A 72,089-nucleotide genomic window follows, 5' to 3' on the forward strand; every position below is an offset into this window, starting at 1 on the left:
TACGGTCCAAGAAACTCTTGGCCGTAAACTCCAATAGTCTTATGATCTTGGATGATTTTGGACATTTAAACAATGTTATAAAGCATATAAAAAACATTAAAACATATTTAGGCAAGTAGGCTCACAATCCGGGATGAAAACCCGAAGATCCGTTAGAGAGAATTGGCTTTTCTCTAGTTGGAATTGTGAATAATGAATTAATTAAATTCAGAAATCTATTTATAGTCCTGGAATATTTTGACAGAAAATATTTTTATTCCGAAAGTCGGACTATAACATTATGAAACTTACAATGTTCAAGTTTCACAATTACAGGAGCATCCACTCTCCTGATATGTCCAGAAACGTAAACCCTAATGTACACAAACTTGTTCGGACAAGTCTGAAAATTACTGAAACTGGACTAGCTTCTATTGAATAGATAATGTTCGTACAAATGGAAATTTCGGGTTGTCACATCATCCCCCCGTTAGAAGGAATTTCGTCCCGAAATTAGAATTTAAGCAAATAAGAAGTTACAAATAACTAAGCGAAAAGGTGAGGATATTTCAGTTTCATCTGATCCTCGCGTTCCCAAGTGAATTCCGGTCCTCGCTTGGCGTTCCAGTGAACCTTCACGATAGGGATACGACTTTGTTTCGTCTGCTTGACCTCACGGTCCATGATCTCTACAGGTTCTTCCACGAATTTGAGGCTCTCGTTGATCTCGATCTCGTCGAGTGGGATTACGAGAGTCTCGTCGGACATACACTTTTTCAAGTTAGATACGTGGAATGTAGAATGTACGTTACGAAGTGTGTCGGGTAGATCAAGTTTGTAAGCTACGGGGCCGACTCTTGCGAGAATCTTGAAAGGCCCTATTTACCTAGGATTAAGCTTCCCACGCTTACCGAAGCGTATCAAGTCATTCCAGGGTGAGACTTTGAGAAGGACTCGGTCTCCCACCTGAAATTCCAAAGGTTTTCTTCGTTTTTCAGCATAGCTCTTTTGTCGGTCTCTAGAGGCTTTCAATCGTTCACGAATCTGAACAATCTTCTCTGTCGTTTCCCGAATGATTTCCGGACCAGTGAGAGTACTATCGGAAGCTTGCCCCCTAGCTAATTGGGTATCACCCACCTCAGCCCAGCATAGAGGGGATCTGCACTTTCGGCCGTAGAGAGCTTCAAATGGTGCTGCCTTTATGCTCGTGTGATAACTGTTGTTGTAGGAAAATTTGACGAGGGGTAAATGAGTATCCCACGCTTTTCCAAAGTCAATTACACAAGCACGCAACATATCTTCTAAAGTCTGGATTGTCGTCTCACTCTGTCCGTCAGTCTGTGGATGGTAGGCTGTGCTCATGTCCAGCCTTGTTCCTAGGGAATGTTGCAATGATTGCCAGAATCTTGAGGCGAACCTACTATCTCGATCGGAGATAATGGATATCGGTACACCATGTAGCCATACGATTTCCCTAATGTATGTTCTTGTAAGTTTCTCCATCTTGTCGGTTTCTTTGATAGGCAGGAAGTGTGCAGATTTGGTCAATCTATCAACGATGACCCATATGGTATCAAGTCCACCCGTTGTCTTGGGCAACTTGGTTATGAAATCCATAGTGATCCGCTCCCACTTCCATTCTGGAATCTCTGGTTGTTGCAGTAAACCAGAGGGCTTCTGGTACTCGACCTTTACCTTAGCGCAAGTAAGGCATTTACTTACGAAGGTAGCAATCTCTGCTTTCATATTAGGCCACCAGTATAGCTTTTTAAGATCTAGATACATCTTATCTGAACCCGGGTGGATGGAATACCGAGTGTTGTGCGCCTCGGTCATGACTAAGTCTCGGAAACCACCGTGTTTCGGTGTGCAGATCCAGTCCATGAGGTATAAGGCTCCGTCACCCTTGGCTTCTAAATTCTTGTCCATTCCTCTAAGGGATTCACTCGTCACATTTTTAGGTTTCATGGCTTCAAGTTGGGCCGCCTGAATTTGATTAGACAAGTGTGAATGGATGGTTATTGACAATGATTTGACTTTGCGACCAGAATATTCTTTCCGACTCAGGGCGTCTGGTACTACGTTGGCTTTACCCGGATGATAACGAATATCGCATTTGTAATCACTGAGTAGCTCGACCCACCGTCGTTGTCTCATGTTGAGCTCCTTCTGATCGAATATGTGTTGTAAACTCTTGTGGTCGGTAAAGATAGTGCTCTTCGTTCCATACAAGTAATGTCTCCAGATCTTCAGAGCAAACACCACTGCTCCTAGTTCAAGATCGTGGGTCGTATAGTTAAAGGCCATGCCTTTCTGGGTCAGGGTTGTAAGAGGTTTCGCTATTCGGGAGAAGTTCTGAATGAATCTGCGGTAGTATCCAGCAAGACCTAGAAATTGATGAATTTCTGTCAGCGTCTTGGGGGCTGACCAGTTCTCAATGGCTTTAATTTTGGATGGGTCCACGTGGATTCCCTCTTCGCTTACCACGTGTCCTAAGAATTTGACTCTTCGGATCCAAAATTCACATTTTGAGAACTTCGCATAAAGTTTCTCCGTTCGTAAAGTTCCTAAAACTAGTCGTAGGTGATCGCCATGCTCTTCCTTACTTCGAGAGTAGATCAGGATGCCGTCAATGAAAACGATGACGAACTTATCCAAGTAAGGTCGACATACTCTGTTCATCAGGTCCATGAAAACTTCTGGCGTATTGGTCAATCCGAATTACATCACCACGAACTCGTAATGTCCGTAACGAGTTCGTAAGGCTGTCTTTGGAACATCCTCCTCTAGCACTCGTAACTGGTGATATCCGGAGCTTAGATCAATTTTGGAAAAATAGTTCGCCCCTTGCAGTTGGTCAAATAGATCATCTATGTGAGGCAGAGGGTAACGATTTTTGACCGTCAGTTTGTTGAGTTCTCTGTAGTCGATACACATACGGAATGATCCGTCTTTCTTCATAACGAACAAGACCGGTGCTCCCCAAGGTGAGAAGCTTGGTCTTATGAATCCCTTGCTGAGCAGTTCATTAAGTTGACCAGATAATTCCTGCATCTCTGCTGGTGCTAAGCGGTAGGGCGACTTGGCTACTGGGGTAGCTCCTGGGACTAAGTCGATTCTGAACTCGACCTGTCGTTGCGGAGGTAATCCAGGTAGTTCTTCTGGGAAAATGTCGGGGAAGTCGCTCACTACTGGAATGTTCTTGATTTCTTTCGTTTCGAGTTCGTGTCGATGACGTGAGCAAGGAATGCGTGGTATTCTTTGCGCATATACTTCTGTGCTTGAATACTTGATATAATGCGAAGAGTCGCACCAGGTTTGTCGCCGTAGACTATAAGAGTTTCGTTAGACGGAAGGTTTAGTTGGACTGCTTTCTCGAAGCACATGATGTCGGCGTGATGAAGACTCAACCAATCCATGCCGATGATGACGTCGAAACTTTTTATTGAGACCGGCATGACGTCGATTGGGAACGAATGGTTATCTAGGGTTAGGATACATACTAAGTATATGCTACTGGTGTTTTCTGTTTTTCCATTAGCCATTTCTACTGTGAATTGTTCTTTAAGTGAGTGTGGTTGTTGTTTAAGCATGCGAGCAAATTTGTGGTTCACGAAGCTTCGCTCCGCTCCACTATCGAACAGAATGCATGCACAGGAGTTATCGAGGAGGAACGTACCCGTTACCACTGTCGGGTCAGCAACTGCTTCCCTGTGGCCTATAGCCAGTACCCTCCCTGCTCCTCTATCATTTCTTGCTTTGGGGCAGTCCCTCTTATAGTGGCCTGTTTCGCCACATCCATAGCAAGTTGGGCTCGCACCAGAGCCAGGGACTTGTGTGATCGGTTGTGCCGGGAACTTACAGAAACGGACGGTGTGTCCTTTCCTGTTGCAGTTAGAGCACTGCATTTCACGGCAGGGGCCGTTGTGGTGGAAGTTGCATTTGTTGCACTTCGGCAAACTTCCAGCATACTGCTTCGTCGGAGCAGTAGTAGCAGCAGGGGTTACCGCGGCATGTACTGCCACAATTTGCTGCTTCTTGGCAGCTCGCTGCCTCTTCTTGTCATCCCAGAACTTCCGCTTGGTGTCAGTGGGTTTGGAGGGTTCTGAGATGGCTAGGGTTGTTGTGGTTGCAGGGGTTTTGACACCATGGTCAATGAGTCGCTGTGCCAGTCGCTTGGCACTATCGAAGGTAGCGGGGTTTGATGATAGGACATTCCCCTGATACGGAGGCACTAGCCCCCATATGTACCGTTCGATCTTTTTCCCTTCAGTGGGAACCATATTAGGGCAGAGGGCCACCAGTTCGCTAAATCGGGAAATGTAAGCAATAATGTTGGTGCCCTTCATGGTCAGGCTCCAAAGCTCCTGCTCTAGTTTCTGGATCTCGCCCCTCGGGCAGTATTCCTCAATCATGAGGTCTTTCATCGTATCCCAGCCTATGTCGTTGGCCACGACGAGAGTTAGAGATTTAACGTGGCTGTTCCACCACGTCAGTGCCTTCCCTTCGAAGGTGCATGCGGCATATTTGACTTTGCTCGCAGCAGGGCAAGAACAAATTTCGAAGACTGATTCAGTCTTCTCGAACCATTGCGAGAGAGCAATGACTCTGCTGGTCCCATGGAAGGGTTTCGGCTTATAGTTGGTGAAATCCTTGTAAGAGCACTCTCTCGAGCGCACAGGAGTTTCAACCGGAATGGAGTTAACCAGGGTTCCACCTCTGCTGACATCAGTAGAGTGATACTGTGCCATGATAGTTGCCACTGCTGCAGCTACGGAAGCATTTAGGGCTGCTGTATCGATGACTAGAGGTGGTGGAGGTGTAGGGTTATTCCGGGTAGATTTGCGAGGAGGCATCTTTCAGCTATAAGTTTATAAAGATGAGAAAAGTGGTAAGAATCAATTTGCAAGTAATGTGCGAATGACACATGGACTAACTAACCATAGCCCAACAATTGATTGAGTGTTTGAAATCATAACCAGAAAGATGTGTAGGAAAACCCAAATGTAAAGATTCTTCCCACAGAGTAGGTAGTTGTCAATAATACTGGTATTACTGATGTAACGAGTTCAATGAAAATTGACCTAACAGTAGGTCTTACATCATACCATATGGAAATTTTGACAGTTCTTAGATTCCTAATTAGTGTACAGAAAGTTAGGAATATTTTACAGATAAGTGCTACTTAGAGCACGGATGTGAAAGGCTAATCCTTAACCCAAAAGATAATGATGTACTAGACATCATCTAACGGCGATGAGTATTCCTTGGGAGAACCCTGAGGTCTCTCATTTGACGTGCCACCTCTTGAAGGTGTCGATCATGAGCCCTTTGACGAGCTCGAAGTTCCATGACTTCTGCTTGAGAGGCAACCAGATGTTGCTGTAGGGTTTCATTGGTTCTTCGGGTCCGTTCCATGTCTTCTTCGAGACGGCGAATGCGGACTGTGTTGACACCCGAGTTGGCATCAACCTCCACGACCCGGTCGATGGCTGCTCGACCTTGCTCGACATTACGAGCTATTCTACGGATAATGACAGGTAGAGCTCGGTCAGCAGAGCCACCATCGCTGACGTTGTAAAAGGTTCGGTCCCCAAAGTATGGTAAGGGTTGACCCTGTTCGTCACTCCAGTGATTCAAGTTATCTACCCACAAGGGAGTGGGACCTAGAAAAGCTGGTCGAGGGTTATTGTTCGGGGCTTGACCTACTGGAGGTAGATTGTTGACATCGGGGTCAAAGTCTGATCCATCCGAGAAGCCTTCAGCTTGATGATCATCCAACGAAATTTGGTGTTCATCGTCAGACTCTGCTTCGAGCCATCCTGCGTTGCCTTCATTTGGAAAGTACGGGTCGCCGTGATGGAATCCAGCCATTTAAATCTACGCGAGAAGAGAGGTATAAATATATAGTATACATGTAGTTGGTAGTACAAAATACACCTATAGTATTTTAAGTTTAGGTTCTACTGATCTTCTTGTGGTATTGTTGGTAAGTTTTTAGACTTGTTAACACATCACAACCATTCTAGGGCATATGCTAATCACTCCTCGGACCAGCATAGTTGATCAGGCTATGCCATTTCCAGGACTGACCATATATCCCTGAGCTTACCTGTGATATTTTACAATCGTAATACTTTTGTTCTTGTCGTTGTGACACTGGTTTTAGTATGAATGTAGATTAGTATACTTAATTAAATATTTTAGTATTTTAAGTATAGACTCTTGGTTAGAGTGTTTTAATCCCAAATGGGTTTATATTTTAGTATATCTTTTATGGGTTGATATACTTGATACACTATAAACAATGCTCTGATACCAATATGTCACACCCCAAAACCAAGAACGGCAGAAACGTTCTGGGGCGGACGAGGTCATGTAATGTATCACAACACAGTAAATGTAAATAAGCAAACAACATCATCCATTGCATTAAATATATAATTTTAATACAAGCGTGTTCTGTACAGTATAGACACCAAAAATAATGTATAGCAAAATAATAAGATGAGTCTTGAATGCGCTCCATCTTCTCAAAAGCTGGCCTCGGTACCTGTCTACTGATGACCTGAGAATACAAGTTATTTTGAAAGAGTTTATTAGCATTAAGCTGGTGAGTTCATAAGTATTTTAGTGTCGGTATTTGTTATCCAAAAATGTTTGAACATGTATCAAGTATAAGTTTGTAAAATGTATGTAAAGGTTTGCAATTGTTTGTAAAAGTTTGAATCCCTCAGAAAAACCTATATTTTCTATTAAAGTAGCCTTCTACCAAGGCTTAATTGTTCTGTATGCTCGTTTGATGTAAAAGTGTGTAATTTCCCAAGTGTAACTATCATTTAACAAAATATAGTTTGTACATTAACGTTTAAGTGAGGTTATCACTAAAATATGCAATGGGTAAATCATTGTAGTACTGTAGTCTTGTATTATAAGAACTACTGTTGTACTAATTACCTTAAACCGGATTTATATTAAGGCGTTATGTGATAACTTGCACCATACTATCGACTAGTAACAACGACATAATGAATGGTCGTAATAACGGAATGACTTTGGCACCCGCAGACCTGCAGGTCCGGCTGTAGCTAGCAACAAGGTGTAGGATTGTCAATCCAGTATAGATCTATACGCAAACTCACGCTCTCCCTTCAAGAGAATTCTGGCTACAACTCGAGCCATGACAGTTAAGTCATGCTCCGATTTAAATCACAATAACTAAAGTATTCATGTATATGTAATGTTTCTCGTTCTAGTATAGTTGTATATGTATTGTTTCTAGTATAGTTGTATATGTATTGTTTCTAGTATAGTTGTATATGTATTGTTTCTAGTATAGTTGTATATGTATTGTATTACCCCGATGGTAACTAGTTATCGATGTACTGGTAAATATGAATATGGAAGTACTTTTTATGTCTATACATGTATATATGATATATAACTAATATGGAAACGACCCTCGGATGGTCACCCGAAATCCCACCAGACCACATCTCAGTGCGCGAAAAGGAAATAGGGCGGATGGCCTTCCTAAGCCCTTTAAACATTACTTATATATATATATATATATACATATATGGGCATGCAATTTATAAGAAATAAAACAAAGTTTAATAAAAGCATTTGATAAGTAAAAAGAGTTTGTAAAACATTTTGAAGTGAAACAGTTTGATAAACAGTTGAACAGTGAAAAAATCATTGGTTTTCTAGTTATTAATCACATGTGATTAATGCAATCACATGTGATTGATGTAATAACTATAAGTATTTGACTTATATTCCCCCCATAAAGTATTTAAAACATTTAAAAGTATTTCAAAGGTTGATTTAAGGGGTATGAACTCACTTGTGGTGAGTAAATTGGATTGATGTATCGGGTACCGTGGTAGGTGGCAAACGGAGACTTGTTCACACGTTCGAGCCTAGTTATCATATAATGAGCATATATATAACTAATTAGCCAAATAATAACTTAACAAAGTAAGTTAAGACTCTTAGGAACATGTATACACCTTATATAAGTGTTATAGGCCCTAATGGTTGCATCTAAGTTGATACGGGACAAGGAAAAAGGGGTTTAAAGCACAAATGGCCTTGTATATGAGTTCACTACCCAAAAAACCCCACCCATTGGAGTTTACAGCCATGAACCCATGGGTTTACGGTCATGAACTCCTCACATGGTGGTTTTGGGTGTTTTGAGGTGTTATCTTGATCCTAGAATAAGCCTAGCCTTGTTGGAATAATACTTGAAGTAGTTTAAGGCCTTGGAATGCTCCTTTGGGGAGTTTACGGCCAAAGGACCATATCCCCTAGAGTTTATGGCCGTAAACTCCTATGGGGTGTTGGTTTTAATTCTTTTGAGGCCCTTGCATATGTAGGATAGCTTCCATGTTTTTATCTAAGGCTAAAGGGGACAAGAGGCACACTTTTATGTCATCACTTGGAGTTTACGGCCCAAGATATGTTCCTTGGCCGTAAACTCCCTTTAAGGGGTGATTTTGATGTCCTTTACTCCTCATTCAAGTTCTAGGTATTCAAGGGTAATAGTCTTAAGGTCTTAGGGGTGTTTGTGGCATCTTTAACACTTGAAAAAGGGGTTTACGGCCCAAGATCTTTCATTGGCCGTAAACTCCTAAAACCTTATGATTTTGAAGTGTTTTGGTGTCCAAATTAAGCACAAGCATTAGTGGGTAAAGTCCTTAAGCTTTAGGGGGTGATTAGGGCACACTTTGTCCCTTGGAAATGGGGTTTACGGTCCAAGAAACTCTTGGCCGTAAACTCCAATAGTCTTATGATCTTGGATGATTTTGGACATTTAAACAATGTTATAAAGCATATAACAAACATTAAAACATATTTAGGCAAGTAGGCTCACAATCCGGGATGAAAACCCGAAGATCCGTCAGAGAGAATTGGCTTTTCTCTAGTTGGAATTGTGAATAATGAATTAATTAAATTCAGAAATCTATTTATAGTCCTGGAATATTTTGACAGAAAATATTTTTATTCTGAAAGTCGGACTATAACATTATGAAACTTACAATGTTCAAGTTTCACAATTACAGGAGCATCCACTCTCCTGATATGTCCAGAAACGTAAACCCTAATGTACACAAACTTGTTCGGACAAGTCTGAAAATTACTGAAACTGGACTAGCTTCTATTGAATAGATAATGTTCGTACAAATGGAAATTTCGGGTTGTCACATATATCGGTTGAGAAGCTAGCCAATATTTATGTGCGCGAAGTAGTGACTCGGCATGAAATGCCTGTTTCGGTAGTGTCAGACCGAGACGTCCATTTACTTCTAGGTTTCGGAAGCAGTTTCATGACGAGATGGGTACTCGTCTCCATTTCAGTACTGCTTTCCACCCCCAGACGGACGGGCAGAGCGAGAGGACGATTCAGACTCTCGAGGACATGCTTTGGGCATGTGTCATAGATTTCGGTGGCAGTTGGGATACGTATCTTCCATTAGCAAAATTTTCGTATAACAATAGTTACCACGCTAGTATTGACCGCCCTCCTTTCGAGATGATCTATGGAAGGAAGTGTAGGACCCCGATTTGTTGGGGCGAGGTCAGTAAGCGAGTCGTTCGGAGTACCGAGGTGGTGCTCAAGAAAACAAAGTTGATCCAGCAAGTCCGTAGCAGACTGCAGACTGTGCAGAGTCGACAGAAGAGTTACGCCGACAAAAGGAGTTCAAACATGGAGTTTCAGGTGGGTGATATGGTCTTCCTGAAGGTATCACCCTAGAATGGTGTTATCAGGTTCAGGAAGAGGGTCAAGCTGGGCCTCGTGTTCGTTGGTCCTTTTCGGGTTTTTGCCCGGGTGGGTCAGGTTGCTTATCGGTTGGATCTTCTAGCAGAGCTTAGCCAGATCCACAACACTTTCCATGTTTCTCAGTTGAGGAAGTGTTTGGTGGACGAGTCAGTTGTTGTACCCTTGGAGGATATTCGGGTGGATAACATCCTGAATTATATTGAGAGGCCAGTTGCAATCTTGGATCGAAAGACGAAGACCTTGAGGAACAAGGTAGTTTAGCTAGTGAAGGTGCAGTGGCAGCACCGAAAAGTTTCAGAGTGGACGTGGGAGGCTGAGGAGGAAATGAGTGAGTATGATCCAGAGATATTTATAGATTCAGCAGCAGTAGCAGACTTTGAGGCTGAAGTCTAAGATAAGTGGGGGAGAGTTGTCATGCCCCATTTATGGTATGTGATTTAAATAAAGTAATTTTAATTTCTTAAGGGGTACTCGACAAGTCAGTAGCCCGACTCGTCGAGTAGAGACGGGATTTGCACGCGGTTTAAGTTGGTGACTCGACGACTCTCTATTCTCGGACTCGACGAGTCCTTCAGTCTGGATGAAACCGTAATTTCAAGGGTTTGCACCCTATTTAAACAACTCTATGTGCCCAAAATCAACCTCCATCACCCACAAAACGTCCCTTACTAAACCCTAGCTTTTCCCTTAAGCATTTTTGGAGTATTTCTCACCTTGTGAAGGATTTTGGTGCTTATTAGAGTTAGAATAACAAGAGAGGAAAGGAGCTTTCCAGAGGAGAAAAGAAGATCCGAGTTTCTTGTGTCATTCCTGTTCTTATTGAGGTATAAAGCTCGAATCTTTGCTTATTATCATGTAGATCTCCTTAAAAGCTTGCTAGTGTTGTTTACATTGATATCGATTTAAGAGTAGTTAAGATGAATGGGCTTCAGATCTAAGCATTTCAGAAATCCTTAAGCTCAAGGTTTCCACCTTTATTGAGCTAAATTCCCATTCCAAACCTAGATCTCCTCTTTTAGCTCATTTTGGGTATTTGAGCTTCTTATGAGCATGCATGCACGTAAAGTTAGAAACTTTACATGTAAAACCACTCTAGGAACCCAGATCTATGAATTGGATGCACTAGAATCAAGCAAAATCGACTGTATAGTAATGGCATGCATGGGACTTGGCAAGTTGTTCTTCAGACTCGACGAATCGAGTCGCGAGTCCCCGATTTTTCCCTGTTTGAGAGTTTAAGGTGGAACCAGTGTGTGGGAAATGGACACGGTGAGTTAGAGATCAGATCTAGTAATAGAGGGACTTGGCGAGTGTACGCCCTGACTCAGCGAGTCCATGGCAATCTACTTGCCTCAAGAACAGACTCGACGAGTTTTTCATACAACTCGGCGAGTCGTAGACTGGACACATTCATAGGATGAAGGAGGACTCGACGAGTTGTTCATACAACTCGACAAGTCAGATGAAGATGGACTCGATGTTTGTATCAAAAAATAACTCGTAGAGTCTTTGCTAAAGTCGACAAGTTGAAGCGAATAAAGGATTAGAAAAGGTGTTAGGGACTCGGCGAGTTGGCAGCCCAACTCAACAAGTCCAGTCAACTGAAAGTTGAATTTGACCAGGAAGTTGACTTTGACCAGGGGTAAAATAGTCATTTTGCCATGAGGGCAGTGATTAGTACCTGATCTAGTGTTTATGGGATCTATAGTCGGGGAGTTCCGGAGCAACAGTCAGCCACTTTCAGATTTAGCATCTCAGCAGCCAGCGTGACGAGGTGAGGTTCCTTTTAGTAGGAACGAGTCTACGACCATAATGCCGGCCTGTTTAGTCAGCAGTAGTTCTGGACTTTGGTTCGATGCAGTGGTTTAGTGTGCTTAAGGTCTTTGTGATTCAAGCATGTCTTTGTGTTACGTGTTCCAGACTTCGGTCCAATGCAATATGTAGTATATGTGTTATGTTAGTAGATACGATTATGTTATGCTATGTTCAGTCAGTTTCCAGACTTCAGTCCGATGCAGAGGGAAAGGCCCTGGTTAGTTATGGACTTTGGTCCAATGCAGAGGGCAAGGCCCTGGTTAATTTTTGGACTTCAGTCCGATGCAGTTTCCACATTTCGGTCCGATGCAGTGGGCAAGGCCCAGTATATGCTTTATGTGTTATTGTATGGTATGTGGTAGTTTGGGGGAACTCACTAAGCTTCATTCTTACCATTTCAGTTTTGTTTTCAGCTACTTCCTCTAGTAAGGGGAAGAGCTCGGGGATGATGGCATGGCACACACCACAACTTCAGTTAGCTTGAGAGTTCACTCTGATATTTTGAGACGTTTTGACACAGTTTTGTTTTGATCCATTTTGATATGACATTTTGAGACATATGCTTCATGGGTTATGATATGACATTTATATATTATGGTTTTAGTTATGTTTTTAAATAAAAAAATTTGTGCGGTATTTTTGGGACGTTAGATTCTGAATCAAGATTGGGACTTCTAGAGGTAAGTTCTCAACTTCGGTTTTGGATTCGAGATCCTCTGAGGAATCTTTAGCAAGTTCATCATGAAGGGGGATTGCGGGTTCTTCTTCTATTTCAGCATCGAGACAACCATCATTTCCATGATTCAGGAAGTACGGATCACCAGGGAGATGAAATCCAGCCATTTATCTAGACGAGAAATAAAGTTAAGGAATTATTAACAATTCTATAATAAAGCGATAAACAATTAAAAGTTTCTATAAGATAAACTTACTGCTAATCCTAATATGACTATTACTGGTTCCTTCTATGAGAACATAGTGCATACCAATTATATAGAACTTGAGTCGAATATTCCTTCAAATAAATGATCCTACTCTAAGTCCACATCCAAACAAAGAAAAGGAACTAAAGCTTAGACCACATATTCTGAGTCTATGAAACCTAATTATATATAATCATAATGCATGCACTTAGTACTCATAGAACAATCAGCAGAAGCCTTTTGTTCTTATGAAGTTTTGTTCTTTGAATGAATAGTATCTAAAATACTCATATAGTATTTTACTTTATGTTTTATTCTCATGTTCTTCTGTATATATATATATATATATATATATATATATATGTATATGTATATGTATATGTATATGTATATGTATATGTATATGTAAATGTATATGTATATGTATATGTGTATGTATATGTATATGTATGTTTGTTAAGTTTTAGGTTTGCTGTAACACCACTATCACTCCCAAGCACACATTCACCATATCTCAAATGAATATAGTTGATCAGGCTATATTGATCCGAAATATGATTACATAACTGCCCAAGTTTGACTGTTGTGTCCAATAGTTAAATAGTTTTTTTACGTTCTAGTATGACACTGCTTTATAGTAAGTATGTAAGTATGTAGATACGTATACTTTTAGTTAAGTATTCTAGTACTTAAAAAGTAAATATCTTGGTCAGAGTATTTTAATCCCATTGTGTTTATAGTTTGTATATCTTTTATGGGTTGATATACCTGATTCACTATAAACAATGCTCTGATACCAATCTGTCCCACCCCAAAACCGGAACGACGAAAACGTTCGGGGGTGGAGGACGTCATGTACAGTATCATAACAATGCAAAGTAGTAAACAAGCAACAAAATCATCCATTGCATTAATAGTAAAGTACAATACATGTGTGTTCTTTCATAGTATTAAGACACCAAAAATGAATAATCAAAATAAAAGACGAGTCTTGACTGTGCTCCGTCTTCTAAAAAAACTTGTCATCGGTACCTGTCTACTGGTGACCTAAGAATACAAGTTATTTTGATAGAATAGATTAGCATTTAAGCTGGCGAGTTCATAAGTATTTAGTGTCAATATTTGTATATGTTCGATGAAAATGTTTGTATATGGTCAATGTAAATGTTTGTATATGTTCGATGTAAATGTTTGTATATGTTTGAAAACCCTAGAAAATCCTATATTTTCTACTAGTATATAAAAATTAGTCTTCTACCTAGACCCGACTGTTTTGTATATTTGTTCTTTGTAAAAGAGTATCTTTCCCAAGTTTGACTGTTATACCGAAATATTGTTTTATATTACCCTTGATGTGAGAAGATCACTATTTGAATATAATGGGAAAATGTATGTGTGTACTGCAGTATTATATGTATTAATCACTGTAGTAATAACTAACTTAAAACGAATGGTTTAATTAAGGTAAAATTTTATATGGTTGTTACCCTGCTAAACCGACTATAACACGACGATGGAAGACGTTGGAAGAAATGACATTTGGCACCTGTAGACTTGCAAGTCCCACTATAGCGAACAACAAAGGTGTAGCATAGTCAATCCAGTATAGATCTATACGCAAACTCACGCTTCCCTCCAGGAGATTCTGGTTACAAAACGTGACACAACGAAATGGTCGTTGTGTCATGAAGTAGTATCTCACATTATGTTATCTTTGAATCTTGTTATAGTAATAGTATTCTATGTATAGTATTCTCTGAATAGTATTCTCTATATATGATGGTGTTCTATGTATGTACTTGTATATGATAGTATTCTCCGTATGTACTTGTATATGATAGTATTCTCCTAAACTATACAAATTATAGTTTACTAGTAATTTATGTACATGAATAAATGAATGTATACCTTTACTACCCAAAGGTACTGAACTGATTGAATAGAACTTTTATGTCTACATATGTATACATAATATATAATTAATATTTAGACAACATTCGGAAAAATAACCAATACCCTAAGGCCACATCCAAACAAGGAAAAGGAAATAAAGCGATTTATCAGTCCTAAGCCCTTTAAACATTACTTTCATAACTATAGATATATAGGCATGCATTTGACAATATTTAAGCTTAAAAAGAAGTTTTGTAAAACATTTGAGGAGTTTAATAATAAATATTTATGACTTGATGTCAATTTATAAAACGATTTAAAGGCAGTTTGTTTTGATAACACATGTTAAAGTAATTGAAATCCTTTGTTTGAAGCATGGTTTGAAGTATATGAAATCCATTTGTTTGAAACATAGTTATAAATCACATGTGATTGATTATATAACTACATGTTTTCTACTTGTATTCCCCCCCCCCCCCCCCCATAAAAGCATTTAAAATCTTTTAAAAGATAGATTAAGGGGTATGAACTCAGCTGTTTGTGAGTAAGTCGAATGTAAGATCGGTATAGGAAGTTGAGTGTAAATTTATGACTTGAGCACAAACGAATCCTATTAACCATATAATGACATATATATGTAAACAATTAGTGTATATAATAACTAATTATTGAATTGGAACCACCTTAGAGACTAGTATACCCTTATAATGAAGTGTTACAACCATATAAGATTGTATATAAGGGGTGTATGGCTATACAAGGGAGTGTGTGGTCAAAATACCCAACATTTGTGTGTGTGCGGCCAGGGTGAGCGGCCTAAGTGGGTGTGTGGATGCACACTCCTTATGACATGTGCCAAAATGTGTTTTAAGGCCATTAGACTCATCTAGGAAGGTTTCTTTCTTCATGTATTAGCCTTATATGGAGTTCATTGCTATTTTTGGACCTAAAAACGGTGTGTGCGGCCTCACACCCTCTATGAAGATGACAAATTCTTGTTTTCATGTATAACTTCATGTGTTCTTAGCATATATCAGGTTTTGATAAGTGTATACACGTTATAGAGGATTGAAAGGGTGACTAAGGTCTAAAACTAGTGTGTGTTCTTGGTGTTCTTGACTCAAAATGGATGTTTTCATGGATCAATTCACAGGGAAAGGCTACTTAGGGTGTTGTATCAACAAATCGAAAAGAAAATATTACTAGCTGAAGATTTGGATGGTACTTGAGAGAGAAATCGATTTCTGAAGATCAAGATGAAGATTTGGATGGTACTTGAGAGAGAAATCGATTTCTAGCATTTGAAAGTGAAAAAGTGATTAAATTGGTTAAGTGTTCCTTATATATGTGGGAGTGTGTGGCTAAAATGGGTGTGTGGCCGCACACACATGTATGTGCGGCCGCACACTCATGTGTACGGTCGCACACTCTACATGTTGGAGTGTTTGGCCCGAATTTGCTTGATATGCATCGAGTTATCCCATTTCTATGCTCCTACCTTGATTGTACTAGGTTTAGAACACTCAAATAGACCCTAAACAGTGCTAAAAGATAGTAAAACGAGTCTACCTTTTATTGAATTGATCCATTGTACATGATAAAAATTTATGTTTGTCACACTGTGTGCTCATGCAGCGAGGAAAGGTTATAACCTATGCCTCGAGATAGTTGAAAGCACACGAGGTAAACTATACAACTCACGAATTGGAGTTGGGAGCAGCGGTCTGTGCGTTAAATATTTGGAGACATTATCTCTATGGATCCAAGTGCACCATATTCACCGACCATAAGTTAAAGAGGAAAGGTCATCGCCTATGCCTCGAGACAATTGAAAGCTCACGAAGTTAACTATACAACTCACGATTTGGAGTTGGGAGCAGTGGTCTTTGCGTTAAAAATTTGGAGACATTATCTATATGGAACCAAACATACTGTCTTCACCGACCATAAGAGCCTACAACATATCTTTGATCAGAATGAGTTGAACATGAGGCAACGGATATGGGTAGAGCTGCCATCAGTCGGAAGGAGTATTCAGGGCATAGAGTGAAGGCACTGATAATAACCATCCATTCTCGTTTGTCCGCACAAATCAGAGAGGCTTAGCCGGAAGGAGTATCCAGCCATTGGATATCCCGTTATGGAAGTGGGAGGATATTACTATGGACTTCATTACGTAGCTTACCAGTATCGCGCAAGGAGTGGATTTAATTAGGGTCATTGTTGATCGATTAACCAATAACGCCCATTTTATTCCGATCCAGGAGAGTATTTCGGCCGAAAAGTTGGCTGACATCTATATCAGGGGGGTGGTGGCGCGACACTGGGTGCCAGTTTCAGTGATTTTCGATAGGGATGTGCGGTTCACTTCCAAGTTTTGGAAGAAGTTCCATGACGAGCTGGGTACTCGTTTGCATTTTAGTACCGCCTTCCACCCGCAAACGGATGGCTAGAGTGAGCGGACCATCTAGACTTTGGAGGATATGTTGCGGGCGTGTGTTTTAGACTTCGGAGGTAGTTGGGATACTTACCTTCCGTAGGTAGAGTTTTCTTATAATAAAAGTTATCACACACACATCAACCGTCCTCCATTCGAGATGTTGTATGGGAGGAAGTGCAGGACCCAAATATGCTGGGGAGAGGTCGGACAGAGAGTCATGGGGAGTACCGAAGTGTTACTCAAGACTACGGAGAGGATCCAGTAGGTTCAGAGCAGGCTTCAGACTGCTCAGAGTCGGCATAAAAGTTTTGCCGACAAGCGTCGACCGGATCTGGAGTTCCAGGTCGGGGATATGGTGCTCCTGAAGGTGTCATCCTGGAAGGGCGTCATTCGATTCAGGAAGCGCGGAAAGCTGGGCCCCAGGATATTGGACCCTTTAGGGTTACAGCCTGGGTGGGCAAGGTGGCATATAGGCTAGAACTGCCAGCCGAACTCATTCAGATTCATAGCACATTTGATGTCTCCCAGTTGTGGAAATGCCTGGTAGACGATTCGGCGGTGGTGCCTTTAGAGGATATTTAGGTTGATGACAGCCTGAAATACATCGAGCGGCCAGTGACAATCCTTGACAGGAAGTCAAGGGATTTGAGGAACAAGAGGGTGGAGCTGGTAAAGGTGCAGTGGAAGTACCGCAAGGGCACAGAATGGACCTGGGAGCCGAAGGAAGAGATGAGGGAGCATTACCCTAAGCTTTTTTTCGGATTCAGCGGCAAACTTCGAGGATGAAGTCTAAGATAAGTGGGGGAGATTTGTAACACACGATTCCTGGTACGCGGTTAATTCAAGCATTTATTGTGTTTTTCTCTCGGACTCGACGAGTTAGAGGCCCAAATCGTCGAGTAGAGTCGAGATCCGCAGACAGTTTAAGTGACCTACTCGGCAAGTCGGAATACTGACTCGGCGAGTAGGTGCTGGTTGAGTGAAACCCTAAATCGGACGGTTTGCACCCTATTTAAACACCTTATCTCAGCCTCCATTGCCCTTATCACTCCCATAAAGTTATATAACGAAACCCTAGCCGTGTTTGTATGTTCTAAGGCTATTTTGGTACATTTGGTGGTTTGTGTAGCTTAGTGAAGAAGAAAGAAGCTTGAGAGTTCGAGTTGGGGCTTAGAGATTCAGGGATCTAGTTCCATTTTCAGCTCAATCAAGGTAAAATGTCCATATCTTGGTCATCTATGCGTTTATTCATCTTCAGACTTGGGTTTTGGGCACATTTAGGGGTTTCCAAGCCATATTCAGATTTGTGGAGTGTTATCTGAGTTATTGACTTCAGATCTGAGTCATTGAAGGGTCTCATGGCATAAAGGTGCCAACTTTATGGCCATGAGAGCCCCATGCATCTTGTAGAGCATCTGTTATGGCTTTTTGAGCCAAAGCCCCCATGCACGTGCACCGAATTTGGTGTTTTACATATGAAATGGATATTAGGGGCCATATCTATGGTTTTGAGGTGTTAAGGCTCATCTAAATTGACTGTATAGTGTTGGTCAAGGATGGACTCGCCGAGTTGTTCTTCGGACTCGGTGAGTCACGGTGTAATGACCACCAAATCCTTTCTGTGGATGGACCAATTGTTAGGACCACAAAATATTTGAACAAGCACTCGACGAGTTGTTCATACAACTCAGCGAGTCGTAGACCGAACACATTCTTACGAGGGAGATGAGCCCGCCGAGTTCAGCAAACAACTCGGCGAGTCGGATGAAGATGGTGCCAATGGTTTGAATGAAGAAGTACCCGCCAAGTTCTTTCTATTCTTGACGAGTGAAGTTGGGGTTGGATCAGGTGAGTGGGGCATGGACTCGACAAGTTGGTAGAACAACTCGGCGAGTCAGGTCAACTGGGTGTTGACTTTGACCAATGTTGACTTTGCCTGGTTTTGGGTATTGACCCTGGTTAGGGTTGCATGTTCTGGTTGATGACTTTAGAGTTGTCGTGTAGGGATCGAGGAGTCAAGGAGAGCCGACCTTCATGCCAAGGACATTTTAGACACTACGCGACATCAAGGTGAGTTACCTTCCAGTAGATATGGGTCCAAGGCACCAAGACCGGCCCACTAGTGATTGATAGTTAGGACGATTATCTCTGTGATAATTGGTTTGTTATTATTGGATATGTGAGTATGCTAGTTTGCTAGTTACTATGTTATGTGAGATAGTATCAGTAGAAGGGGACTAGTCCCTGATTCGGTCGCTAGGACCAATGGGTAAGTCGGACACCCTAGATATCTCTGACAGTATGATTATGATATGATATTATGTGTTAGTAGTACGGGGTGAAATAGTCCTCGAGTTCGGTTGAGATAGACCGGAGGGTAGGTCAGCACCCCAGAATAGCTTGACATGGGTAGGTCAGCACCCCATAATGGCTTGCCATGGGTATGTCAGCACCCCATAATGGCTTGACATAGGTAGGACGGGCGCCCCTTAATTGGCCGGCAGTATGTATGCTATGTCATCGTATCATATGTGGTATGATAAGGGAACTCACTAATCTTTGTGCTTATAGTTTCAGTTTTGGTTTCAAGTACCTCTTCATCCAAGGGGAAGGAGTCGGCGGTGTAGTAGCGCATCACACACGCACACATATGATTTCTGCTTAGAGTTTTTTGGGATTGTACTATGATATTTTGTTATTCCTGATGATTTGATTTTTCGACTTGATATTATAGTTTGATGTATTGACATGATTTTCGCAACGTTTGATGAACCATTTTATAAATTACTTAACCAAATTGAATTTTTTGGCTTCGGATTTTGGGATGTTACAAATTGGTATCAGAGTCTTGGTTTAAGGGATTCGAACACACCCCCGGTGTGTCTGAACTCAAACCAAGGGCTTGAAAGATTTATACAAAGAAAATGGTTTCTAAAATTTTAAGTTAAAGAATTTTGAGAAAAGACAAGGTGTGTGATGCGTGTGACCGGCCAAGTTAAGTAAATTTTCCCCAAGATACCTATACTTGTTATGTTATGAGTATGATTTATTATTCTAAGAACTGCATGCTAGATTAGGGCTAAATGTTGGATCAAAAATACGGTTTATACTTTACTTTTCTAGGCATTAATAGTTTTTGATCGTGTAATATATTTTTGTAGTTGTATTTACGGCCCAATGGTTGTTTACGGCCATAAACCCATTTATGGCCCATATTCCCCAAGTATATATATATATATATATATATATATATATATATATATATATATATATATATATATATATATAGGTGTTAGGTGGTTGAGGAGGGATTGATGAATAGAAGAGAGTGTACGGAATAGAGAGAAGAAAGGTGCGTTAGTGTGTGTTAATGTGTGTGAATCTTGTATCTGGATCTTCATTCTAATCAAAATCATACAAGATTCATCATCTTCTTCTTCTCCTTCTCTTCTATTTTGATCTGACATCATCCAATTGATTGGGATTCCGCACTATCTATTTGATCTGATTGATACACAAGATGATTTGGGGCTTACAATTGGTATCAGAGCGTGGATTGTATCAGTCAATTTTGTCAGATCTGGAGCTTATTTGATCTTATTTTGGAAGGATTCTTACGTTTTTGGATAGATCTTGGCAAATTAAAGGGGTTTGTTCTTAGTGTTTTTCATAAAAACGAGTTTTTGATCGAGTTTTAGAGCAAAAATGGTGAAAAACGTCATTTTTTTTCGTGATATGCTAAAGAGTTTACGGTCAGCCGGAGTTTACGGTCAGGGTTTACGGTCAGCGGCGGCGGCGTTTATGGCTAGGGTTTCACGTAGTTTACGGCCGGTGAGTTTGCGGCCGGAAACAGTTTATGGCCGGAGTTTACGGTCGCCGGACGATTGCGGCACGACGGATTGCGGCTGGCGGTTTACGGCGGCGGTTGCAGCTCGGTGTGTGCGGTTCGGAGTGGCTTGGAGTGTGCGGGTCGGTGGGCGGCTTAGAGTGTGCGGCTCGGTGGACGGCTAAGGTTTCACGGCTCAGTAGCAACCTCTTCCTCGCACGCACTTCACAAAAAATAGGAGGCGAAATTGAGGCTGTCGGGATTCGAACCCGAGTGCTTCAGTTCAACAACCCAGCGTAAATCCTTTTGCTTTTTAAACATTTTCAGAGTAAATCCTTTTGATTTTAAAAGAGGTGCAAAATTTGTTCCCAAAAACAAAACACGATAAATAGATTTTTATCAAAACATTTCATGAAGAAATATAATTTCATTCCATAATCAAAAACTCGGGATGTCATGTTCTAATACAGACCATAAAGCATAAACGATAACATTAAAAGTCATTCAACAAATATATACATATACAGACTTGTAAACAAAACAACTTGATGATTATCCATCTTATGCCCTCGCGCCACTTCCTGTAATACAAAGAAACTGAGTGGGTCTGGGATTACGTTGGGCGTAATTTCAATTTACGCTGGGCGTACTTTGACGTCATTGCATGCGTCAATCGGTGGCACTCGAGTATTGGTCAGGAAACTTGCATCCTCCTGAGTACGCTGGGCGTACTCATATTACGCTCGTCGTAATTTGACTCGTCAAACTTCTAAATTGCGTAACTTTCGCATACGAGCTCTGTTTTCGACGTTCTTTAAATCCACACCTAGGTGAGAATACGCTCTACAGCTTTTGTTTAGACTCCGTTAGCTAATTTTGACTTTATTTTTATTATTTATTTTTAGTAGGCTCGGACAGGAAAACTTCGTTATAAATTCATACCTTCTTCGTCCGACGTACGTTCTCCCCTAACTTTTCATCGTTTTGCTACTAACAATGAGATCTTCGATTCTCGTTTAGATTGCCTCGGCTAAAAACCGCTCGATCTCAAATCGAGTATTCGGGCTGCATACCGCTAAGTCGAAACTTCAGAAAATCATAACTTCCTCATACGAAGTTAGATTTGGGCGTTCTATATATATATATATATATATATATATATATATATATATATATATATATATATATATATACATATATATATATATATATATATATATATATATATATATATATATATATATATATATATATATATATATATTCGAAAACCTCGTTTCAGCCACTACCACTTTATGCAAAGATATTGAGTTTATTTTACACTTAAATTTTGACGCTTATTTTATTCTAATTAATCAAATCACATAACTAAGCAATTAAGCACGAAACACATAATACACAAATAATACGCTCTTATTATTTCAAAACGGGTTACAAAGGTTAACCTAGACTATTACATCAACAAAAATGCCTAGCCTGGAAAGGCGGGCATTACAATTCTCTCCCCTTTGGATGATTCCGTCCCCAGAATCACACATCAACAAACAAATGCGGATAGGGACTCAACATGTCACTCTCCGTTTCCCAGCTGAGATTTGGCCTATTCGAATGTTTCCAACGAACAAGCACTAATTCGACCATCTTGCGTCGAAACTTCTTAGTCTTTCGGTCAAAAATTGTCTCTGGTTCTTCAAGTAACCTCTTGTTTTTATCAATTCTCAATTCAGAAATTGGAATTATATCGGGAACTTCTCCCATGAACTTCCTCAAATAACACACATGAAAAGTGTTGTGAATTCCATTCAGTTCTTCTGGTAGTTCTAGCTTGTAAGCTTGGTTTCCAATCCTCTGAAGAACTTTAAATGGTCCAATAAACCTTGGACACAACTTTCCCCTCTTACCAAATCTTATAAGTCCCTTCCATGGCGAGACTTTAAGCAAAACCGAATCTCCAGCCTCAAAAGTCATCGGTCTTTGCTTCTTGTCAGCATAGCTTTTTTGATGATCCTGAGCTGCTAACATTCTTTCCCTAATCAATTTCAACTTCTCAGCAGTCTGATGGACCATCTCGGGTCCAGTAAACTACTTTTCCCCAGCCTCAATCCAACAAGACAGCGTACGACAGTTCTGTCCGTAAAAAGCTTGATAAGGTGCCATGTTTATGCTCGAGTGGAAACTATTATTGTAGGAAAATTCTACCAAAGGTAAATGTTCATCCCAGTTACCTAGGAATTCCAGGGTACATGCTCTCAACATATCTTCAAGTGTTTGTATTGTTCTTTCGCTCTGACCATTAGTCTGTGGATGGTAAGCTGTACTTAAACACAACTTGGTACCCATTTCCTCTTGTAGACTTTTCCAAAACCTTGAGGTGAAACGGCTGTCACGATCTGATACAATCGTTAACAGAACACCGTGAAGCCTCACAATTTCCTTCATGTAAGAATTTGCAAGCTTTTCCATAGACCATTTCTCTTTGGCTGCTATGAAATACGCACTCTTAGTGAATCGATCAACGACCACCCAAATCATGTCGTGACCACTTTTTGTTCGGGGTAGTTTAGTGAAAAAATCCATCGCAATGTCTTCCCATTTACCCATAGGCACAGGTAAAGGTTCTAAACTCCCGTATGGTTTCTGATGTTGTGTCTTTACTCTCGCACAAGTCACACATTCAGCCACATACTTTGCAACATCAAGCTTCATCGTCGGCCACCAGTAGTAGGGTTTCAGGTCCCTATACATTTTAGTGCTACTAGGATGAATTGAGTACATGGTTTTGTGAGCTTCTTCCATCAGAAGATCTCTTATTCCTCCTGAGTTAGGTACCCAAATCTGATCTTGGAACACCTTCAGTCCATGACTGTTTCTACCGAACACTAACGTTTTACCCAAACGTTCCTCCTTTCGGTCATTCTTCTCAGAAGCTTCCTCTTAAGCTTTCTTTATACTTTCCACAATGGTCGAGACAACTTCTATTCTCAACGCTCTTGGCCTTTTTCCTTCAAGATTGACTTTCTGACTGAGAACATCAGCAACAACATTAGCTTTACCGGGGTGGTAAAGAATCTCACAGTCGTAGTCCTTAAGTAATTCTAGCCAGCGTTGTTGCCTCATATTCAATTCTTTCTGACTAAAGATATATTGGAGACTCTTATGATCAGTGAAAAGTTTGCACTTCGTGCCATAGAGGTAATGCCTCCATATTTTTAGAGCGAAAAGTACCGTTGCCAACTCCAAATCATGAGTAGGGTAGTTCTTTTCATGCTCCTTCAACTGTCGAGGCGCATATGCTATCACCTTTTCTCTTTGGGTCAAAACACAACCCAATCCAACCCCAGACGCATTGCTATAAACAGTGAAGTCTTCAACTACATTGGGTAGAGAAAGTATTGGTGCCTCACATAGTCTTTTCTTCAGCTTCTCGAATGCTTCCTTAGGCTTATCACTCCAAGCATAAGTAGCTCCTTTGTGGGTCAAATCTATTAATGGACTAGCGATCGAAGAAAAGCCTTGGATAAACCTTCAGCAATATCCGGCTAATCCTAAAAAGCTTCGGATTTCCGTGGGACTTTTCGGTTGTTCCCACTTCATTACAGCTTCAATCTTTACTAGATCAACCATTATTCCTTCTTGGTTGACCACGTGACCCAAGAATTGGACTACTCGAATCCAAAAATCACATTTGGAGAACTTCGCATACAGCTTCTCCTTCTTCAAGACTTCTAACACTTCTCGCAAGTGTCTGCCATGCTCCTCTTGGATTTTTGAGTAAATCAGAATGTCATTTATGAATACTATCACAGATTTATCAAGGAACGGATTACAAACCCTATTCATTAAATCCATGAACGCTGCTGGAGCATTGGTTAGTCCAAACAACATAACCAAGAACTCGTAGTTTCCATATCTAGTTCTGAATGCAGTCTTCTCGATATCTTGCTCTCTTACTTTTAGCTGATGATATCCTGACCTTAGGTCGATCTTTGAAAAATAACTTGAGCCTTGAAGTTGATCGAACATGTCATCAATCCTCGGCAATGGATATCTATTCTTTATTGTTTCCTTGTTCAGCTCTCTGTAATCGATGCACATTCTCATACTTCCATCTTTCTTCTTGACGAATAACACCGGAGCTCCCCAGGGTGATGAAGTAGGTCAAATGAAACCTTTGTCTAATAACTCCTGAAGTTGCATCATCAGCTCCTTCATCTCCGTCGGTGCTAATCGATAAGGTGCTTTTGCTATTGGCGTGATCCATGGTAACAAGTCTATTCTAAACTCCACTTGTCTATCAGGTGGTAATCCAGGAAGATCTTCAGGAAATACTTCCGGATAATCACACACCACTGGAATACTCTGCATCACCTTCTTTTCCTTCTTAGCATCAATCACGAATGCTAAATATGATGTACATCCCTTGGTCAAACACTTTCTGGATTTCATTAGGGAAATGATTCCAGAATTCACTCTGCGTTTGTCCCCATACACCATAAACGAATCTTTCCCAGGCGGGTTTACTTTAACTATCTTCTTCTTGCATAAAATTTCGGCATCATTGGCGCTAAGCCAATCCATTCCCAGAACGATGTCGAAACCATTTAGCTCGATAGGCAATAATTCCTCGTGAAACTTATTCCCATTAAGGTCGATTAAGATGTTTTTCATACGATGGCTAACAGGTACAAATTTTCCACTAGCAACTTCGACTAATAAAGCATTATCTAGTCTATCAACAGGCAAAGCTAGTTTTCTACCGAACTCATGTGAAATAAAGGAGTAGTTGGCTCCAGAATCAAACAAAATTTTTGCAGGTAGTTCATTAACAAGAAAGGTACCTGAAGCGACATCAGTTTCATCTTTCGCAGCCTCAAGTGTCATCTGGAAGGCTCTCGCCTTCGGCTTCAGTGGAATTTGGGGCTTTGCTGCCTCCTTCTTTTTCGGACAGTCTTTCAAAATGTGCCCCTCTTCATTACAACCAAAACACATCCTTTTGTTGTTCGGATACTCATTGACAAAATGTCGAATTTTTCCACACTTGTAGTAGTTTACATCCTCACTGCACTTCCCAAAGTGCTTTTTCTTACACTTATCACACTATTTCGCTTCGCCTCCTTTTCTTCCACCAAACTTTTTCTAATCAGATTTCGAAAATTTGCTTTTCTTACCGGAACCAGATGTTCCCTCAAACTTTCTCTTCTCACTAACCTCAACCTTGTTGGTGGTTCTCCCCTTAATCATGTTCTCAACAGACTTGGCAGCCTAGATAGCTGCCTCTAGAGTATGTGCCTGACGTACCGGCACCTTGTACTCCCATGGGAGTCCTTTTGCGTATCGGTCAACCTTTTTCAGCTCATCTGGCACTAGGCTCAAAGCAAACTCCATCTTATCGGTAAATTTATTAGTGTATTCATCAACTGACATGCTGCCTTTCGTCAATGCCAAAAACTTATTCTCCAATTCCAATAGATTTTGAGCCGAACAAAACTTGCGCTTGAACTGCGCCAAGAACTCTGCCCATGACAACTGTAGTGGCTTATTAGGGCTTAAAGTCTTTCCTAGAGTGTTCCACCATCGAACGGCTCCACCTCGGAACTGACGCACTGCATAGATAGTCTACAACTTGCCTCTGCAGCCACAAGTCATGATGGCTAACTCCATTTCTGAGATCCAATCCATAACTCCAATCGGATCCTCCTTTCCATTGAAGGTCGATGGTTTGCAAGTTAGAAAGTCCTTGTACTTGCATCCCATTCCATGATTCCTTCCATCATGGTTGTTTTGCCTTACTATCGGTGGGTTGCCTTGACCAACAGACCCACTGAAGTTTCCACCTTCCGAGTGCCCTTCATTTAATTCAGGCTCTTCCACACAAATTGACAGTTCTTCACAATTATGTTGAAGCAACCGCCTAGTCTCCTCCATTTAACGATCCAACATTGTTTGAATCATTATTTGTACACCATCCATTGTTATCAGCTCAAGTGATGCTGCTACGACAGGTATTTGCTCAATCACTGGTGGTTGATTCCTGTTTTCATCAGCATTTCCGACTCCACTTCTTGTTCTCACCATTTTTTATCTACACACCAAATAAGGTAAAATTAGATCCTCATACTAGATAGATATTCAAATCATCCTTATCGCTCTGAAACGTTTACATGCTAGTTCTAATATCGTAGAGGTACGCTTAGAATCCTACACACATAAGGTTTCCAGATCTGATCGGCAACAGACCATAGATCCGAACAAATAATATCATATATGGCAAACATATAACATTTAGCACATAAAGCATATTAGACAATTTTCCTAAAATAAACTAGTGCTCGTGTCTAAAATATCACAAACACACATCTCAAAATTCCACTTAGCATTTTAAGTTTAAGTTTAGAAATCCTACAAATTCCTAGTTCGCTTAAACTAATGCTCTGATACCAACTGTGACATCCCCAAAATCTCAGCCAGAAAAGCCCGGTTTCATTTATGCTTTTTAAACATTTTCAGAGTAAATCCTTTTGATTTTAAAAGAGATGCGGAATTTGTTCCCAAAAACAAAACATGATAAATAGATTTTTATCAAAACATTTCATGAAGAAATATAATTTCATTCCATAATCAAAAACCCCGGATGTCATGTTCCGATATAGACCATAAAGAATAAACGATAACATTACAAGTCATTCAACAAATATATACATATACAGACTTGTAAACAAAACAACTTGATGATTATCCTGTTGGAATAGTGTCTAAGGCTGCAACTATATTGGGCAAAGTACTTGACCCGGTTGTGCATGGTCCTTTTGGGTTGCCTTCACCATAGCAACTTGATGGGATGATTTATTGAGAGAGAGTAAATATTATAAAGAATAATATATGGTTATTTTATTAATATAAGTCATAGAATTAATTGGAATTAATTTGGTGACTTAAAGAGATTAATTAATTAAAGGGGTATAAACTGTCAATTGTTTGATAGTTATACTTTAGACTGTAAATCCATTGGGATATGCTTTGGACGAATTCTAAGGGTTTTAGGATAGCTAAAATCGTCTATATAGATATCTAAGGAATGGATTTGGATAGCCTTAAGAGAAGATTATCCAATTAGGGTTTAGGTTGTAACCCTTAAGGAGTCTACAAGTATAAATAGATTCTATGGCATAGGGAATTCGACACATCTCCAAAAGAAAGAGAACCCTGGCCGAATTCCTCCCCTCTCCTCTCTCCTAAATCATTCTTCTTGCTATTGGTGTTTGTAAGCCATTAGAGGAGTGACATTTGTGACTCTAGAAGCTCCAAGACCTCAAGATCTACAAGGAACTCAAAGGTATGATTCTAGATCTGTTTCAATGTTGTTATTTAACCTAATTAGCCATTAGAAGTCTTGGATTCAAAGCATGTTTAATTAGAAAGCCTAGATCCAAGCAATAGGGTTTTGCATGCGCACATAAGAAAGTTCTTATGGCTAAAACCCATCATATCCATCTTATACCCTCGCGCGACTTCCTATAATACAAAGAAACTGAGTGGATATGGGATTACGTTGGGCATAATTTCAATTTACGTTGGGCATAACTTGGTTACGCTGGGCGTACTTTGACGTCAAACCATTGCGTCAATCGGTGGACTCGAGTATTGGTCAGGCAACTTGCATCCTCCTGAGTACGCTGGGCGTACTTAAATTACGCTCGGCGTAATTTGACTCGTCAAACTTCTAAGTTGCATAACTTTCGCATACCAGCTCCGTTTTCAACATTCTTTATATCCACGCGTAGGTGAGATTACGCTCTACAACTTTCGTTTAGACTCTGTCGGCTAATTTTTATTTTATTTATATTATTTATTTTTAGTAGACCCGGACAGGGAAACTTCATTATAAATTCATAACATATTCGTCCGACGTTCGTTCTCGCCTAACTTTTCATCGTTTCGCTACTAACAACGAGATCTTCGATTCTCGTTTAGATTGCTTCAGCTAAAAACCGATCGATCTCAAATCGAGTATCCGGGTTGCATACCGCTAGGTCGAAACTTCAGAAAATCATAACTTCCTCGTACGAAGTCAGATTTGGGCGTTCTATATATATATTCGGAAACCTCATTTCGGCCACTACCACTTTATGCAAAGATATTGAGTTTATTTTACACTTAAATTTTGACGCTTATTCTATTCTTAATTAATCAAATCACATAATTAAGCAATTAAGCACGAAACACATAATACACAAATAATACGCTCTTATTATTTCAAAACGGGTTACAAAGGTTAACCTAGACTATTACATCAGCGAAAATGCCTAGGCGTTACATGCATCTTGTTCCATTACAGATTTAATTCATAAAGACTCACTTTCGCACCTACTTTCGCATTTTTGTCAATATTAGCCCAAAATTAAATTTCTTTTATTCTTAAATTCCATTTTCAACCCAAAATTTTTAGTTTTTAAATTTTGACTTTTATTTTTGACTTTTTACTTAAAATCTTGACTTTGAGTTTTAAAATTTGACCTTTGACTTTAAAATTTGACTTTCTCGTTTAACTTTTAAAATTTCAAATTTAGCTTTTCGGTTTCAATTTTAAGTTTGACTTTTTAAATTTGACTTTTAAGGTTGACTTTTGAGGTTTATAGTCAAAGGGCATTTTTAAATTTAAGTTTGACTTCTAAATTTGTTCTTTTAATGGCTTTTGAGGTCTACGAGGGAAATGAAGACATGAAAGAGAGTCATCAGGATATGTTAAGACAAAAGTTCAACATGTTCAATTATATCCCTGGAGAAACCCTGGAAGCTTAGTTGCAGCGATTTACTACACTTACTACTGAGATGAATATACAGTTGGGATCTTCTTAACGAATTCTGAGATAAACAAAAAGTTGCTGAATTCACTCCCTAAATCATGAGATATGAACGTGGCTGTCATCAAGCAGACAAAAGATATTAATCGTCTTAGTCTTCCTGCTATAATTGAAGAACATGATGCTTTGAAGTGTGGAAAAACAATGAGTTCCGCAAACATCCCGGTCTATGAAGTTTCATGCTCTCAATCATGTGAAGCTAAGATTAAACTTCTTCGTGAACATAATGATTTGCTAAAAAGGGATGTCGAGGACCTAAAATATGAAGGATATCAACTTAGGAAATGACAGAAACCCCTGAATGCTAAATTAGAAGAAAAAAACACACACTTTAGGAAGCTTCAGGAAGATTATAGCAATAAATGTGAAAATTATGACTATGTTAAGAAACAACTTGCTAAGTTAACTGCTGAGCTTGACACATTAAAAACCAAATTTGAAACTGCAGATTTTGATTTTAAAAAATATTATGTGTCAAGCGAAGTATTTGTAAACATGATAGACCATTGTATGCAATTTAAAAATAACCAGCAAAAAGGTCTAGGTTATGATAGTGTTCCTCCACCTTTCAATCATAACTACACATCCATCCCTTTGACACAGGAAGAAATTGATAGGGAGGCACATCTTCAATATGGCAAACCAGCTGGATTTGTGTCAGGAAGTATTCAAGTTGAAAATACTAATGCTTCTACTTCATGTGCAGGTAAAGTAGCAGAGGATGAGAACAAGGAGAACACTATTGAACAAACCAACATCTCCTTGAACTCTAAATTTGTTGCTTCGAACTCAGCTGCTTTTGATCAACCTGCTGTTGAGAACTACGGGCCACCAATTCCAGTGAAACAGAGTGCCTCTTGCAATTGTGCTTGTGGGAAAAATAAGAGACAAGACAAGGATACGCCACCAGGGGCAGGAAGAAACAACTTCCCAGTGAAGAAAAAAAGCATGTTTTCACTGTGGAACACCTGGGCACATTGATAGAAATTGTCCTAACCATGCATACATTACCTACTACGCACAAGGATGGCAGAACGTGCAAAGTGGGAGATACTTCAAAAGAAATCCTTCCTGGTCACAATCACGCAATGGTGACTGTAATGCGCAGAAGGCTAAGAATCAAACCCACAAGGCCAAGAATTCAAATCCCATGGGCAAGAAGGGAATGCCGACCAAGAAGACAATTTCAAGAGATGCTCCTGTGAAGCCAAGACCAGTTAGGTCAAAGTCATCTCGGCAACCGACTACAAGTTCAAAATCAAGTGCCGTGGCACCCATCCACTCGAAAAATAAATGGTTTAAACCCAACTACAGATGGGTAGCGAAGGTTGAATCTCCCAAATCTTCCAATGATTCTAATATTTCTACATCTTCTATTTGTGATAAGCAGGATATGTCTTCGGAGAGAATACCTTGCAAAGATGACAACGGTCAACCCAGTTTAAAAATGGATTGGGTTCCATAGACCAACTGATCCTGCTCTGTGTAGGAGCAGCTATGGAGGCATATCATCAGACTTCGGTTTGTTGGTAGTGGCTGTTCTAGGCACATGATAAGGGACATCTCTCAACTGTACAACATTTAGAACTTTTTTCGAGAGATGTGTCCTTTGCGGGATAGGAAAGAAAGGAAGAAAGGAGAGGATTACATAGGGTTTGTGCTTAATGACATGAAGAATTTACGGATCTGTTCTTAGATTATGCATGTTGTTCTCAGACCTTCTGGATGCAAATTCAATCGGTGACTTACGGTTTGATATTTTTTTCTCAATACTCCTGAGTTTATCTTACACTGTTTCATTTTGAAGACAATTTTTATTTTCTTATAGTTATTCGTTAGTAGGTATTGTTTGGGAAGTGATATGAAGTCTAGTGCTAACGGGCAATATAAAATTTGTGTAACGCACAAAAGCCGAATTGTCTAGACTTTGTCTCCAATGTGTTAGTAGGCACAAAGGATTCAAAAGGACTAGACTTGGATTGACAAATGAAAGAAGTAGACAATATGGACTTAGATAGTTTCATTTGGACTGACAATACGACGCTCGGGTAAATTGAGCAGTGAGATAAACATGGGAACCTGCGAGATACACTAAAAGTTAATTATCTAGAACTGTGGCTCAACATTTCCTTGGTGTATGGACTCCTGTCCTTAATTCCGGTATTGATAGGGCAACTGGGGGGTTTTGATAAAATAGGTTTGTTGGAATTTATTTTCTTGCTTTCTATCTGTTAGTCATATGTTGTTTCCTTTGCGTGATTGGAATATATCCGACCTGAATGCAACATATGCAGCGCTATTTCTACACACCTTCTTATCTATGAAACTTTTTCTATTTGTTAGCCATATGATGTCCCCTATGCGTGATCGGAAGATCCTACGTGGGACACAGCATATGCAACACCCTACTATCTCTATAACCCTCTATCTCTGTTAGTCATATGGTGTCCCATCTGCGTGATTGAAAGAGATCCGACTGGGGACACAACATATGCATCTATCTCTAAATCTGACTTCCTCCTTAATAATTGTTTACTCACCTAAAGTAAGGAGTCCTTAGGAAGTTCTTGATAACCAGGGTATATCGGGAAGTGGGGAATACATTCTAGTGCAACTAAAATTGAACCATTTAAGAGGTTGCATGTAGATCTCGTTGCTTAATTTAATTGGACAACAATACCCATGGTCGTTGTCAGCTCTATGGTTTACTTAGAAAAGTTTGTCGATATCCTTTGTGTTTAAGTGGACCACAATACCGGCAATTGACCAGATCTATTCATGAAGGTGAAGGTACTGATAAACAAGTTCAGGCTGTCTCACAACTTTGATCCCAAATATTTTTCTTTTTGTTAAATGTCTTCATAGTTTTCCTCTATGCACAAATTTAAGGGGAGAATTAAAAAATATAATTAAAAAAAATCAAAAAAAAAAAAAAATCAGAAAAATTCAAAATCAAAAAAATAGTGTTAGATTATGTTTTATTTCTTATTCAAGAAAATCAAAAATCCAAAAATATTTTTGTTTCTGTTTTATTTTTTCAGAAAATATGAAAAACCGAAAAATGTTGTGTGCTAAGTTTTTCTTTTAGTTTTTTTTGTCTTGAAAAGTGAATTCTGGTGAAGATGAAACTCATGGAATTTGTGTCGAAGATTCCTGAGCGAAAGCTTCATCCGTGATCATCGAAGAGTGTTCATTTGAAGGAGCAAGCAATGAAGATTATTCTTTCAACATTCAATCCTTCTACCCCAGACGAACCAAGGTGATGCTTAAATTGAAGATTATGTGACAGATTGCATTGAAGCCTCCTCAATCAGTCTGCTGCTATCTTGAACCTGCTGAAGTGATCCAGAAGATTTGTTCTCTCTGACGTTCTCTCTGAAGACTCTCAAGCTGAAAGCGCTATCTTTCAAGAATCAGTACGTCAAGCCTCCTCACTCATTGTGTGTTCAATGCCAAATTATGAAGAAAAGCTTAAGTGCTCAAGATGAAGTCATTCATTGAAGATTCATCAAGTTCATCATGAAGTTGTGAAGACTTTGAAGATAAATGCTGAAGACAAGCTTACAATGAAGATGACCAAGAAAGGCAGCTACTTTTTAAGGGGATCTTGTTGGGTTATTTAAGAAAAGAAAGCTATAAACCAAGTGGGAGATTTTTGGGTCAAAAATATGGTTTATGCTTTACTTACTAAGCATTAATAGTTTTAATCGTGTAATATATTTTTGCAGTTGTATTTACGGCCCAATGGGTGTTTACGGTCGTAAACCCATTTATGGCCCATATTCCCCAAGAATATATATATATATATATATATAGGTGTTAGGTAGTTGAGAAGGGATTGATGAGCAGAAAAGAGTGTACGGAATAGAGAGAATAGAGGAGATTTAGTGTGTGTTAGTGGGTGTGAATCTTGTATCTGGATCTTCACTCTAATCAAAATTATACAAGATTCATCATCTTCTTCTTCTCCTTCTCTTTTATTTTGATCTGACATCCTCCAATTGATTAGGATTTCGTACCATCAATTGGATATAATTGATACACAAGCAGATTTTAGGACATACACTAAGGATCTAGGAGGATGCCTTGTATGCCTGATATATGATTCTGAGAACTGCATGCTAAAGTAGGGCTAAGGATCCAGGAGGATGCTTGGAATGCCAGTGGTAGGTTAGCTTGATTAGGTTATGCCTGATGTGGTTAGTTATTGCACGAATGTTGCTTGCTTTGTGCTAAAGGGGTCCTGGATAACTTTAACTAACTAGTGAGCGGATATGTAACAGTATTCGCAAGCTAGTTAGGGAAGGGAAGTAGGGACTCCTAGTGCAGCTGATGGTGGAGAGTAGGTTAGAGGGTGCCCTAGGAGAGCCTAGGACGAGACTAATGGAAAAGGGTATCGGTTAAGGGACTTGGTGAAGTTGAAGCAATCCTTGAGGAAAGTACAGATAGATGTGGAAGGTAGTATGGGCCCATACTACTGGAAGCAGAGGTTCCGTACTCGAGTTAGGGAGGGCCAAGATGGAACCATGGAACTTGGAGAGTGTGTGAGACATCCCGAGAGCATGTATGATCCTGAAGTTTATATGTTTATTTGCAGTATGACAATCACACGACATGGAGCGGGAGGTTCAGGATCAGGATCAGGATCAGGCTTGGGTGCAGGATTCGAGCAAGTTGATAACGGGATACGCGAGTTCATCGCGTCTGAGATCATGAGAGTTATCCTTCAGTCAACCCCGATTATTTTTGGGTCGATCAAGGAAGGGATTGTTGAACTGATGGAGGATCGCCTCCGAGCATTCAGGAGTGACTTGGCGACCAGCCAGTCGAGTATGCGCACATTGTCCTTTAAGGACTTCAGACGGAGTGGTGCGCCAGATTTTTATGGGATGAAGGACCCCATTGCCGCCAGGAGATGGATCGCAAACATTGAGTCTGTGCAGTTGATGAGCTTCTGCCCGGACGGGTCGAAGGTCTGCTTTGCTACGGGATGTCTGAGGGATAGAGCTAGAGACTGATGGGAGTCGGTTGGTGACTCGGTGGGAGCCCCAACCTTCTAGGCTATGGCGTGGTCATATTTCGTGACCAGATTCAGGGCTGATTTTGCACCGGCTGTGGAGCTTCAGTAGCTGGCCAGGGAGTTTTTAGATATGAGGTAGACGAATGAGTTAGTGGTAGAGATCACCACCAAGTTCATAGAGAGGTCCTTGTTGGTACCCCAGTATGCAGGGGATGAGGAGATGCGGAAAATCCGCTACCATGATATGTTGAGGGCTGATATTCAGGAGCATGTCAGCTATTCAGCCTACACAAACCTAGAGTCCATGATTGCCTGGGCGGGGGAGAGGGAGCTCGATTTGGAGCACGTCAGGAAGAGCAAAGTAGAGATTGAGCAGGTGTCAGGGTTTTCAGGGAAGAAACCCAAGGGATCCGACCTTAGGTCGAAGGGCCAATCAGGCCAGAGCCATTGCAGGAAATGCGGTAGGCCGCATGAGGGAGCGTGTAGAGCAGGATCGTCGAGCTGCTATAGGTGCGGCAAGACAAGACACTTTGGCAGGGATTATACCACCCCACCCCCACAGTGCAAATGTCAGACCTGATTTATTTCCATTGCAATTAGAGGGGCCATAAGAAGGCCAAGTGCCCAAGATTGGCAGCAGTGACAGAGGCAGCGCCAGTGGTCGCACCGACTCTAGCGACAACGCGGGTTATGGATAGCTGTAAGGCCAAGGAAGAGGCTCTGGTGGTGCAGTGCTGAGCATTTCAGTTGACAGCTGAGGAGGCACGCGCTGCACCCGATGTGGTGACGGGTATGATTTATTTTTTATACTTTTATGTTATGACGTTGTGATTTTGATACGTTATGTATGTGCTCTGTTTAGGATCGTTCCTTGTGAACGGTATCCCAGTTCAGGTATTGTTGGATTCGGGTGCTACCCGATCATTTGTCTCTCTTGCACTTAGCAAGAAGTTTCCTGAGTCTTCGGGCATGTTGGATTGCCCTATAGAGGTCGAGATTGCGGACGACCGGTCAGTCCGAGCATCAGAGGTCTACCGAGATTGTGTTTTGCGGCTGTTTGAGGAGCGTTATATTGTTCATCTGGTTCCCATAGTTTGTTGGGGGAAAAAGGTTATTATTGGTATGGATTGGCTAAGCCCCAATGGGGTAGTGATTGACTGCGCGTAGAAGTTGGTGCGGATCAGGACCCCAAGTGGGGAAAAGCTGGTGATTCAGCTTGTGAGGCCACAATGAGGACCAGCTTTATGTTCAACAGCGAGAGCTAAGCGCTACCTTCAGCAGGGTTACACAAGATTTGTCGCCTATGTTATGGATGCCCAGGAGGTGGGTAAGGCGACGGTGGGCGATGTGCCCGTGGTAGGAGAGTTTGTGGATGTATTCCTCGAGGAGTTGCCTGGGATACCTCCGGAGAGGCAGGTAGAGTTCTGGATCGACCTAGTCCCTGGTGTGGCTCCGATAGCCAAGGCACCGTATCGGTTGGCTCCTCCTGATATGCGAGATTTGTCTACACAGATGCAGGAGCTGTTCGACAAGGGATTCATTAGACCGAGCAGTTCACCCTGGGGAGCCCCGATTCTGTTTTTCAAGAAGAAGGATGGGTCGCATCAGATGTATATAGATTATCGGGAGCTGAACAAGGAAATAGTGAAGAATCATTACCCACTTCCGAGGATTGATGACCTCTTTGACCAGCTACAAGGAGCATCTTGGTTCTCCAAGATTTATTTGCGTTCAGGGTATCATCAGATGAGGGTTAGAGAGGAGGATGTGCAGAAGACTGCATTTCAGACGTGTTATGGCCACTATGAGTTCGTGGTGATGCCTTTCGCGCTCACCAATGCTCCTACCGCATTCATGGATCTCATGAACCGCGTGTGCAAACCGATGTTGGATCGGTCTGTGATAGTTTTCATCGATGAAATATTGGTTTATTCTAAGATGCGAGAGCAGCATGAAGAGAACTTGCTATAGGTTTTGGATACTTTGAGGAGGGAGAGCTTGTATGCTAAGTTCTCCAAGTGTGAGTTCTGGTTGCGCGAGGTGCAGTATCTTGGGCACCTTGTCAAGCAGGATGCGATTTCGGTTGATCCGGCCAAGGTGGAGGCAGTGATGGGATGGGAGGTTCCAAGGTCTCCATCTGAGATTCAGAGCTTTCTGGGACTAGCAGGCTACTATCGGAGATTCATTCAGGACTTCTCCAAGATAGCCATGCCCCTAACCCGGTTGACGAGGCAAGTCGTGGTCTTTCGCTGGGGTCTGAGCAGCAGGTCGCATTTGAGACATTGAGACAAAGATTGTGCGAGGCGCCAATCTTAGCCCTGCCAGAGGGCATGGAGGAATTTTTAGTATATTGTGATGCGTCCATCTCTGGTTTGGGCACAGTATTGATGCAGAGGGGGCATGTTATTGCTTATGCTTCGAGGCAGCTGAAGCCTCACGAGGCGAATTACCCGACACATGATTTGGATCTGGGGGCTGTTGTGTTCGCCCTCAAGATTTGGCGCCATTACCTCTATGGGATTTGTTCTACCATTTACACAGACCACAAGAGCTTGAGGTATCTCATGGACCAGCCAAATCTGAATATGAGGCAGCGTCGGTGGCTTGATGTGGTGAAGGATTCTGATTGCGAAATCCTCTACCACCCGAGGAAGGATAATGTCGTGGCCGATACGCTTAGCCGCAAGGCAACTTTAATCAGGGACATCTGTCTGAGGATGACAGTTGTGACTCCGCAGTTAGAGCAGATTTAGGAGGCCCGGTAGGAGGCCTTGAAGGAGGAACATCGGAAGAATGAGTGAATTGTGGCTCAGGTTTCCTCAGTTGACTATGATAGTCGGGGATTGTTGACTCTTCACCATAGGGTGTGGGTCCCTTATCATTGGGGTGTGCACCAGGTATTGTTAGTAGAGGCGCACAAATCCAGGTTCTCTATCCATCCTGGGGCGACGAAGATGTACAAGGATTTTCATCTCGGTTATTGGTGTCCCTGTATGAAGAGGGACATAGTTTGGGTTGTTAAAAGGTGTCTGACCTGCAGAAAGGTCAAGGCTGAGCACCAGAGACCACACGACAAGGTCCAGCCGTTGGATATCCCACTGTGGAATAGGGCGGATAGTACTATGGACTTCATTACGAAGCTTCCCAGGACTGCGCTAGGAGTGGATTCGATTTGGGTCATCGTTGATCGATTGACCAAGAGCGGCCATTTTATTCTGATCCAGGAGAGTATTTCAGCCGAAAACTTGGCTCATATCTATATCAGGGAGGTGGTGGCGTGGCACGGGGTGCCAGTTTCAGTGATTTCCGACAGGGATGTGCGGTTCACTTCATGGTTTTGGAAGAAGTTCCATGATGAGCTAGGTAATCGTCTGCATTTTAGTAACGCCTTCCACCCGCAAATGGATGGCCAGAGCGAGCAGACCATCTAGACTTTGGAGGATATGTTGCGGGCGTGTGTTTTGGACTTCTGTGACAACCCGAAATTTTCCATCCTGTTTAGTCTAACACTTCATTGAAAGTCAAACTCATTTCTGCTAACTTTTAGCACGTTTGGTGTCCGTTTGAGCATTGTAACCTTTAATACTTCAAGAGGTAAACATAGGATGTATACTCCAGGGCATATTGCGCATCATAGCAGTCTCAATACTCTAAGAGTTTGGATTTTACAGCCCAACATGGAGTTTACGGCCATAAACTCCATGGAATATATATATGGCACTTAGCCATTTTTCCTTAATTTCTTCCATTTCAAGCTAGAGAAACCCGATTTCTTTCCCAAGGATCATCAAGTTTTTGTCCCAATCTTCATATATGTAAGCCATCTCTTCCATCTATGTGTTACTACACTACTTCTACTTGATTCACTCTTTATTTCATCCATGAAAACCCTTGATTTGTCTAGCTAGATCCTCAAGAACACCAAGAACACTTGTGTGCTCTTACGCTGTGAACTGCCTTACAAGCCTCCATATTGTAAGTATTCATCCTTTAGATTGTTAAATGCTTAGATCATGTGTTAGACATCAAGAATTCATCGAGAAAAAGAGTTTACGGCCCAAGATCCTCTTAGGCTGTAAACCCTAAAAAGTGGTACAATGTTGCCCTCTTTACCTTCCTAATAGCTAGAACTTAGCTTAGAAACAACCACCATTGAATTAGGGACTTCAAACATCGATTTGGTACTTCACACCATGAGTTTACGGCCGTAAACTCATGGGGAAGTGGTCCCCAGGTCGTAAACACATATAAGGGCCATTCATGGACCTAAAACCCACATAGCCTCTTCTTTAAGCCATGGAGCACTTAACCACTTAAGACAACTTGCCTTTAAGCATCATTTGGAGACCCATTTGAGAGTTTACGACCACGAGTAAACTCCCCTGGGCCGTAAACTCCAATAAGTGTGGTCTATGGACCATAAACTCAAATACAAAGCCGTATACTCTTTTCTTGCAACCCAATGGCCTCCTGACACTTTGAACAAAGTGTTTTCCATGCCTTAGAATGTTTAGACTAGTCTAATTAGTGTTATAATCACTAATTATATATATATATATATATATATATATATATATATATATATATACACATATGTCTTTATACGTTATTAGGATTATTGTGTGTGTTTAAGTCTTCACTTGACACCGACTAGTTATCCGACACTTCCATCCGATCCACTCACTACAGGTGAGTTCATACCCCTTAAATAACCTTTTAAATATTTTTAAATGTTTATAAATGATTTATGGGGGGGGGGGGAATACAAGTTGAACCATGATTAGTTATTATATCAATCACATGTGATTAATAACTAGCATACAAATGGATTTACTGCACTGCTAGCTGTTTTACCAAATAGATTAGTTCAAATGACTTTCTACAACGTCTTTACATATTAAAACACTTTATCAAACTGTCTTACATACTGTATGTTTCATTTCAAACTCTGTTACAATTGTGTTTCAAACAAAGGTTTTCTTATACTTAAAAACTGTGTTATCAAACAAACTACTTTCAAACCATTTTATAAAGTGACATCAAGTCAATCTTTTCTTAGTTATTAATCTTTTCAAAGGTTTTACCAATGTTCTTTTATACTTTTATATTATTAAGTGCATGACCATATATGTATAATTATATAAGTAATGTTTAAAGGACTTAGGAACGCTAGCTCACTTTATTTCATTTTCCTCGTTTGGATGTGGCTTTAGGGTATCGGTTATTCGTCCGAATGTCGTCTAAATAGTAGTTATATATATATATATCATGTTGTAACAACCCGAAGTTGTTCATCGCCGAAAAACCCGTTCTACCCGTATAACTCGTCGGAAAATCGAAATGTCCCGTTATCATTTTTGGGCTTAGTTATCTAAAATTATATATTTATTTTCATTCAATAAGGGTCCAAATCATTTAGGAACTCATTTATTTAGCCCAAAACATTTATTTCTTAAGTTTTAGAAATATCCTTGTTGGGTGACGAAAACTCAATCGGGTGCGACCCAAAGCATCGTTTAAGGCCGGTATCGGGTAGAATTCCACCATGTCCAAGTTTTAGGGACTATATAAACATGTTTTAGCACTCATTTGAAGCTTTTTCCTTCTCTCTCTACTCTCTCTCTAACCTCTCTCCTAAATCCAAAGATTAACTGTCCAAAACTCAAATTTAAGGCTTCAAATCCTTAAGGTACCTTCCTAGCCTTAATCTATAGCATGTTTAGCTTCCAAATTAGACACTTAATCAAGAAATTGGACAAAGTATGTGATTTTACGGCCCAGGAGGCAGCCTAGGCCGTAAACACCATTTTGAAGGGTTTTTAGCCCTTAAACTCCTTCCTTAACTCAAATGGACTTTAGATATGGCTAAGGGACTTCAAGATATGGACTTAGAACACCTAAAACTATAATTTTGTGGACTTTGAAGGAGTTTACGGCCAAGGCATAAGCTTGGGCCGTAAACTCATGAAAATGGTATTTTTCATGCCTTTAAACCCTTCCAAATCACCCCTACAGCTTAGATATGAATTATAGGACTTTGATTCTTGCATTTGGACACTTGAAACATTAATTTTGAGGGACTTAGATGATTTTATGGCCAAGGAGAGTTCTTGGGCCGTAAACTCCACAAAACTTGGCATAAATCTCATTCTAAGGTGTTAGAAAGCCATCCAACACCACCAAAAGCTTTGGAATAAATCAAGGGACCAACCAAAAATACTTAGCAGGCCTTAAACACATATTTTATGGGGTTTATAAGATTTTATGGCCAAGAAATGTTCTTGGGCCGTAAACTCCAAAAATTTTGGTGTTAGAATGCAAACTACACACCCATAAGGCCCTTAGATGAATTTTAGAAGTCCTTTCATGCATGTTCTAGGCCTTGAAACACTTTGGAACACCACACACAAGAGTTTACGGCCATGAAGGGGGTTTCATGGGCCGTAAACTCCATAAAATCCCCCAAAATCCCATACAAATTCATGTTAGGCCTTGGAATAATTCTATTAATCACATGTGATTTGTTCTAGCACCATTTAGCACCATTTCCTTGAGTAATTAGGAGTTTACGGCCAGGAGCCTATGCTAGGACGTAAACTCCCATAAATTAATCATTCTAGTGATTTTAGTCCCTTCCATGCATTTAGATCAAAGCCTAGAATCATTTCCCATGTCCATATAAGCCATTTAAGCCATTTAAACACCCAAAACCACACCCACATGAGTTTACGGCCGTAAACTCATGTATGTGTGTGTTTTGTGGTTGTAAAATCTTTTAAAAGTTTACTCATGGGGAGTAAACTCAAGTCCCAAGTCCCTAGTGTCATTTCCCATCCCTAAACGCCACCCGGGTCCCTCCAAACACTCGTATCGGAGTGTTTTCGCGACTTGAAGCAATTGTCCCCATCCAACAATCAATCTAAGTCCTAATGAGATACAAATGTGTATCTTTACATTATAATTAGGAATCTCGTGTATTTGCAAGCCCCGGATCAACTCTTAGCATCCAAATCGTCATACTTCTCGTCCGGTGAGTTCATACCCCTACGCCTTTTTCACTGTTTTTAACTGTTTTCAGGGGGGAATACAAGCAAACCAAAACTGTTTTCAAATCATAACTTTTATGTATTACAAATAATATCTGGCAATCTTACAAACTCTTTTACTCCTTATGTATTATGTGAGCATAAGGAATGATTATCAATTACAACTAAATGGATTTTAGTTAAGAAAATAAACAATCTAATCAAATTATTATGGGAATAATTTGGGGTTCTATGTTTCTCTTTATATCAAGTACTGATATCTGTATTAGGTTATTAGATAAACTATGTCTGATTTAGTTTATCTCTATATCATTCAAATGTTTTGCCAGATAGTTTCATTGTATGTACCTATTTTTCAACTGTATCAAGTCTTGAAATCTTTGTATGTTAGTATCGTATGAGAATCCTGTGAATAGTTTAATACTAGCTTGTGAGATAGTCACTACCCTTTATGGATGATCAAGTAAATCCTCTCCGGAAGTGTAACCAGAGTCTCCTGGAAGGAGAGCGAAGAGTTTGTGAATAGATCTATTCGGGACTGACAATCCCACACCCTAACTGCTAGCTACAGTTAGGCGGGCACGCCTGGGGTGACAAATTCTGGATATCATTCGACGTCTGACTAACGTCAAGGAGGTCTCGTTGTCATATTAGTATGGTTACCCGACTCACAATACGTATTAATATAAACTTATTCACAGTTAGGACTTGTTTAAAATTTATATCTCGTTCGGGATGGAAATCCCATGGCCTTGTAATTTATATCTCGTTCGGGATGGAAATCCCATGGCCTTGTAATCTATATCTTGTTCGGGATGGTAATCCCATGGTTTTATGTATATCTCGCTCGGGATGATAATCCCATGATCTTGTGTCTATATTTCGTTCGGGATGGCAATCCCATGGATTTGAAACTAAATCTTATACGGGATGATAATCCCATGATTTTATCAAGTTATCTTATATCTAGATTCGGGATAGTGATCCCATGGTTTATCAAATTATTTATATCTACTTTCGGGATAGTGACCCCATGGTTTTTATCGAATTATCTTATAACTAGTTCGGGATGTAGTCCCAAGGTTTTCAAAATACTTTCTATTAACAGTTCGTCTAAATTATAGTTTTGTATATTAAACTATACTATGTGTTATCAAATCAATCTTACAATTAGGAAAATATGGGATTTTCCTGGGGTTAACTTATATCTGTAATAGAACTGTAATGAAAAATATCTTAACTACTTTACATAAAAAAATATGGGATTTTCTTGGATATTAAATCTTTTCAGAATACTAAAGGAAATCGATACATTTTCACAAAACAAAACCGCTTATGAACTCACCAGCTTTATGCTGATTTTCAAACTGCTTGTATTCTCAGGTCCAAGTTAGACAGGTACTCAGCGATATCTTTTGGTGAAGACGGAGTGTTCTGAAGACTCGTCTCTTTTGTTCATAGGATATATGTATAACTTTGTACAATTTACTTTTGAACCAAATGTAAACTTTCATATATATATGTAATGTAATGGTTGTTTACTGTGATTACTATGTACATTGGATTTGATACACAACATGGAGTCAACCCCGGGAACGTTTCCGCCTTTGGTTTTCGGGGTGTGACACATGTATACATATATAGACATAAAAGTTTTGCCAGTCAGTTCAGTACCTTTGGATAACAAAGGCATACTTCAGTTATACATATACATTACTAGTAACTATAATAGACATAGTTAAGAGATACCACTTACCATTCCAAGTACGAGGAATCACACAAGTTCATGAGTCTATACTAATACAATACTTACTACATGAAGAAATACCAATCCAATAATACTAATACATTACATACCATAAGAAGAGATAAAATACACGATAACAGAACAAACATAATAAGGTACTATAGCATGGAACAATACATGATCTAATTATACCAATGAATCTCGAACGCTTTGTTCTAAACAAAAGGTGATAGTTATATTGGGTATACATGATCATAGTAATGTGGATGTTCGCGGCTTGCAATCATTGCAGGGGTCGCGTGTGGTTCCCAAAATCTCCTGTCAAGGAGAGCGTTTGGTATGAGAACTAGCCATCACATTACACCTTAATACTTATATTAAGGCAATTAATACAATAAGTAGTCACTTATTACAAATGCTACAGTACTTATACTTTACATTCGACAAATACAAAAGGATTTGATTTAAGTAATTATTATTCTTTATCACCTTTACTTTGTGGCTCATTCACATAAATGACGAGGTAGATTATATTTGATAAATATACTATTTTTCCTTATTACCTTTATTCTGTGACTCAGTCACATAAACGATGAGGTAGACTATAGTTTATAATAATAGTTATACAGGGGAAAAACAGTCACATTCATAGTGATGCATACTTTCAAAACAGTCGTGTCTTGGTAGAAGACTACTTTTTATACTAATAGGAAATATGGGATTTTCTAGGGATTTCAAATGGTTACAATGTCTTACAAACATTTTCATACGTATACAAACCTTTCTTCAAAACAATTACAAGTCTTTCAGTACAAGTTTTACAAGTCTTTCATTACAAGATTTACAATTCAATGACATTAAAATACTTATGAATTCACCAGCTTTTTGCTGATACTCGTTTTCAAAATAACTTGTATTCTCAGGTCACAAATAGACAGGTACGACAACCAGATGTTGTGAAGACGGAGCAGTCAAGACTCGTCTTTTATTTTGATTATTCGTTATGTTGTTTTATACTTTGAAAGAACACACTTGTAATTAAAATTATACTATTAATGCAATGGATGATGTTGTTGCTTGTTTACTACTTTGCATTGTTGTGATACTTTACATGATGTCCTCCACCCCAAAACGTTTCCACCGTTCTCGGTTTTGGGGTGTGACAGATTGGTATCAGAGCATTGTTTATAGTGAATTAAGTATATCAACCCATAAAAGATATACTAACTATAAATACAATGGGATTAAAAATACTCTGACCTAGAGTTTATACTTTTAAATAACAAAATATTTAACTAAGTATACATATCGGCATTCATACTAAAATCAGTGTCACAATGACAAGAACAAAAGTATTACGATTGTTGAATATCACAAGTAAGCTCGGGGATGTATGGTCAGTCTTGGGAGTGGCATAGCCTGATCAACTATGCTGGTCCAAGGAGTGATTAGCATATGCCCAAGAATGGTTGTGATATGGCAACAACTCTAAAAACTTACCAACACTACTACAATGAAAACATTAGAGCAGAACCTAAGTCTAAAATACAATATGAGTATTTTGTGTTACTATAATTTCTTACTTGAGCACTAAAAAGATCTTCATTACTAGGTCAATAGTTTCTAAGTAGATACATTAAGGTTATATGTAACTAGGATGATATAGACTTAGAATCTGTGAAAATTTTGTTTTACCCCTGTTCCTTGCGAATTTGGAGTTAAGGTCACTTATTCGAAGGCCTATCTTGTTTTGATTACATATAATTGGTATGCACTTTACAAATAGTGATGTAAATAATGAAGATTGTCTTATAATTATGTACGAAATTCGCCTAATAATTACTTCTTTACCCCAATTCTTGCGTAGATAACATGGTTGGACTCCATCCCCACCGCAACCCGTACATTCCGAATGAAGGCAATGTTGGATGGTTTGGAGAAGAACCAAAGGATGATAATCCAATCCCTTTGAATGATCACCATGCTGAAGACCTTTCAGACAGTGATAACTCCGAATCTGAAGTTGAGAACCTACCCCTGGTAGCTCCTATTCCAAATCCTAACCCTCGTCCGACTTTTCATGGCCCGACGCCTCCTTGGGTAGAATGCTTGGAAACTTGGAGCGAAGAGCAAGATCAAACTATGCCGTTTAATGCACACAGAAGCTTCTACAACGTAAACAAAGGGAGCTCATCAGACAGAGTTCTACCAATCCTGATCCGTATAGTTGCCCGAAACGAAATTTTGTGCAGGACAACCCTATATCGTATCGCAGAAGTTAATACCAATGCAGGAATGCATACCATTCGCACCAATCGCCTTGAACATACTCGTGAGAGATCCGAGAGCGACCATGAGACCCTGCTGCAAGCACTAGCTAAAACTAGAGCCGAAATCATAGAGCTCCGTGTACACTAGAGGGTGTACGAAAGATACCTGCTCGATATGGAACGTTAACTAGCTGAACTAAGAATTCACCATAGGGGTGACCGTCACCAGTAGGAAATACTTTGTCACACCCTGAAAACCAAAGGCGGAAACGTTCCCGGGGTTGACTCCATGTTGTGTATCAAATCCAATGTACATAGTAATCACAATAAACAACCATTACATTACATATCTCTGAAAGTTTACATTTGGTTCAAAAGTAAATTGTACAAAAGTTATACATATATCATATGAACAAAAGAGACGAGTCTTCGGAGCACTCTGTCTTCACCAAAAGATATCACCGGGTACCTGTCTAACTTGGACCTGAGAATACAAGAAGTTTGAAAATCAGCATAAAGCTGGTGAGTTCATAAGCGATTTTGTTTTGTGAAAATGTATTGATTTCCTTTAGTTTTCCGAAAAGGTTTGTTATTCAAGAAAATCCCATATTTTCTTATGTTAATTAGTTTCGTTAACTTTCATTACAGTTCAGTTATGTGATATACGTTAACCCCAGGAAAATCCCATATTTTCCTAAATACAAGATTGATTAAATGACATAGAGTATAGTTTAATATACAAAACTATAATTTAGACGAACTGTAGATAGAAAGTATTTTGAAAACCTTGGGACTAACATCCCGAACCAGTTATAAGATAATTCGATAAAGACCATGGGATCACTATCCCGAAAATAGATATAAGATAGCTTGATAAACCATGGGATCACTATCCCGAAACTAGATATATGATAGATTGATAAAATCATGGGATTATCATCCCGTATAAGATTTAGTTTCAAAACCATGGGATTACCATCCCGAACGAGATATTGACACAAGATCATGGGATTATCATCCCGAACGAGATATAGACATAAAATCATGGGATTATCATCCCGAACAAGATATAGATTTAAAACCATGGGATTACCATCCCGAACAAGATATAGATTCTAAACAAAATCCTAGCTGTGAATAAGTTTATATTAATACATATTGTGAGTCGGGTAACCATGCTGATACGACAACGAGACCTCCTTGACGTTAGTCAGACGTCGGACGATATACATAATTTGTCACCCCAGGCGTGCCTGCCTAACTGTAGCTAGCAGTTAAGGTGTGGGGTTGTCAGTCCCGAATAGATCTATTCACAAATTCCTCGCTCTCCCTCCAGCTAAATTATGTGTCACTCTTTGTTCAAGTACTTTCATCATACCTTCATAAGAGTCTATCTGAAACCCACTCTAGTCAAGTTATTGGACTAGAGTAATTTAGCTCAGGGATCATTCCCAATTCTGTTTCAAAGGTTGGATCATGTTATCCACCAACCAATAATACCCCGACTTGAACGACAAACGTCTTAAGACCATTCTACGAACGTACATCTACTCGTTACTAGAACTGCATCATAGGGATGTAGGTCAAACCACGAGAACATATTTTTATTCTTTACATGAACGATCGGACTACACCTAGGTTCAACCAAAATAACTCATGAATTCCTTATCTTTCGTGTTACAAAATCATATCGTCATCTGGAAATAGTTAGCCGAACAACGAAACCCCTATCTTTCCTATCGACACCGCTACATTCCAAGTCGCGGTAACAGTTTCTGTGACAAATTTCCTTGCACACCTTGGTTGTTGCAACGCAAACAAGACTGTCAATGGGGTTGACAATTCCCATCGTGGTAACAATCCGAGGAATCAACAGATAGTAGCAGTCGACAACACCCAAAACAACAAATAAGTGTTCAAGAAACGTAAGCGTCAAGCCCAAACAGAATGCAAGTGATTTCAAAGGATTGCCATGCGACAACAACCAGTGGCGACTCCTGCCACCTCAGCACCTGTAACAACCCGAAATTGTTCGTCGCCAAAACCTGTTCTACCCGAAAAAGTCGCCGTTATCAAATTCGTTCCGTTGTCTCTTTGGGTTAATTATTTAAACTTATATGTTTATTATAATTTAATGAGTGTCTAAATCACTCAGGAACTCATGAAATTAGCCGAAAATATTTATTTCATCAGTTTTAGAATCGTCCCCGCCGGGTGACGGTAACTTAATCGGGTGCGACCAAAAGCCGCGTTTAACGTCGGTATCGGGTAGAATTCCACCGTGTCCAAGTTCTAGGACCTATATAAACGTGTTTAAGCACTCATTTGAAGCTTTTTCCCTCTCTCTCTACTCTCTCTCTAACCTCTCTCCTAAATCCAAGTTTAAGGGTCCAAAACTCAAATTTAAGGCCTCAAATCTCTAAGGTACATTCCTTAGCTTGTATTGTAACCTTCTTAGCCTTCAAATTCGAGTTCAAAACATGAATTGTGACCACATTCATGAGTTTACGGCCATGGAGCATTCATGGGCCGTAAACTCACAATAAGTGGGTTTTTCAGCCCTAAAACCCCTCCTAAGCACTATTGGACTTTAGATATGGCTTAATGGCTTAATGGAATGGACATATAACATTTAAAACATGAGTTTTCTGGAATTTAAAGGATTTTACGGCCAAGGCTCATTCTTGGGCCGTAAACTCATATATATGGGGTTTTCATGCCCTTAAACCCTTCCAAATCACTTATATGACTTAGATATGAATTATAGAACATAGATATTTGCATTTGGACACATGAAACATGATTTTTGGGGGACTTACATGAGTTTACGGCCAAGGCTTGTGCTTGAGCCGTAAACTCCATGAAACATGGTGCAAATCCATTTCTAGGGTGTTTGAAAGCCATCCAACACCACCAAAAGCCTTGGAATAAATCAAAGGACCAACCAAAAATAGTTTTAGGGCTTTAAAAACATCAAAACCCCACATTTGAGAGTTTACGGCCATAGAACATGTGTCATGGCCGTAAACTCATAAAAGGGTGTCAAATGGTACCCCAAACTCATTGCTAGGCTTGTGGGAATTTTTAGAATCACATGTCATTAATTTTAACACCTTAAAAACACTAAATCAAAGGGATTTGAGAGTTTACGGCCAAAGATCCCATGCCTAGGCCGTAAAATCCCTTAATTGTTGCAAATGGTGTTTTTAATTCAATCCAAGCCTTAAGAAAAATTATTCCAAGCATTTCCAAGTGTCCATATCCATTTATGACCCAAATTTGCACCATAAACCACCCCACCATGAGTTTACGGCCGTAAACTCATGGGGAATGGGTGTGTTGGACCAAAAACTCTTGTATAAGTTTATTCATGGTGAGTAAACTCATTTCCTAAGTCCCTCGCATCATTACATGTCCTTAAACGCCACCCGGGTCCCTCCAAACACTTGTATCGGAGTGTTTTCGCGACTTGAAACAATTGTCCCTATCCAACAATCAATCTAAGTCCTAACTAGATACAAATGTGTATCTTTACAACATAATTAGGAACCTCGTGTGTTTACAAGTCCCGGATCAATTCTTAGCATCCAAACCGTCACATATCTCGTCCGGTGAGTTCATACCCCTACGCCCTTTTAACTGTTTTCAATGTTTTCAGGGGGGGGATACAAGCAAACTATAACTGTTTTCGAATCATAACATTGATATGTTTCAAATTATATCTGACAATCTTATAAACTCTTTTACTCCTTATGTATTATGCTGAGCATAAGGAATGATTTATCAATTACAACTAAATGGATTTTAGTTAAGGAAATAACAAAACTAATCAAATTATTATGGGAATAATTTGGGGTTCTTTACTGTTCGTTTAATCATGTACTGACATCTATATAAAGTTATTAGATAAACTATGTCTGATTCAGTTTATCTCCGTATCATTTGAATGTATTGCCAGATAATATCATTGTATGTATCTATATTCGCTGTATTACATTTCATAATCTTCTGTATGTCAATATTGTATGAGAACCCTGTGAATAGTTTAGTACTAGTTTGTGAGATAGTCACTACCCTTTATGGATGATCAGTAAATCCTCCCCGGAAGTGTAACCAGAGTCTCCTGGAGGGAGAGCGCGAAATTTGTGAATAGATCTATTCGGGACTGACAATCCCACACCTTAACTGCTAGCTACAGTTAGGCGGGCACGCCTGGGGTGACAAATTTCTAGATATCGTTTCGACGTCTAACAAACATCAAGGAGGTCTCTTTGTTGTATTAGCATGGTTACCCGACTCACAACATGTATTAATATTAGTTTATTCACAGTTTGGGTTTTAGATTCTATATCTCTTTCGGGATAGTGATCCCATGGTATTATCAAACTATTTTGTATCTAGTCCGGGATAGTGATCCCATGGTTTTATATCTATACTTGTATGGGATGTTTTTCCCCATGGTCTTTAACTATATCTTATACGGGATAGTGATCCCATGGTTTTATATCTATACTTGTACGGGATGTTTTTCCCCATGGTCTTTATCTATATCTATTACGGGATAGTAATCCCATGAATTCAATCTATATTAAGTACGAGATGATAATCCCATGGTCTAAATCTATATCTATTACGGGATAGTAATCCCATGAATTCAATCTATATTAAGTACGGGATGATAATCCCATGGTCTAAATCTATATCTTGTCCTGGATAGTGATCCCATGGTTTCAATCTATATTTCCATATGTATCAAATTATCTCATGTCTAGTCCGGGATGGTAGTCCCATGTTCTTAAATCTGTATTTGTATATGCGTCAAACTATTTTTTATCTTCTACGGGATAGTGATCCCAAGATTTTCAACATATAGTTTTGTGTATTAAACTATACTTTGTGATATACAACCGATCTTACAATTAGGAAAATATGGGATTTTTTGGGGTAAAACACAACACATAATCGAATTGGTAACAATGATAAACGAAACTAACTTTACATAAGAAAATATGGGATTTTCTTGGATAACAAACCTTTTCGGAAACTAAAGGAAACCGATACATTTTCATAAAACAAAACCGCTTATGAACTCACCAGCTTTATGCTGATTTTCAAACCGCTTGTATTCTCAAGTCCAAGTTAGACAGGTACCCGGTAATATCTTTTGGAGAAGACGGAGTGCTCAGAAGATTCGTCTCAACTTTTGTTAATATGATGCATATGTATATCTTGTATAACTTTACTTTTGAAACAAATGTAAACTTTCATATATATGCAATGTATTGGTTGTTTACTGTGGTTACTATGTACATTGGATTTGATACACAACGTGGTAGTCCACCCCAGAAATGTTTCCGCCTTCGATTTTCGGGGTGTTACAGCACCGGTCAAGTGTTATGAGGGAATACTCCCGAAGAGTAACAAGTGTAACTATCCTCTTAATGGAGCTTGCCGAGTATTGCAATGCAACAATTCCAACAAGATGGGACACATTGCTCGTTTCTGTAGAACCACCTCCACCACCGGAGCCAGCCAGGTTTGCTATAGTTGTGGTGAGGCAGGACACTATCATAGGAATTGCCCAAAAGGAAAGAGAAACGAAAGCAACAAAGTCCACATAATTCCGACCAAACACCTCACTTCCACCACCAATGCTAGTACAAGCCAGAAGTGTCACCAATGCGGTGAGATTGGATACCTCAAAAAGGATTGCCAAATAACAAAGAACTCCAGTGTAGATGGGAAGATACTAAGGATCATTGTCGCAGGAGAAAGTACTTCGGACCTACGTTAAAGTAATTTAAGCGTTTCGTTGTAACAGACCCATAAACTGTTTAAAACTAGTGCAATTTGAGTCCTATCTTTTGCGAGATCTCGTCAGTTAAGGGACCCTCGTGCTGCGTATACTTGTCTTTTGTAGTATAACAAGTTCGCAGCAATAGTCTTGTAGTAAATCTATAGGATTGTAACTCTGTTAAGAGTTGCACTGTTGTGTTTTGTCTGTAACGCTGTTATGTTCAAATCTAATGTCTTTTTTTTCCAAGTGATTCCGACATTATCATACAACGAGATTCCATTCGATCCTTATAATACCAGTTCGTGCGTACATCTCTTTCTCCGAAATCATCTTTGTACCGAAGCCGTCATTCTATAACTCTAAGGTACTCATGCATAGAGTACCTTGTGTTTCGTAACCTTTCCGAAGAAACCTCTACAAACCTCCTGGGAGCACCACTCGTATAATACGTCAAGTTCAATCCAAGGACCCGTATGGTTGATCTATCACTAAGAAATGTATACACAAGGATGATATATAATCAAGGTTCTATAGGTTTAGAATTGATGATTCCGCTTTAACTTCTTTTCCTCGTTGGGATGTAGGATTAAAGAAGAATCATTTATTCGACTACCTTTTCAATCTTAATTATATACGACTCATATACACGAGACTGTGATTGATGAACCATGTATGACTTCTAATATGAACTTTAGGACGGAGACAGCCCAAGACTACGAGTAATCGCATCGTCATGCGAACAAATTTAGAGCACAATACGACTCCTGTAATCAGATTGCCCTACAGTCTAACACTTACAGAGATACAAGAACCGTCTGGACAGATTAACACCTACTCAACAATGGAATTAGAAGACCAAGTTTCTCACCCTGGAGAACTCCGGTCTTATCCTTCATAAAGGAAGACAAATTGTTTCGTAGGTCCATCGACTAGAGACCTCGATAGGATTTCCTTTAGATATCATTACCCTCTGCATCGCATCGATGAATTGATCGACCAACCTCAAGGAACGAATTACCTTTCAAAAATGGAATTGGAGTCCGAATATCACCAGTTTCGAGTGTTAGAGAAGAATGTCCCGATGACGAACTTCGAGACTCGATACGGACGCTATGAGTCTGTAGTGATACCCTTCGGATAGGACCAATACGCCCGTAGTATTCATGGACTTAATGGATAGGCTACGCCATTCTTACTTGGATCAGTTCGTCATTGTCCTTGTAAATGATTAACTTATCTACTCTCATAGTAAGAAGGGAATCATAAAGAGTATCTACAACAAACCGTGGAAACAGTACGACCAGAGAAGTCGTACGCGAAGTTCTCTAAATACGAATTTTGGAATTGAAGAGTCAAATTCCTAAGACACACTATTAGTGATGTGGGAATTCTTGATGGACCCATCCAATAATCGAAACCGTTGAGAATTTATCAACACCGAAGACGCCGACGGGAATTCGCCAAATTCTAGGTCTCACTGACCTACCATCATAGTTCATTCAAAACTCCTCGCGAATTACGGAACCTCTTATGACTTTGACCCAGAAGGGAGCGGCCCTTGTCTGGGAAGTGAAACAAGAGGAAGAAATCTTTGGAATTGCAAGTGAGAGACCATATTCTTTTGGAAGTCTCACCTTGGGAAGGCTTGATACGCTTCGAAAGCGTGGAAAGCTAAATCCAAGATAGTTAGGACCTCCGAGATTCTTTCCAGAATCGGCCTTGTAACATACGAGTTCAACCTACTAATGAACTCATTAACGTACATCTTACTCTCTACGTCCCGAACCTGAAAAAGTACCTTTCTGTCAGGAATCTTGTAATCCCACTCGACGAGATCGAGTCCAACGAGAGCCTCACCTTCGTGAAAGAACCATAGTGACCATAGACCGGGAGATCAGACGAATGAAGCAACATCGCGTCCCATTAGTGAAGGTTCGATGGAAGGCCAACTGAGGACCTGAATTCACTTGGGAGAGAGAGAATCAATCTAATAGGAAGTATCCTCACCTCATTGCTCGATTGTTCATAACTACTTCCTTACCTAAATTCTATTTTCGGGACGAAATTCCCCCTACGGGGGGATGATGTGACAACCCAAAATTTTCCATCATGTTCAGTCCAGCACTTCATTGCAAGTCAAACTCATTTCTGCTAACTTTTAGCATGTTTGGTTTCCGTTTGAGCATTCTGAGCTTTAATACTTCAAGAGGTAAACATAGTACGTCTACTCCAGGGCATATTATGCATCATAGAAGTCTCAAAACTCCAAGAGTTTGGAGTTTACGGCCCAACATGGAGTATATATATGGCACATAGCCATTTTTCATTCATTTCTTCCATTTCAAGCTAGAGAAACCCGATTTCACTCCCAAGGATCTTCAAGTTTTCATCCTAATATTCACATATGTAAGCCATCTCTTCCATCTATGTGTTACTACACTACATCTACTTGATTCACTCTTGATTTCATCCATGAAAACCCTTGATTTGTCTAGATCCTCAAGAACACCAAGAACACTTGTGTGTTCTTGGGCCGTGAACTCCCTTACAAGCCTACATATTGTAAGTATTCATCCTTTAGCTTGTTATATGCTTAGATCATGTGTGAGACATCAAGAATTCATCAACAAAAAGAGTTTACGGCCCAAGATCCTCTTAGGCCGTAATCCCTAAAAAGTGTTACAATGTTGCCCTCTTTCCCTTCCTAATGACTAGAACTTAGCTTAGAGCCAACCACCGTTGAATTAGGGACTTCAAACATCGATTTGGTACTTCACACCATGATTTACGGCTGTAAACTCATGGGGAAGTGGTCCCCATGCCATAAACACATATAAGGGCCTTTCTTGGACCTAAAACCCGCATAGCCTCTTGTTTAAGCCTTGGAGCACTTAACCAATTAAGACACCTTGCCTTTAAGCATCATTTGGAGACCCATTTGAGAGTTTACGGACAGGAGTACACTCCCTTGGGCCATAAACTCCAATAAGTGTGGTCTATGGACCAAAAACTCAAATACAAAGCCGTATACTCCTTTGTTGCAACGCAATGGCCTCCTAACACTTTAAACAAAGTGTTTTCCACGCCTTAGAATGTTTATACTTGTCTAATTAGTGTTATAATCACTAATTATATATATATATATATATATATATATATATATATATATGTCTTTATACGTTATTAGGATTATTGTGTGTGTTTAACTCTTCACTTGACACCGAGCAGTTATCCGACACTTCCATCCGATCCATTCACTACAGGTGAGTTCATACCCCTTAATTATCCTTTTAAATGTTTTTAAATGTTTATAAATGCTTTTATGGGGGGAATACAAGTTGAACCATGATTAGTTATTATATCAATAACATGTGATTAATAACTAGCATACAAATGGATTTACTACATTGTTAGCTGTTTTACCAAATAGATTACTTCAAATGACTTTCTAAAACATCTTTACATATTAAAACTCTTTATCAGACTGTCTTACATACTGTATGTTTCATTTCAAACTATGTTACAATTGTGTTTCAAACAAAGGTTTTCTTATACTTAAAACTGTCTTATCAAACAAACTACTTTCAAACCATTTTATAAACTGACATCAAGTCAATCTTTTCTTAGTTATTAATCTTTTCAAAGGTTTTACCAAACTTCTTTTATACTTTTATATTATCAAGTGCACAACCATATGTGTATAATTATATAAGTAATGTTTAAAGGACCTAGGAAGGCTAGCTCACTTTATTTCCTTTACCTCGTTTGGATGTGGCTTTAGGGTATCGGTTATTCGTCCGAATGTCATCTAAATAGTAGTTATATATCATGTATACATATATAGACATAAAAGTTCCGTCAGTAAGTTCAGTACCTTTAGATAACAAAGGCATACTTCAGTTATACGTATACATTACTAGTAACTATAATAGGCATAGTTAAGAGATACTACTTACCATTCCAAGTACGAGGAATCACACAACAGTCAGTTCATTCATGATTCTATACTAATACAATACTTACTACATGAAGAAATACCAATCAAATAATGCTAATGTGACAACCCGAAATTTCCATTTGTACGAACAATATCTATTCAATAGAAGTCAGTCCAATTTCAGTGATTTTCAGACTTTTCCGAACAAGTTAGTGTACATTAGGGTTTACACTTTAGGAGATATCAGGAGAGTGGATGCTCCTGGGTTTGTGAAATTTGAACATTTCATATTTCATAAAGTTACAGTCCAAGTTCAAGAATAAAAATATTTCCTGTCAAAATATTTCAGGACTATAAATAGTTTTCTGAATTTATTTACTTCATTATTCACAATTCCAGCTAGAGAAAAGCCATTTTCTCTCTGACAGATCTTCGGGTTTTTAACCCAGATTGTGAGTAACTCTTTCTAGTAGTGTTAGAATACATATTAGATGCTTAAAACATGATTTAGTTGGCTAAATCATGAGATCTAGGAGTTTACTCCCCAAGGTGTTCTTGGGCGGTAAACTCCCGAAACGAAGCCAAAACCGACAGTTGTGCTTTGATAAAGCCTTAGACCATTATGTATGCATGTTAGGGACAAGAAAACACTCACAAATCCACCCAAGATTGGGAGTTTACGGCCCAGAACTCTCTTAGGCCGTAAACTCCATATTCACACCCTAAATGGTGTTTTAAGGCTCTAGGACTTTAAGGCTTTCATCTAGGCTATTTTCCCAAGTAGATTAAGGTCTTAAACACATCAAATGACACAAATGAAAGTGAGTTTACGGCCCAGAACACTCTTAGGCCGTAAACTCCATATAAATGGACATAAAGGGTGTTTTCATTGCACCTAAAGCCCTAGACCTTTACAAGAAATTGTTCCAATTAAAATGAGGGACCAAAACTCACCAAAAAAAATTCACTTATCAAAGTGAGTTTACGGCCAATAGAATGTTCTTAGGCCGTAAACTCAAAGAAATGGCACCAAAGTGTGCCTAGGGTCCTCATTTGCCTTAAACAATTATCTAGAACATGTCCTTCAAAAGCAAGAAGCTTGAAAACAACATAAACCACACCCCAAGGGAGTTTACGGCCGTAAACTCCAAGGGGAAATGGTCTTGAGGCCATAAGCTCCTATTTGGAGTATTTCTAGGCCTTAAACCCTTCCAAGAACATAGCCACTAGGTTAGAATAATTCTAGAAAGCATATTGGACTTCAAAACACACCAAACACACATGTTTGGGAGTTTACGGCCGTAAACTCAAGATTTTACAACCGTAAACTCCATGTGTGATGGTTTAAGGAGAGTAAACTCTCTTGTAGGGTCCTTTGGAAACCCTAAACTCAAGTACCCTGTCCCACAATAGCTTAGATGATGTCCTTACGGCTTAAAACACTTCCATAAAGTGTTATTTATGTCTAGGATGTCTTAAACATTATCAATTAGTCTTTTGTGTCTAATTGAGTGCATATATGTGTGATTATATGTTCATTAGGATCGTAGTGTGTGCACAAGTCCTTACTTGACACCTAGCAATCTGATACCCTTCAGTTCATTCCAATCACCAACTACAGGTGAGTTCATACCCCTAATCAATGTTTTAAATGAGTTTGAATGCTTTAATGGGGGGAATACAAGTACAAACAAACATGTTATTAAATCATTGATATGTATTTTATAACTGTGTTTGTCATTTAACAGATTTCACATGCTACAAAATGTGATGCATGAAATGATTTTACATCCTAAAAGCACATTGTTACCAAATGTTTTACTTTTGAAATGGGTATTCAAATGACATCAAGTCATTGTTAATTATTGTTCAAAACCCATAAACTGTCTTACAAAACCATTTTTCATTCTTAAACTAAATTATGCATATACACCTATGTTCCTATATAGGTATTGGTGTTATAGTTTGCATTTTTAATTTAGTTTCTCACACCTTTGATTTGTAAGAGTGTGTAAACTTACGTGAGCAACTAGTTATATTACAGTAGATTATCACAGGGATAATTTGAAGATATCAAACATTACTTCTATTACAAGAAGTCACACAAGAGTCAGTTCATTCATGAGTCTATACTAGTACATTACCTGATACATGAGTACTTACAGATGTTTACCTGATACATGAGTACCTTTACATATACTTACATGATACATGAACGCATTACATGAGTACCTTTCCATAGATACACTTATCTGTGTACATTAACAGAATTATTTGTATCTTAAATTGCGAGGATGATTTATTAGTACCTTCTGTGTAAATCTTCCTGCCTATTCCACAGTACCTCGGAATATCTAAGACAGGACCCTATCCCATAGTACCTCGGGATACCTAGATGGGCCTCTATCCCACAGTACCTCGGGATATATGTACGGGACTAACCATTCCGGAACCCATCTGTTAGCAACAGTGGGTAATGACCATCTACGGATGCCTACGGTTATTACTTATACTAGGAGTACCTTTACAGGGACTAACCATTCCTTCCACCTGCTGCTGCTACAGAGGAAAATTTTGACAATCTTCGGATGTCCATTAGGTTATATGTAAGATGTTAACCCTAGTACCTCGGGTCAACATTTACATTTGTCTTGTTAGCACCAGTACCTCCGGCTAACACTTACATGATTATATTTTTCCTGTTTACTTTATTTTGTGATATCTTTCACATAAACGAGGAGTTAGATCAAGTACTTTGGTACCAGTCAATAGAAAGGAAAAACTATCATTTTACATAGTCATAACAAAACATTCGGGTCTTGGTAAAAGACTACACTTCATTCATACAAAACATTTGGGTCTTGGTAGAAGACTACAATTCATACTTATAGAAAATAAGGGTTTTTATAGGGATTTCATACTTACCACAACATTTTCATTTAAAGGTTTACATGGCTTTCATAACAGATTTTCCACAAATAAAGCAATGACACTTATATACTCATGAACTCACCAGCTCTAAAGCTGATACTCTCTTTCAAAATAACTTGTGTTCTCAGGTCGCCACTAGACAGGTACGGAGGACAGGTTTTGAGAAGACGGAGCAGTCGAGTCTCGTCTTTTATTTTGATTGTATATTCTTTTTGGTGTCTTACTACAATGAAAGAACACACATGTATAAAACTTTTCTTATAATGCAATGGATGATGTTGTTGCTTGTTTATTATATTAAACTGTTGTGATACTGTACATGACGTCCTCCACCCCTGAACGATTACGCCGTTCGTGGTTTTGGGGTGTGACAGATTGGTATCAGAGCATTGTTTATAGTGAATATAGTATATCAACCCATAAAAGATATACTAACTATAAATACATGGGATTAAAACACTCTGTCTAAGAGTTATACTTGTAAATAATAAAATATTTAACAAAGTATACCTGCCTGCATTCATACTAAAATCAGTGTCACAACGACAAGAACAAAAGTATTACGATTGTTGAATATCACAAGTAAGCCTGGGGATATATAGTCAGTCTTGGGAATGGCATAGCCTGATCAACTATGCTGGTCCGAAGAGTGATTAGAATATGCCCAAGAATGGTTGTGATATGGCGACAAGTCTAAAAACTTACCAACACAACCATAAAGAAATACCATATGGGTATTTGATCTTACTGTAATTATCTTAGTTAGTTCGTCTATTTTAGCTATTTCTTATATCCCTTTTCTCGCGTAGATTAAGATGGCTGGATTTCACCACGGCGATCCGTACTTCCCAAAACAAGGCAATGCTGGTTGGCTAGAGGCAGAGCCAGAAGATGATCACCCAATCCCTTTGGATGATCACCATGCTGAGGGCTTTTCCGATAGTTCTGACTCGGAGCCAGAAGTCAACAACCTACCCCCGGCTGCTCAAAACCCAAACCTGAACCCTCGCCCTGTGCTTCAAGGACCCACACCCTTGTGGGCCATTAACTTGACTGAATGGAGTCAGGAACAAGGTCAGCCCATTCCTTACAATGGCGACCGAAGTTTCTACAACCTCACCGAAGGAGGTTCTGCTGATAGAGTCCTACCAATCATGGTGCGTAGGATGTCTCGGAACACGATAATGGCTCAAGCGGCTATCAATCAAGTTTTGGAAGTTGACGCCAACTCTGGTGTTAACACTGTCCACATTCGCCAACTAGAGTCTGCTCATGAAAGGACTCTGGTCCGCAATGCAAATCTGCAAAGGGAGCTTGCTGAAACCCAAGCGGAAGTTAGAGAACTTCGAGCTCAGCAAGCAATGTCGGACAGGCGTATAAGGGACATTGAACGTCTACTGTCGGGATCGAGGACTCATGCTAGCAGTTCTCGTCGCCGATAGAATCTCGTCGACTCATCTTTTGGATATAACCTAGTTTATGTAAAACTGTGGTCTAATTTCCTATCTGTATAAATCTTAGACCTGTTAGGTCTTGATCTAGTCTTAATTCTGTCAAAATTTCCATCATGGTTGATGTAAGGCCTACTTCTAGGCCATTTTTCCCGAACTTGTTACATCTGTAATTCTAGTTTTATTGACAGATATCTAATCTTATGGAAATTATTATCCAAATGCTATCTTCTTCATTTAGTCATGCTATTCTTTCTGTTGTTGGACTATGGCGATTTAGTCCATGAGACACATTCATTTATCATTTATTCTTATCCATGTCGTCATCTTTTGATCGTATAGTTAAAGATGCCGCCACGTAGGAATCCTAGGAGGAACCCAAACAACGAAGCACCAATACCACCACCTCCACCACCACCTATACCTCTTCAAACCGCAAATCCTTTCGATGCCACTATGTTCCAGGCAGCTTTCACAGCAGCGGTCGCAGCTGCTGTGTCAGCAATCAACGCTCCTGCCCCCAGTGGATCAGGAACAGGTGCACCACCCTCAAACCACGGCGAAAGCCATGGACACCCTCGAGAATGCACGTACAAAGACTTTACTAACGCCAAACCCCGCAGCTTCAATGGGACTGGGGGTGTTATGGTGTTGAGGCAATGGATTGAAAAGATGGAATCCGTCTTTGAAATCTGTGCCTGTCAGGAGGGCAGCAAGGTCAAGTTCGCAACTTGTACCTTCTCTGACCGAGCACTAACATGGTGGAATAGCCATGTTAACTATCTAACTCTGGTGGTGGCGTATTCCATTGGCTGGGAAAAGTTGAAAGAAATGCTGATGAAGGAATACTGTCCTCGAGGTGAAATACAAAAGCTCGAGCAAGAATTCTGGGGTCTACAAATGGTTGGATCCGACATCACTACCTACACAAATAGGTTTTGTGATTTGGCAAACTTATGCCTCGACATGGTTGCTCTCCAGAGCAAAAAGATCGAGAGGTATATCTGGGGATTGTCACCCCAGATCCAATCAAGTGTGATCGCTTCCAGGCCTATTACCTTCGATAGCGCCAAGGAACTAGCACAATCCCTCATCAATCACAGGAAACCCCAGATCACGTCAATCCCTACACCTGTACCGCAGAAGACCAACCCCGACTACCACAAGAAGGGGTGGAATAAAAGGAAGAGAGGGGCTCTGCAAGGATCCTCCAATAAGCAACAACAGGTGGTGATCAATGCTGCCACAGTGACTCCTGTAGTCCCTGCGAACCCTTTTCCAGCAAAAACTTATGCTGGAACTCTTCCAAAGTGCACCAAGTGCAACTACCACCACCACGGACCTTGCAAGGAGATGCAGTGCTCTAACTGCAACAGGAAGGGGCATACCGCCCGTTACTGCAAGGTTCCAACAACTCAAGCCGCCCAGGTCCCAACCACCGGGATGGGCCAAACTTGCTACGGATGTGGCGAGGTGGGCCATTACAGGAGGAACTGCCTTAAAGCGGGGATGGCTGGCGGAGTGGGAAGAGTTATGGCTCTAGGCCACGAGGAAGCAGTAGCTGATCCAACGATAGTTACTGGTATGTTCCTCCTCGATAACTCTTATGCTTGCATACTTTTCGATAGTGGAGCCGAGAAAAGTTTTGTAAGTCACAAATTTGCACACCTGCTTAAACAAAAACCATGTGCATTAGATAGTTCATTCACAGTAGAAATGGCTAACGGGAAAACAGAAAGTACAAACTGCATATACATAGGTTGTACTTTAACTTTAGATAGCCATAATTTCAAGATAGATCTCATGCTAGTTACCATTAAATGTTTCGACGTCATCGTCGGTATGGATTGGTTAAGTCTTCTACGTGCTGACATTATGTGCTTCAAAAAAGCAGTACGTCTTAACCTTCCTAACAACGAAACTTTAATTATCTACGGCGACAAACCTAGTACGAGCCTTCGCATCATTTCGTGCATTCAAGCACAAAAGTGTTTGCGGAAGGAGTACCATGCATTTCTCGCACACGTCGTCGATACCAGCCAGGAACAGATAGACATCGAGAAAATCCCAGAAGTACGCGACTTTCCCGACTTATTCCCAGAAGAACTTCCCGGTTTACCACCACAACGCCAAGTCGAGTTCAGAATCGACTTAGTTCCAGGGGCTACCCCCGTAGCCAAATCTCCTTATCTTCTTGCACCGGCTGAAATGCAGGAACTTTCCAGTCAACTTAACAAACTTCTCAGGAAGGGATTCATTCGACCAAGCTTCTCACCATGGGGAGCACCGGTCTTGTTCGTCAAGAAGAAAGATGGATCGTTTCGCATGTGCATAGACTATAGAGAACTCAACAAACTTACCATTAAAAATCGTTATCCCTTGCCCTGCATTGACGATTTATTTGATCAACTTCAAGGAGCCAACTACTTCTCGAAGATAGATATGCGATCCGGATACCACCAACTACGAGTGTTAGAGGAAGATGTTCCCAAGACAGCCTTCCGAACTCGTTATGGGCACTACGAGTTTGTAGTGATGCCATTCGGATTAACTAATGCGCCCGCAGTATTCATGGATCTGATGAATAGGGTGTGTCGTCCTTACTTGGATCAGTTCGTCATTGTCTTCATTGATGACATACTAATCTACTCTCGAAGTAAGGAGGAGCATGGTCAACATCTCCGAAAAATCTTAGAAACATTGCGTGCGGAGAAGCTATACGCAAAGTTCTCGATGTGCGAATTTTGGATTCGGCGAGTCGAATTTTTGGGCCATGTGGTTAGCGAAGAAGGTATACACGTGGACCCTTCCAAAATTAAGGCCTCGAGAACTGGTCAGCACCAAAGACACCTACTGAAATTCGTCAATTTCTAGGTCTAGCTGGCTACTATCGCAGGTTCATTCAGAACTTCTCCAGCATAGCGAAACCTCTTACAACTCTGACCCAGAAAGGCGTTGCCTTCGACTGGGAGGAGAAACAGGAAAGAGCGTTCCAAACGCTCAAACGAGCCTTGTGCACCGCCCCGATACTATCCCTTCCCGAAAGAATAGAAGACTTCATTGTCTATTGCGATGCATCCAATCAAGGACTCGGATGTGTTCTGATGCAGCGAGGTAAAGTTATAGCCTATGCCTCGAGACAGCTGAAGACACATGAGGTTAACTACACAACCCACGATCTCGAGCTAGGAGCAGTTGTGTTTGCTCTGAAGATCTGGCGACATTACCTATACGGTACAAAAAGCACGATCTTTACAGACCATAAGAGTGTACAGCACATTTTCGACCAGAAAGAGCTCAACATGAGACAACGACGGTGGGTCGAGCTACTTAGTGATTACGAATGCGAAATTCGTTATCATCCGGGTAAAGCCAATGTAGTAGCCGACGCCCTAAGTCGGAAAGAATATACTGGTCGTAGGGTCAAATCTTTGACTCTAACTATCCATTCACACTTGTCCACGCAAATAAAGGAGGCTCAGCTTGACGCTTTGAAACCTGAAAACGTGGCGGGTGAATCCCTTAGAGGGATGGATAAGAACTTGGAAGTCAAGGGTGGCGGAGCTTTATACCTCATGGATCGGATTTGGACACCGAAACACGGTGGCCTCAGAGACTTGGTCATGACGGAAGCTCACAACACTCGTTATTCCGTCCACCCGGGTTCAGATAAGATGTATCTGGATCTTAACAAGCTATACCGGTGGCCTAACATGAAAGCAGATATTGCTACCTTCGTGAGTAAATGCCTTACTTGCGCAAAGGTCAAGGTCGAATACCAGAAACCCTCCGGTCTTCTACAACAACCGGAGATACCAGAATGGAAGTGGGAGCGGATCACTATGGACTTCATAACCAAGTTGCCCAAGACGACGGGTGGACTTGATTCCATATGGGTCATCGTCGATAGACTGACCAAGTCTGCACACTTCCTACCGATCAAGGAAACAGACAAGATGGAGAAACTTACCAGAACTTACATTAGGGAGATTGTAAGACTGCACGGTGTTCCTTTATCTATCATCTCAGACCGAGATAGTAGATTCACTTCGAGGTTCTGGCAGTCACTACAAAGTTCCCTAGGAACCAGGCTGGACATGAGTACAGCCTACCATCCATAGACCGACGGGCAAAGTGAGAGAACTATCCAAACCTTAGAAGATATGTTGCGCGCCTGTGTGATAGACTTTGGAAAAGCTTGGGATACTCATTTACCCCTTGTCGAATTCTCCTACAACAACAGTTATCACACGAGCATAAAGGCAGCTCCATTCGAGGCCCTCTATGGCCGAAAGTGCAGATCCCCTCTGTGCTGGGCTGCAGTGGGTGATACCCAGTTAGCTAAGGGACGAGTTCCCGAAAGCACTCTCACGGGTCCTGAGATCATTCGGGAAACGACAGAGAAGATCGTTCAAATTCGTGAACGACTAAAAGCCTCTAGAGACCGACAGAAAAGCTACGCCGACAAGCGTAGGAAACCATTGGAGTTCCAGGTGGGCGACCGAGTCCTACTGAAAGTCTCACCTTGGAAGGGCTTGATACGCTTTGGAAAGCGTGGGAAGCTCAATCCAAGATACATAGGGCCTTTCGAGATTCTCGCAAGAATCGGCCCTGTGGCTTACAAGCTCAATCTACCGAAAGAACTCAGTAACGTACATCCTACCTTCCACGTGTCAAACTTGAAAAAGTGCCTATCCGACGAGACTCTTGTTATTCCTCTCGACGAGATCGAGATCAACGAGAGCCTAAATTTCGTGGAGGAACCAGTAGAAATCATGGACCGAGAGGTCAAGCAAACAAAGCAAAGTCATATCCCGATAGTGAAGGTGCGCTGGAACGCAAAGCGTGGACTGGAATTCACTTAGGAACGTGAGGATCAGATGAAACTGAAATACCCTCACCTTTTTGCTTAGTTAATTGTAATTTCTTATTTGCTTACATTCTAATTTCGGGACGAAATTCCTTCTAACGGGGGGATGATGTGACAACCCGAAATTTCCATTTGTACGAACAATATCTATTCAATAGAAGTCAGTCCAATTTTAGTGATTTTCAGACTTTTCCGAACAAGTTAGTGTACATTAGGGTTTACACTTTAGGAGATATCAGGAGAGTGGATGCTCCTGGGTTTGTGAAATTTGAACATTTCAAGTTTCATAAAGTTACAGTCCAAGTTCAAGAATAAAAATATTTCCTATCAAAATATTTCAAGACTATAAATAGTTTTCTGAATTTATTTACTTCATTATTCACAATTCCAGCTAGAGAAAAGCCATTTTCTCTCTGACAGATCTTCGGGTTTTTATCCCAGATTGTGAGTAACTCTTTCTAGTAGTGTTAGAATACATATTAGATGCTTAAAACATGATTTAGTTGGCTAAATCATGAGATCTAGGAGTTTACTCCCCAAGGTGTTCTTGGGCGGTAAACTCCCGAAACGAAGCCAAAACCGACACTTGTGCTTTGATAAAGCCTTAGACCATTATGTATGCATGTTAGGGACAAGAAAACACACACAAATCCACCCAAGATTGCGAGTTTACGTCCCAGAACTCTCTTAGGCCGTAAACTCCATATTCACACCCTAAATGGTGTTTTAAGGCTCTAGGACTTTAAGGCTTGCATCTAGGCTATTTTACCAAGTAGATTAAGGTCTTAAACACATCAAATGACACAAATGAAAGTGAGTTTACGGCCCAGAACACTCTTAGGCCGTAAACTCCATATAAATGGACATAAAGGGTGTTTTCATTGCACCTAAAGCCCTAGACCTTTACAAGAAATTGTTCCAATTAAAATGAGGGACCAAAACTCACCAAAAAAAATTCACTTATCAAAGTGAGTTTACGGCCAAGAGAATGTTCTTGGGCCGTAAACTCAAAGAAATGGCACCAAAGTGTGCCTAGGGTCCTCATTTGCCTTAAACAATTATCTAGAACATGTCCTTCAAAAGCAAGAAGCTTGAAAACAACATAAACCACACCCCAAGGGAGTTTACGGCCGTAAACTCCAAGGGGAAATGGTCTTGAGGCCGTAAACTCCTATTTGGAGTATTTCTAGGCCTTAAACCCTTCCAAGAACATAGCCACTAGGTTAGAATAATTCTAGAAAGCATATTGGAATTCAAAACACACCAAACACACATGTTTGGGAGTTTACGGCCGTAAACTCAAGAGTTTACAACCGTAAACTCCATGTGTGATGGTTTAAGGAGAGTAAACTCTCTTGTAGGGTCCTTTGGAAACCCTAAACTCAAGTACCCTGTCCCACAATAGCTTAGATGAAGTCCTTACGACTTAAAACACTTACATAAAGTGTTATCTATGTCTAGGATGTCTTAAACATTATCAATTAGTCTTTTGTGTCTAATTGAGTGCATATATGTGTGATTATATGTTCATTAGGATCGTAGTGTGTGCACAAGTCCTCGCTTGACACCTAGCAATCCGATACCGTTCAGTTCATTCCAATCACCAACTACAGGTGAGTTCATACCCCTAATCAATGTTTTAAATGAGTTTGAATGCTTTAATGGGGGGAATACAAGTACAAACAAACATGTTATTAAATCATTGATATGTATTTTATAACTGTGTTTGTCATTTAACAGATTTCACATGCTACAAAATATGATGCATGAAATGGTTTTACATGCTAAAAGCACATTGTTACCAAATGTTTTACTTTTGAAATGGGTATTCAAATGACATCAAGTCATTGTTAATTATTGTTCAAAACCCATAAATTGTCTTACAAAACCATTTTTCATTCTTAAACTAAATTATGCATATACACCTATGTTCCTATATAGGTATTGGTGTTATAGTTTGCATTTTTCATTTAGTTTCTCACACCTTTGATTTGTAAGAGTGTGTAAACTTACGTGAGCAACTAGTTATATTACAGTAGATTATCATAGGGATAATTTAAAGATATCAAACATTACTTCTATTACAAGAAGTCACACAAGAGTCAGTTCATTCATGAGTCTATACTAGTACATTACCTGATACATGAGTACTTACAGATGTTTACCTGATACATGAGTACCTTTACATATACTTACATGATACATGAACGCATTACATGAGTACCTTTCCATAAATACACTTATCTGTGTACATTAACATAATTATTTGTATCTTAAATTGCAAGGATGATTTATTAGTAACTTCTGTGTAAATCTTCCTGCCTATTCCACAGTACCTCGGAATATCTAAGACAGGACCCTATCCCATAGTACCTCGGGATACCTAGATGGGCCTCTATCCCACAGTACCTCGGGATATATGTACGGGACTAACCATTCCGGAACCCATCTGTTAGCAACAGTGGGTAATGAACATCTACGGATGCCTACGGTTATTACTTATACTAGGAGTACCTTTACAGGGACTAACCATTCCTTCCACCTGCTGCTGCTACAGAGGAAAATTTTGACAATCTTCGGATGTCCATTAGGTTATATGTAAGATGTTAACCCTAGTACCTCGGGTCAACATTTACATTTGTCTTGTTAGCACCAGTACCTCCGGCTAACACTTACATGATTATATTTTTCCTGTTTACTTTATTTTGTGATATCTTTCACATAAACAAGGAGTTAGATCAAGTACTTTGGTACCAGTCAATAGAAAGGAAAAACTATCATTTTACATAGTCATAACAAAACATTCGGGTCTTGGTAAAAGACTACACTTCATTCATACAAAACATTTGGGTCTTGGTAGAAGACTACAATTCATACTTATAGAAAATAAGGGTTTTTCTAGGGATTTCATACTTACAACAACATTTTCATTTAAAGGTTTACATGGCTTTCATAACAGATTTTCCACAAATAAAGCAATGACACTTATATACTCATGAACTCACCAACTTTAAAGCTGATACTCTCTTTCAAAATAACTTGTGTTCTCAGGTCGCCACTAGACAGGTACGGAGGAAAGGTTTTGAGAAGACGGAGCAGTCGAGTCTCGTCTTTTATTTTGATTGTATATTCTTTTTGTTGTCTTACTACAATGAAAGAACACACATGTATAAAACTTTTCTTATAATGCAATGGATGATGTTGTTGCTTGTTTATTATATTACACTGTTGTGATACTGTACATGACGTCCTCCACCCCTAAACGTTTCTGCCGTTCGTGGTTTTGGGGTGTGACAACTAATACATTACATACCATAAGAAGAGATACAATACACGATAACAGAACAAACATAATCAGGTGCTATAGCATGGAACAATACAAGATATAATTATACCAATGAATCTCTAACGCATTGTTCTAAACAAAAGGTGATAGTTATATTGGGTATACATCATTATAGTAATGTGGATGTTCACGGCTTGCAATCATTGCAGGAGTCGTGTTTGGTTCCCAAAATCTCCTGTCAAGGAGAGCGTTTAGTATGAGAACTAGCATCACCTTTACTTTGTGGCTCATTCACATAAACGACGAGGTAGATTATAGTTGATAAATAGACTATTTTTCCTTATTAACTTTATTCGGTGACTCAGTCACATAAACGATGAGGTAGACTATAGTTTATAATAATAGTTATACAGGGGAAAACAGTCACATTTATAGTGATGCATACTTTCAAAACAATCGAGTCTTGGTAGAAGACTACTTTTTATACTAATAGGAAATATGGGATTATCTAGGGTTTTCAAACGGTTACAATTTCTTACAAACATTTTCATACGTATACAAACCTTTCTTTAAAACCATTACAAGACTTTCAGTACAAGTTTTACAAGTCTTGCATTACAAGATTTACAATTCAATGACATTAAAATACTTATGAATTCACCAGCTTTATGTTGATACACGCTTTCAAAATAACTTGTATTCCCAGGTCTCAAATAGACAGGTACGTCAACCAGGCAATGTGAAGACGGAGCAGTCAAGACTCATCTTTTATTTTGATTATTCATTAAGTTGTTTTATACTTTGAAAGAACACACTTGGAATTAAAATTATACTATTAATGCAATGGATGATGTTGTTGCTTGTTTCCGTTGTTCTCGGTTTTGGGGTGTGACAACTTCGGAGGTAGCAGTTGGGATACTTACCTTCTGTTGGTGGAGTTTTCTTATAATAACAGTTATCACGCAAGCATCGACCGTCCTCCTTTTGATATGTTGTTTGGGAGGAAGTGCAGGACCTCGATATGACGGGGAGAGGTCGGACAGAGAGTCATGGGGAGTACCAAAGTGGTAATCAAGACTACGGAGTGGATCCAACAGGTTCGAAATAGGATTCAGACTGCTCAGAGTCCGCAAAAAATTTATGCCGACAAATGTCGATCGGATCTGTAGTTCTAGGTCGGGGATATGGTGCTCCTAAAGGTGTCGCCTTGGAAGGGTGTCATTCAATTCAAGAAGCGAGGCAAGCTGGGCCCCAGGTATATTGGACCCTTCAAGTTTACGGTCCGAGTGGACAAGGTGGCATACAGGCCAGATCTACCAGACAAACTCAGTCAGATTCATAGCACAGTTACGGAAATGCTTGGTAGACGATTTGGCGGTGGTGCCTCTAGAGGATATTCAGGTTGATGACAACCTAAACTACATCGAGCGGCCAGTGACAATCCTTGACAGGAAGTCAAGGGATCTGAAGAACAAAAGGGTGGAGCTGGTAAAAGTGCAGTGGCAGCACCGCAAGGGCTCGGAATGGACCTGGGAGCCGGAGGACGAGATGAGGGAGCATTACCCTGAGCTTTTTCCATATTCAGCGGAAGACTTCGAGGACAAAGTCTAAGATAAGCTGGGGAGATATGTAAGTACGCAATTAATTCAAACATTTCTTGCATTTTTCTCTAGGACTCGACGAGTTGGAGGCCCAACTCGTCAAGTAGAGTCGAGATCCATGGAAAATTTAAGTGACCTACTCGAGGAGTCATAATACTGACTCGGCGAGAAGGTGTTGGTTGAGTGAAACCCTAAATCTGAGGGTTTGTGTAACGCCTGTGTTTCTGGGCTTGTCATTAATGTTGATGTAATAGTCTAGGTTAACCTTTGTAACCCGTTTTGAAATAATAGAAGTGTATTATTTGAGTATTATGTGTTTTGTGCTTAATTGTGTGTCTTAATTTAGTTAAGAGCTAAAAATAAGCGTCAAAATGAAATATTAGATAAAGCCGATATCTATGTGTTGAGAGAAAAACTTTGAGACACACTTGAACAAATGTTAGAACAAGTATATAGCGGAATAGTTAATCTCGAAGGATCTAAAAGCTCAACAATAATATTAAGAGTTAGAAGTTAGAGAGTTAGTTGTGGAAAAGTAAAGAAATGTAAATGACAACAATTGTTATATCAAGAATACACATAAGCTGATTCATAACAAGGAATGCATTCAAGCCAAGTTAATAAGTGAGATCAAACTTAGTTATTAAGTCACAAAGGACTTGCTCTGAAGAGAGGTTCTGATTGATTACAAGAGTAAGAAGAGTGAATAAGTAAGATAGAAAGAGAACTTCTAAGATGTGTATTAGAATTAGATGCGATACTCTTCACATTTTGAATACATGAGAATGAGCTCTATTTATAAAGACTCATAAAGATAACAGATTTACAGCTCTAAGAGTAGCCATGCAAGGCATACTGGACAATAGAGTGTTTTACAGAAAATACAAAGACACATAGACTAAATAGAGATTGCGGTACTAGAGACTTCGGTTGATGATTGTTGATGAAGTTGCTTGACTGCAGTGGCTTGGTGGCTGCGGTAGCTGAAGTTTAAGAGGGTTACTTTTTGATTCAACAATTTCCCCTAAGTGACCTCTTTAACTTTTGATCAGTTATCAAGTTTAAGGAACTTGATCAGGATCCACCAAAACTTCCTGATGTTCTCCAACCAGTTGATTATTCTAAGGATCTCGAACTTGACCTCTGCGATGGTGAGCTTGGATTTTTCAATTGCGTTTCGGTAGATGTCAAGTTGCTTTCTGGTGAGACGATGCATGGCAGTCATAGGAATAAAGTATTTGACATTATCAGTCTTCCTCTTGAAAATGACTCCAAGTTCAGGATAGTTGGTAGCACCTAAAGATCTTTCTTCAAAGCCTTCGGTAGGAATCGGTGCGGGGTCAAGTGGTGGAAGATAGACTATCTTGGAAATGGTGGGGTGAATGTCAGCATCGATCTTAGCGAAGTCACAAACTATTTACTTCAGAAAAGTACTGGCCCTTCAAGTGCAATATTCATCTTCGGATGCTTCTCAGACTTGTGCTGAAACACCTTAGTGATCAGAAAGACTTCTTCATGGTTCATACATGGAAAATCAGCGTGGGTGCAGATGTAGTCATGTTCCCTTCTGGTCAGAGTGTACTGAATGAAATCAGCCTTAATAAACTTCTGGATCTTGTACTTCTTGACTGCGGATGGTCTATCGTTAGACCATATGTGTTCAATGGGAGAGGCATGCTTAGCAAAAAATTAGCTAAGTCTCTCGAATTCGATTGGCAGTGTTTTAGCATCAGGAAGGCTGCAGTCAAACTACTCAAATACAGTGAAGTATCTGGCATTGGGAGAGATTTGGACATCCCAGTATCCATCTGAAGCGGGTTCCGCATAGGTGAAGTGTGGAATGTAGTCATCATCAAGCAATCTTCGGTGGGGATTGACCCAAGATTTTATCAAGGACTCATCCATGATAGTTTCAAATCCGCAAAGTCTCCATACTTCTTCAGCGAGTTTGGCTGCCTTCCAATCTCTTTTCCTTTGGGCAGTAGCAGGTGAGTCATTTGAATTCGGAGAAGACATATAATCCACCAGGTTTTTAAAGTGAGGGGGAGACTCTGGTTTTTCAGGAGTATTTTCAACTTGAAGAGGAGAATTGTGAGGTGCAGTATGATGAGATGGTTGCGGTGAGGGTTGTGGTGTGGGATTTTTTCAATAGTGACTAGGGGACTTTGATGTTGTGAGATGGAGTGGTTGGAATGATGGACTTCTTCTTCACTTTCCCCAATTGAGGAGTTCAGACTCGGAGCCTCCTCAATCCATTGACGAAGGCCATCAACCTTGTCAAACACCTCTTAAAATTACGCTTTGAGGGCTTCAGCCAGTTGTTGATTATTTGGGATGTTGGGGTTGAAGAGCAGTTTGTGGATCTCCTTGGTGAGGTGAAGAGTTTTTGGACCATGGAAGTTGGCAGACAGAGATCGCTATGCTCGGTTGATTGTGTTTGAAGAACGGAGATTGCGGACTCATAAGCAATGTGAGTCTCAACAATCAACTTCTCTAGGTGTGAGGCTTGATCCACAATGGCTGCTTGGAGATCTGTTTTGATTGCGGTAACCTTAGAGATAAGGCGTTCCACAGCAACCAAAAATTCTTTCTGGTTAGCTTGACGA

Source organism: Lactuca saligna, chromosome 5, assembly GCF_052625555.1.
Source record: "Lactuca saligna cultivar CGN05327 chromosome 5, ASM5262555v1, whole genome shotgun sequence".
NCBI classification, from domain to species: Eukaryota; Viridiplantae; Streptophyta; class Magnoliopsida; order Asterales; family Asteraceae; genus Lactuca; species Lactuca saligna.